This window comes from Colossoma macropomum, unplaced genomic scaffold, assembly GCF_904425465.1.
Source record: "Colossoma macropomum unplaced genomic scaffold, Colossoma_macropomum, whole genome shotgun sequence".
NCBI lineage: Eukaryota > Metazoa > Chordata > Actinopteri > Characiformes > Serrasalmidae > Colossoma > Colossoma macropomum.
The window spans coordinates 20,130-81,905 of record NW_023494821.1 but is presented as its reverse complement, the minus strand read 5'-3'; the positions used below and the strand labels follow the sequence as shown (position 1 = coordinate 81,905).

The window sequence follows — 61,776 nt, the reverse complement described above, 5'->3', positions numbered from 1 at the left end:
TAAATGAGCTCTGTTCCCATTGGCTGTCCTGCACTGTGCCTCATTCAAAAAGAACTGGGACCTGACACACTCCTTAGAACTTAAATATGAATGGGCGGAGCTAAACTGCAGTAGGCTAAATATGTGGAAATGGACCAAATTAGTTCAAACTGCGGTCGCACAGTAAATTAAATCTTAAAAAAAAATTCAGACCTTATATATTTACAAGGATTATGTTATGATTTAAACCTGAGGCTATAACTGAGACAGTAATAAGCTGAATATATACAAAATCATTATTTATAGGGTACTTTCTATTAGGAGGTGTCTGTCCCAAACCCTTGCCTCTATATTACTTAACAAGATTTAGATTTGTCATAGGTTCAATTTTTAAATAAAAAAAAATGCCGTCCCATGTTTTCATGTCACTTTCGAAACACAAGGAGTTTTAGTCATAGGTGGAGCCTTATTTTAGCCACACCCCTTCATTATAGAGTAGGAAGTGAGACTGCATCCCTGTCTCTCATGGCCACACGGTGAGCAGTTAGATCCCATGGTTTTAAAGTAAATGTGTGCCCAAAGTCTGAAAATCAGTGTGGAACATAAAGAACTGTCACTACCGAAACACACAGCTTCTGCAATTAAGTCAACACATTTGTGTTTTAATTAAAAATATTATGAATTTTATGTGTTTACATCTGTTCAAAGCTATGTTTGCTAGTCATGCACTGGCTAGCGTTTTTGAGTTAAGCCCAAAATGAGCTAAAAGGGTCACTTCCAAAACATTTGCTAAAGTTTCAGTAGCGTAATGATTATGCTGGTAGTGACAGAATGGAACACTCAATTATTTGTTTTAAGAAACAAACATAATTAAGGTATAGGGTCAATTAAAGCACAGGGATTTTGAGGGAACTTTAAACTTTATTTATTTTTTAAACTTTAAGTTTAAAAAATAAATACCCCCCACCCCATGTAGGACATGGGCCCTTTAACAAAGCAGCATTAAGAAGCATTCCTTTAAGCAGAAGCAAAACAGAGATTTAAATTGGAAAGTGTGTAAACCCAGATGGTTTTATATGGTATCTTATAAGGAAACAATAATATATTGTCTTCAATGAATTTGCAAACCTCTGTAGCTCAAACTGCATCACTGATAAGTAGGTGGAAGAGAGAGAGAGAGAGAGAGAGAGAGAGAGAGAGAGAGAGAGAGAGAGAGAGAGAGAGAGAGAGAGAAGGAACTGACAATAAAAGCAAAAGTTTCATTTACTATGTGCTTCATTATGAGGACTCCATCCTGAAATCAAAGCAAACAAAACAAATAATCCCAATATTAATCTATATAAATACAATGCACTTCAACTGACTGCAATAATTACATTGTTTGTACACAAGAATTACAATGAGAAATCTTTCACTGCAGAGTAAAATGTGACAAAAATGTAATTAAATTAAACAAGAGCTCTCCAGAGATGCGTAAGACAAAGCAAGTTTAGGACAGAGCTGTACTGTGATCGGATGCACTGTGCAGACCCAGGTGCTTCACTAGATAAATGCATCATTCAGTCTAGTCCAGTGTTCTCAACCTTGGTCCTGGAGGCCCACTGTCCTGCACATTTTAGCACTTTTCTGGCTTAAACACACCCTCTTTAACTCAGAAAATGAGCTGATTAGTTGGATCAGGTGTGTTGGGAGCTTGGAAAACACATAGAAGAGCAGGGCAGTGGGCCTCCAGGACCAGGGTTGAGAAACACTGGCCTAGTCCACACAAGAGAAGGAAAGTTGTGTAATATTCTCATCAATCACAAGAGGGAGCTGAAGAGTCACTACCTCAAAGTGCCTACACTATAGTATCACTGAGATCAAGTCAGTGATTCTTAAGGAAGACAGCATGACTAGCGTTGGAATATTCTTGTTTACATTCTTAAGATTAACTTTAAAGATAAGTTTGACATGTGCCGAATATGGCTGTTAGAACTACACAGCTATTGTCCATCTGGGGCAAATTTGGGTCACATTATTGGGCTGTTAACACGATTTTTACAGCTTTCAAAATGCTAAATGGCAAGAATGTATTACAATAGTGTTGAAATTACTAAAATCAAAGTAAACATTCACCTAGGCTGCAGGCTCTTTGAACTTATAGACAGTCATGACTTCAGCTCCCTATATGCCTTCTCAAGCCACTATGTCTGAAACCATTAAGCTCTGTTCACCTCACTGCTTTAAAGCGACAGTCCACTGAAAAACTAAAGTTACACAGTCCCTACCCCCAAAATGTAGCCGATCAGCTTATACCTGAACAATCAGCATAGAGCAAAGGGGGAACAACTGTTGCGAATTTTGCTAAACTACTGCCATAATAACGGATTCAAAATCAGATGAGTAAACCAAAAATCATCCCACTAACTCAGGACTTCAAATCCAGTCCACATGGGCCTGATCCAGTCCACATTTTTGTACTATTCCGCTCCAAACACATCTTATGGCGGTGAATTGGTAGATCCGTGGTCCCCAATCCTGGTCCTGGAGTACCCCCTGCCCTGCATGTTTTTGTGTTCCTCCACTTCCAACACACCTGAGCCAACTAATCAGCTCATTAACAAGCCCTTCCTGACTTGAAAAGGGTGTGCTGGGACTGGGGAAAACACTAAATCCTGCTGGGCAGGGGGTCCTCCAGGACCAGGGTTTGGAACCTGTGGACTAGAAAAACGGCTTATCTGGCTTAGGTGTGCTGGGAGTGGGAAGAGAACGAAAAACACGAACTGGTAAACCTGAAAGACCGGATTGCAGCTCTTCTAACTAAAATAAGAGGCGTAACTCTGAGGCTGGAACTGTACAACTGTGGAATAAGACTGCGGCTGATTCGCAGTTTAGATTTACATTAGCATTCAGACGGCTGGGCCCTTTCAGTTTCAATAGACTGAATACATTCTTTCATGCACACTCACTCATCAGAAGCAGGAGAGGGATGTTTCCACCAACTTTGAAGCAGTTTTTATGCTTTTTTATATACACACTCAAAAGTCACCATCACACAATTAAACAACCATCAACAACATCTGAATTAATGGACAATATGAAGCACGCTGATCCAGTTTACTGTTCGACTATTGAAGAAGGAGTAAAGTGAACGTTATTGTCGCTGTGTGGGATATAGATGAAAAAAATAAAGAAAGAGAAAGAGAGAAAGAGAGAGCGAGAGAGAGAGAGAGAGCGCGCAAGGGGGTGTAAAGAGAAAAGACAAAGAAAAAAAAGTTTAAAAATAGAGAAAGAAAAAAGAGGAGGAGAAAATGAAAGAATAAGTGTGGAAGGAAAGGTAAAGGATAGAAAAGGAGAGAGAGAGAGAGAGAGTGAGAGGAGGAAAGGACAGAAAAAGAAAGAGAAAGGAAAAAAACAAAAAGAAAGGTGAGACTTTAGTGTTACCGTATCAGACTGTTGTCATCCCGAATCTGACTATTATAATAATAATAATAATAATAATAATAATGTTGGTGAAGATGTTTCTATGTTGCTGTGGTTTCTGAGAGAGCTGATGGAGCAGCGTCAGAATGGTGAGGGTGAGCGAGTGTGGGCGAGAGACAGTGGGTTTAGGTTTAGGAGAATAAAAGTCACTTGTTGGGTGGATTGTAGGGCTCCAGAAGAAGTTTGGAAAATGTGTTGACTTTGTCCGCTCCTCGTACCTCATGAGGCAGCAGAGGCAGTTTAACTATATGGAAATCTTCATACAGATCTTCCATCTGAAACACAAAGGACAACAATGTGTAATCTGTATTTCTGTCAAGTGCACTGATAATGCAGTTTTATTAACAAAAAACAGGTGCAATTTATTGTTACACAACCATTTTCAAACCTCTCTTTATTACAATTAAACAGGCTGTTTATATTGATATGTATATGGCCTCTGTTCTGGTTGCCTGCCCTGTATTGTGGCTCATTCAAAAGCTGTGCAGAACAACTGTTGGGCTGAAATTGTCAAGGATATCAGAAAAAAACGCCAAGCGTCTTATCTGGTGTATGCTTTTAGATGGCTTCAGTCGTCTTTCTGTGTTTCCGCCATTAGACTAAACAGACCCTCACCTGGTCCAGGTATTTGGACTGGATCTTGTGTCTGGCTTCGCACATCTTGCATGGCTTCTCGGTGTCTGGGAACACAAGCTGGTTGACGATGATGTTGTGTGTGTCGATACGGCACTTGGCCAGCTCCTGAATCAGCCGCTCCGTCTCATAAAGAGACAGAAACTCTGCAATACACACGCAGATGAACGTCGTCTGCTCCTGTTCAGCACAGTGAGAAAAGGACACCCCTGGTTAGGGCTCAGCCTGGACTTCCAGCTGATCATGGTCTTCACATACTGAATCACTGACTAATAGTGAATAAGACAGCACTGATGGAAATCTCACTAATAAATCACTTATCTTTAAATGTTAGAAAAGGACAGCACATTCAGAAATGTGATGCTATTTTGAAAAACAACCAAATATACTGTAGGGTGCATTTGTGTGTAAAAACATTTTACTTATAAGTTTACTTAGAAGATGCTTTTATTAAGTAGAACATGCACTTTAAATTTGCTCTGTTTGGGAGATGTAGGGTCATTTCTGCTTGAGCTTTACATTTTAAAAGTTAAGTTACGAGGTTATTTATAATTGCTTTGCTTTATATTCATAGTAGTTAAGACTCTGCAAGCTTCTGACATTTGACAATTAAGGACTGAAGCAAATTTGACAACTAAAGTCCCCCATTTAACGTCAGCGGGGAGCAAATATGTTTTTATTCTTTAATGTGATGTATTTCTGAGTGAAACTAGACATTTGGGTGAAAAAGAATTATAAGCAGGACATGAATTTATCCTGTGGTATTTAATCGGAATAGGAAACGTGTTCCAAACCAAACAGGTAGTCAGATCCAGGAGGCACATGAGGAGGATGAGATGGGGGAGGGAAAACATGCTATATATTATTGGTATTCAACAGAATTTTATGTACATGAACAGACAAGGTTTAACAAAAAAAAAGTCGATTTCGATTTCAACCTGACTTTAACTAAATTTATAGTTGTCTGGTTATATAAATGACATATTATGGACCACTCTAAGGTATTTGAATTTTTAGCTCCTTAAAATCCATAATGGTAACACTTTTCATATTAGTTGTACCCTAGTAAGTAGTGTCTTTACAGAGCTTGTCTTAGTGAGAATCAAGGCGATCAGATTGATTCAAATCAGTAACTCACCGGGTCCTTAAACTGCTCGCTGACTGAGCGGATAACGGGAAGAGTCTCCTCCAGTTTTGAGGCCAGCTGGTCTGCATTCATATCCCCCAGTCCCAACATGTTACACATCTACAGAGATATATCAAAATCACCTTATTAGACTACATTTCCAAGAATGTAACGATGAAGATAACAGGTCAGTAATTATTGGACATGTGCATTCTGCTTAATTTTGATATGTGCCTTGGTTGTGTTAATTAGCTAAAAATACAGCTAACACTGTATGCTGCAGGAAAATCCTTGTCTTCTACAGCTGTTTTCCTCTTCGGTGGACAATGCACCAGCATAGCAGTATGTCAGAAAAAATATTTTAACTGTTTCTACATCTAACATCAACCTTGCTTTTGTAGTGTGTTATCAGTTACTTCCTTATTGTGTCCCTGGCAATGGCGCTTGTGTTTCAGAGTAGCAAAGTCTTCCCATGATTAAAACCAATAAATAGCTGAAACATTATTTCAATATACGAATGCTGGCTCTTGACTAATTTAACCAAGTGCTTGAGTACCTTGACACATCCCTACTAATTACATGCATAAATATTAAGGACGTATCAATCAGAAGTTGGCAAATCAATGGCACTGATTTGAGTATTAGCACTGATTATAAACAGTTAAATTTATATAACAAAAAAAATGAGCTCCTTTCTTTCACCAAAATAAAATTCTCTGTCTATTTCAGAAAATAATAATTAACAAAAATGTTTTGATGTGTTGTTTTTATTGCCTATATTTCACTATAAACAGTGATTATAGTATTTTGATAATCTTGTTGTCAAAATAACAACTGAATCATAGTGAAATTTGACTTTTCCTAATTCACTGGATCATTTAAAAAAAAAAAAAAAAAAACAAAACAAAAAAATTAAATTTCTAATACTTATTCCATTTATTAAAACGCTTTTGGCTTGTAGTTAAATGTTTCACGTGTACTGTATCTGCACACTGCATTCCAGAAACTACATTTCCCAGCATGCAGCACTCCATACCTGAGATATGAAGGGGCTAATTTGGTTTTTGATCTGCATGAGACGGCCCAGGCCACGCTCCACTATGGTGGGGAAGTTGAGCAGACGCAGTGTGTGGCCTGTAGGAGCTGTGTCGAACACCACTACTGAGAAGTTCATTCCTTTTACTAACCTGCATCACAGAAACACAGCAAAACACGAAGGTTGTATCAGAAGGAGAATGCTGAAAGTATCGATTACGAATGGGATCAGGCTAAACAGCAGCGTGCATTTTTTTTAGCTTTAACACAACTGATGCGTGCAGTTGTATAATGACTTCAAATGAAGCTCAGCCAATCAGATTTTAGAACAAGAACTAGCCATCTTATAAAATAGAACAGATTCTGTCTTTGCATAAGCTACAGTGCGACAGAGTCACTGGCTGCTTTGGCATCTGACCTCATGACCTCAGCGTAGCTCATGGCCTCATCGATACCAGGGAAGGCACTCATGGCCTCCTGCATCATCTTCTTGCCCATGCTCAGCATGTTGTCTTCTTCAAAGAACTCGTCTGGCAGCTCTGCCACCCCCAGACTCGGGTCAATCTCCTACGAAGACAGGGAAAGGATACAGAGGATGGGTTTTATATCTGTGATCCACTCTGAATACTTTTCCAAGAGTACAGATACATACAGGGTATTGTAAGGGAAAAGTAGCACCCAAACAAAACAGATTTTTTTTCACATTTACCAACATTTTAGGATTATCAACATTGCATATAAAAACTCACAAGACATGTGTAGGTTCACTTTTTATTGTACAGTAAATAACATGGGTATATTTGTGTTGCATGCATAATGACCCCTAGGTCCTATCACCATCACTGTAAAGAAATAATTCATTACATACATGAATCTCTTAGAATTACCAAACACGTTTTTGGTAAAATGGCTTAAAGACAGATATATGTAAATTACCTCTGTTCTGACTGTCTTATATTGTGTCTAGGTCAAAAAGCAGTCTAAGAAAATTAGAAATAAAAAGCTTTTCATTTGGACAATGGAGATACAAGGTTTTGTTCAGAAAGCAGCATATATTAGTGTGTTAATTTAATACAGAGCAAGTCCTACTTTAACTGTAGTTATCATCCAACACCTAGCCCGATTAATCAGTACTTCGTAATGTTAAATCAGTGCTGGAGATGGAATTTAACAAATCTATTCAATGGTTGGAGGCTTTGACCAGATATCTGGAACCAAACTTTGTTGTTCTACCCAGCTCACAATGTTTCAACTAACACTGTATGCTGCAGGAAAATCGTTGTCTTCTACAGCTGTTTTCCTCTTTAAAGTAAGAAATAAATCTTGCTGCTTTTTCAATATTTATGTTTGTTTGCTTTTATTCTAATGACATTCTGCTTTTACTAGCAAAAAACATACTGCTAAGATGAACGGTTTTAAACAGTGTATGCAAATGCATTGGTTTTCATGACATCACAAAAACAATGAATTGTGTTTTCACACCTTAGTCTTCATATATGGAGTGTATGGACTTGGAAGTGAACAGTATATTTTGAAGAAATATTTACATTGTACGTCAGATTCTTCTGAGGAAAACTGGATTTTCACTCATTTTGGCCCTTTAATTTGTCTGACTAGTACAAGAGACATTATAAAGGAGGAGGAGTTATTTCAAAAAGCTGCATGAGGGAAAAGCAGCCTGTCGTTGTGGGGATTTGCACAGCAGCCAGAACACCACGAAAAATTGTTTGTGTGTTATTTGAGCCAAACACTACAAACTATTTATGCAATATTCATCATTTTTTACCAGTGATATCTAATATGTTTTTGAAATGTTGATGCAGCTACAAGTTTCAGGTTTCTAGGTCCCTCCTCATTCAAAGCACTGTATATCTTGTATGAGTAGAAATAACTGCCTGGGAAAATTTTGGACAGACTTTCCTATAAAAAAGGTACTAGTACTAATGATACTTCTAAAGGAATATACACTGCCTAATTGTAGTTTTTATTAAAACTAATAAAACTACTATTAAAACTACATTCAGAGGTACAAAACATACATTCATAAACCTAAAATATCAACTGACGAGCATACCGAGTGCACTGACCATGGCAAAGAGGTTGTCATAACCCTTCACTTTGGTGGGCACTTTGGAGAACTTCTGGTCGAACGCGTCAGAGATGTTGTGTGCCGGGTCTGTGGAGATGATGAGGACACTCTCTCTCACTGCGGCCAGCTGAACAGCCAAACTACAGCTGCAATACAAACAGGACAAAGAAAGAGAGAGGCTGAACAGGGCATTCTGCTTAAACCAAGTCTGTTCACAGAGAACTCATAGTAACAGCCTCTACTCTTCTGGGCAGGCTCTACACTAGATGATGGAACATTGTTGTGAGGATTTGATTGCACTGAGCCACAAAAGCATTAGTGAGGTCAGGTACTGATGTTGGATGATTAGTTCTGGATCACTCCAGCTCATCCCAAAGGTACTGGATGGAACTCCATCACTCCAGAGAACACAGTTCCACTGCTCCACAGCCTGATGATGGGGGGCTTTATAGCCCTTTAGCTAAGCTTGGCATTGGGCATCATGTGTGGCTGCTCCAGAGCATCCCATTCTATTGGCAATGCTTTTCTATTGAGATTATACAAGCTGTGTTTGCCTAAACCTGATCTAAATGGGGTTTTTAAATGGTGAAACACCACTGATATTGCAGTTTACTCCAAGACTAGGTTTAATCCATGTTTGAAACCAATCCATGACGTACATAGTTGGTTAGTGTACTTACAGCATGATCACCTGTTGCAACTTCATTAAATCTGCTGTTCTAAATGCTTTAATCACAAGCATGCAGTGAAATCTCCCAAACACGTTTAAGCACTAGCTAAGCCCATGTCCTGGCACCCTGTAAGCTAGCCAGCTTGTTGCATGTGCTATGGCTGTGTCTGTTACTGCTAAAAACGCCAAGGTATTAATTAAGTTAGCTGCCAGTAAACCTGTGACAGTAAGCGGAGAAAGTTTTGGGAACAGGTCAGTTAACCTACCTGGGCAGCTATTTACAGAACAGACAGTTACGGTAGCTACATATCCTTTCAGGATTTGCAACCGCCCAGTCAAATAATATCGATTTGTTCATTTACTGTCTACTTTAGCTAGCATTACTGTAACAGGCGTAAACACAAAATACTCCATGTCCACAGCTTTCCCCGCTAAAGAGACTTTCTGACACGGCGGAGTCAAATTAGAGACTGTAATATAAACCAGAAACGTTTGATAACGAGGTCAAAAAATGTAAAATAACATAAGCTAACACTCAATGTACTGTTAGCTAAGCAACGTTAGCTTCAGCACTGACAGCACAGCTAGGCTGAATCTCAAATAGCTCCCACCTCCCTGCATAAGGCACTACAGTGGTTAAGAAACGTTGGCCGCCAGACCCAGAAAGAGGAGTATACATACAATAGGGAATTGGACTAAAGTGTCTAGATCCCAAATGGCTCTTTGGTAGACACATTATGCACTGCTTCAGTCGAGGAGCTGTTCTTTTGAGACCAGCGTAGCGCACTACGTAGGGAGTGCGGGTCCATTTGGGATTCTGCCCCAGTTAACGCTGACGCTAACGTTAGCCAGCTAACCGTAGCCGGTCAGCTTATTAAGAAATATCTCATTACTGCCGCATTACCTGCAGGTTGTTTTTCCCACTCCACCTTTGCCTCCAACAAAAATCCATTTCAGAGATTTCTGCTCGATGATGTTCTTCAGCGTGGGCTCCAGAGGCTCTATGTCGGGCGCATCTTCAAATTCGTCTTCCAATGAAGCTGCCATCTTGTTACACCACAGTTCATTCGGACTGTACCATTTGAACCATTTGAACCATTTGAACGCGGTCACTAAGCTAAGTTCGCTGCAAAGACGACATTTTGGCTCAAGCTGCGATGAAACGGGAAAACGCGGATTTTAAGGAGAATTAGATCCGAAATGTCGTCTCACAGTACAGTTACGAGACAAAACTCACTTTGGCTCAAAGCTGATGACTCAAGCTTCCTTTGTTGGTGGACTGTACCACAATACGCGCAGAACTGCAGGGAGAAGCTTCCAGAACGGGTTTCTCCAGTTTAATCAACGTGACCGTGTTTTAAATATAATATAATATAATATAATATAATATAATATAATAAAGTTTAATCATAGAATAACAATGTAGACTGAAATACAATAAAATATATCCCTGCTGAAAAAAAAAAAAATCATAGAAACCATTAAATGTTTCTGTTGGCACCTGGTGGTGTCCAGTAGTCACTAATGGTATTTTATGTTATTCTGGTGGGTTGATATTGCACTGTAATCTGAACACCATGCCACCAGGGCCCCTCTGCAAACCAGAGCAAGTGGCAACCGCCACATCCCAGAACAGTTCTTGGCCGATGCTGGTTTACATACGCGAGCGTTGGTTGACTTCCGGATAGATATTAGGCAGGTGGGCCAGAATTGAGCCAGATGTTGGACAGCTATGTAAGGTTTTGACTCATATTTATGTTTAAGGGCCAATTCTGACGTGAATGTTGTGGACCAACAGTGGGGATGAAGGAAGAGGGCCACAGCACTATTAAGCTGCCGCAGAGCCGTGCTTGGGTGATTTATACCTCAGTGCGTTTGGCTCAAGTCTGGCATGTCATAAGTGGCCTATTACTGAAGTTACAGAAAACAGCAGACGCTCAACATTTAAAACCCCTAATTTGACAAATTTTCCCACCCAAGTTTATCATTTTACAATGGACAAGCCAGCAGCCAGGTTTGAAGATAGCTAATTACTCTGAAGCTAATGCGCTAACTCTGAGCTAAAGTGTTAACCCAGAGCTAACGTTAACTAACTATTGTGAGCGTTAATAGCAGAGCCGGTTTATGAGGAGCCTGGCCACTTCCTATTCCGCCCCGTTGTTTTTTGTTTTTGACATAATTTGAAAATGCTTGTTGTCCTTCACACTCCAAAAAAAAAATGACCCAAAAAGTCTGGTTCCATTAACTTACATTAAAAATAAAGTATGTTTCTTCCTTCTGCTGTAAAGTTGTCATTTTGGAAATATGAGGTTTTGTTCTGACAGCAGCGATTTCCTGGTTCATATGAGGGTTATGTCAGTGCTTTACATTAGTTTGACCTGTAAGTAGCTTAATTTTGATGAAGGGTTTCTTAATGTTTGTTACAACAAAACATTCTTGTTGCTTATCGAGTTTGCAGTTGTGGAGTTTTTGCCTCATTATTCAGTTTCTAAAGTAAAACCCATCTATTCCAGATGAGCTGTTATTGAAGTTCTCTGACTGCTTTTAGCAGAACCACTTCCAAAGCGACAGAGCACATTCAGTCTGCAGAGGGATCTGATGGAAATGCTGATTGTGGAGGTATTCCAGATTGTCAGGTAAAGGGGTTTGTTACTCAGTTAAAGAAGTAGCTGAATGATAGCTGAATGCTTTTCCTCTTTTCTCAGGCATCAGAAGGTTGACAGCCTTTAACTGATGTAGAATTTTAGGAATGTTTATAAATGATATGTTTTTACTTTAGAACAAGTATTTTGAAAGCTTTTATTATTATTATTATTATTATTATTATTATTATTATTATTATTGTCACTGAATAACTCACTATTTAGTACTTTAATTAGATATTTGAAAAACTGTGCTTTTTTCTAACTTGTGTGTTCACTAGCCATTGTATGAGATTCATCTACAGTAGACCAAAACATTTGTGTGTTGTATATTTTTGTGTAATCGACACTGGAGAGCACATTAGAGCCCATCCACGCTGCGGCATGCAAAGGTTTCACTTCCACTTTCTCTGGCTTTCTTTCACCAGCACCATCGTTAAACCTTGCTGTCAAACCGCGCCATGCCTGCTTCGCCATCAAGTCTCACGCTCCAGCTCTGGGCTCACGGTCTTTCGCCAGGCTCTGCTTTTGCCGTTTGCCTTCAAGTTCTTGAAGCACTGTTCCACACCAGCCCACTGGGGGAGCTATCCCACTTCTGACACCAAATATAGCGTCTTGGAAGAAGGCCATGATTTCTACTGTGAGAGTTGCTCTTTATTTACACCATCAGAAAAGGCACATGGCAAACAGCCAGTTAGCAGGGAAGGTCACTTCTAACAAAACAACTCTGCTTCATGACCTTAATCTAACTAAACCCACTCTCTGGCACAGAATAGCACACATAACACATACTCTATCGCAAACTAGCAAACACTGACATTAACAACACAAAACAGCATTTTAAGTCCCTTTGATGTAGGTAGGCGGGTTGTGTTGTGTTGTGAATTCTTCATTTTTCATACACTGTTTAAATTCTTAGCGTTGTGTGTGGCCATAGGTTACACCTATGTGCCTATGCTGATGAGGAGAGTCATACATATTGACTAAAAGGGGGACTTTCATTCTCTTGTGTAACATTCATGATGCTGTGGCATTCATGATGCTGTGGCAAACATGGTGTTGATGTGCATAGACCTTTTCTTTATGTTGTTTCTGAAACTGCTACCATTATGTGTATACGTACATACATGTGAATGTACAGTGGTGACCACTTGAATTGTTACAGTCCTACAGTTTCTACATGGAGTCCTGTAACAGCCATTACCAATCTATAACCAGCTTAGCTGGTAAAACCAGAACAGGCAGCATGGCGCAAACCTACAATATTGTAGGTTTTTTATTTTATATTTTTCAAGTTTATTGGGAATAATGCTTAAATGATAATACTTATTATAAAATACTTATTTTTAGTAATTTCTTGATATGTTATCTGCCTCAAGATTTGTTCACCATTTTTCAAATACACATCATTCTGGGTATTAATTTATTATAAGTACATCTCAGTGTTGTACAGCTTTCTTAATTATTCATCTACAGCCCTGTCAATCTGGACATGTCAGTTTCTTCTTTTTTCAGCTTTCTATTATTTTTTATAAAATGCTACCTACAATGTTGGGGTAGTTGGGTTACTAGCATCATAATAAAATAATGATGTACATTTTTTGAGAAATTAGTTTTATGTTTTAAAAACACTGATTCCAAATGTTTGAACGGTAGTATATGCACACTCACAACACAGTCGTGGTATAAAAATTTAATTGTATTTTTGACCTATATTCTGAATCTTCAATCTTGAGCTGGAAAAATGGCCCTGGATATGCCTAAAAGTTGAGGTCTGCATGGAACTGAATTTTTTTTTAGGCCCTCTCTCATCCACTCATACAAGATTTCACCCTGCTCTCGCAGAAAATCTACACCATTTGTCCTGCACCCGCCTACAACCTAAACGTTTTGTCCTGCTCCCATCTGCAGTTCTGTATAACTGGTTTCCATCTGTGTTAGTCATCAGGAACACAGAAGGTGGGGGTGCTGAGGGTGTGGAGCCCCCCCCAAGATTTCACTCAGGGTTGGTTACCTGTAACTACTAAAAATAATAAAAAAAGATCTGAACTTGAAACTAAATTGAGTATATAGTAAAGCCATATATCGGCACTGTTTACCTTAACAATGGTATTTTTTTCATGTCAGGCATATACTGCTTAAAATACCTTCCAATGTCTCTGTTAATCACAACTGAATTCGGCTGCCGTAGGTCAGACTTGCCTTGGTTGGCTTTATTGTTTTGTATTTGCCTTTATTAAGAGCACTTTCCACAGCTGTGGCTGTCTGATTGTCTGAAAGCTCCACCTGTAGCCTACAAGAATACAATTCATCTAATTGGTTGCTTCTATTAAGAACTAATTTAGAACTTCTATTTAGAATTAGACTGATGTCTTTTTTTGTTTTGTTTTTTGTTATTTTGCTGTTAGATATTATTTATATGTGCCAATTATTAATTGATCGTTTTCTTTTTTTGGCTATTCATTAGTATTCAAAGTTTCTTTGTGGTTATTGAGATGGAGAGAAAACAACACTCTCCACTCTGCCTAGACATCATGAGATGCTTTCAGGTGACTTTCAGGAACATTAACAAAAAGTCAAGCTATTATAGACATTCTTCACAGAGAATGTGTGTGTATGCAAGCCATCGATGCTAAGTATCTTTTAGCTGGAATCGCTGAAGACTGTCTCTCTTAAAAAATTTTCTTCTGGTTGCTCCACTTCAGATTTTTTTGAAGTGTAAACACAAAAGTCCACTGATTCTGTCAAACTTTATTCAAAGAACTTAATCGAACAAGAACCTTTTGAATAGCAGGAGCTTCAAGAGGATAACAAAAAAATGCATGAAGTGGCAACGAAAAAAAAAAGCAGAAGAAACAATGTTAAAGAAAAATCAAAGCAAATAATACCAAAGCTAAACCATTTAACCTGTCAAATGAAAAAAAATCAATACACCAGTGCACCAAACATTATTTGCAGTACACTGTTTTTGTGGCCAATGAAATAAATGTGGATTCTAACTCTATTCAAATTCTGTACTGAAATCTGTGATTTTAGACATGAAATCTATGGTTTCTTAGATGAAACATTATTTTTAGATGTCCTCCAAATTTACTAGCGTAACAAACCATTTGGCCCATGAATCGAGTCAGTTCTTGATACTATTTTGAAGAATATTTTAAAAAATAAAGAAAAATGCAAGCTGTAACTATAGTTGTATGCAAGCGTTTTGTTGATTTTCTAAGTGAAAATAAGTTACATCCTGTACAGGGAGCACACTTCTGCCTATTGTAATGCACACTCACTGTTTGATTTGCTGATTTTAATATATTGGTAAAAATGAAACATAAAATATGTCCTGTGAAAAAGTAATGGCACATTTTAAATTTCATTTTGTTTTCCAATTTTTGCCCCTCAAAACTCAGCAAATAAGTAGAAATTGTGCATTAAAAATTTAAGAAAAATGTCATTTATGTTTGTTTCCTGTGGAGGATGAGTTCCTGTAGAGTTATTTTCACATACAAAATCAACACTGAATAACATCATTGTAATGCACTGTCATGTTTTTGCCTTGTGATTGTTAAATCCACAATTTGCCAGTGTTAATCACGTAACAGTTACATTTAAGCCTCTTTTTCACTGCATGGTACCAGCTCGACTTGACTCGACTCTACTTGTGTCATTTTTTTTGGTTTTCTACTAGGCAAATCTGGTATCTGTCGAGGTTCCAAGCGAGCTGAACCGATACCAAAAGGTGACCTAAAAAAACTACAGACTACTGATTGGTTGGAGAGAATTGCTAAACACATATTAAGCTAATGCTAGCAACCAGGTTAGCGTACTCTTGTGTTGCCTTTGAGCAACCAGAATTGTCTCGTTGTCTGAACTCATGTAGTATTTCACAAACTCTCCTGGTATTTTATCTTGCTGCCATCAGCCTCTTCTGAACAACATTTTGTCTTCACGTATTGGCAGTTTCATGTGGCGACCAGCTACATTGAGGGTGTACTGTATCTGCAGTGGAAAATGAAGTAGCTGGTACCAAAAGCAAATGGAGGCGAGTCGAGCTGTAACATGCGGTGAAAAATTGGCTTAACTCTTTTGCCTCGGTAGGGCAGATTCTTGATAACCTAGTATATTTTTTTTGTACAAATTAAAATAACCTGAGACCACGATCTTTCTGCAGATATATGCTGTACCATTAAAACCTAACTAGTGTATAAAGTTTCACTACAAACGTTATATTGCTGTTCTCAGAACAAAACCTCATATCTCCAAAATGGTAACTTTACAGGACAAGGAAAAAACATACTTTCCTTTTAATGTAAGTCAGTGGAACCAGACTTTTTTCCAAATTGTTTTGGGCTGTTTCCTTTGGTTCATTCATCATGAAATTTACACATAAAGTAAAGGGCAACAGGCATTTTCACATTATGTCAAAAACTGAATAAACGACAAAAATGGAGATATGAGGTTTTCTTCAACAGCAGTGCTATGCTATTAGCTTAAAGAGAGGTGAAATAAGAGTCATTCTATATTGTTAGCATAAAGCCTGGATAAATACCCTGTCCCTGAACTTGAGTCATTTTCAATTGGAGAAAGCAAAGAACATTCACATTATACTTGAAAATTTGAAAAGAGATGCACAACTTTTTCAAATTCTACAGAAGCAACTTCATGAGTTATGTTGACAGAAGTTGGTTATTGTTGTGACTTTTGTGATGTGCAGTCTTTCATCAAATTAGGAAAACTTTATTTGTGTACCTTTAACTCTCAGCTTGATAAACCATCAAACAGCAGACACCTGAAGCACTGGATTATTATTTAAAACCTTATTACCTAACTACCTAAATGGGTGTATTATGTAAAACAGAACAGGGACTACTACAAGATCATCATTTTGATACTTGAGTACAACATAAAGAAAAAACAAACTTAATGGAGATGATTAGTATCCTCAGACATGGGCAGGCATGGTGACCTTCATATTAACATTGTCCACCTGGTGGAAAGAAAAAAAAACTTGTAAAAATGATACATATACTCTATTTTTAATTGATGATGTAATGAGTGTGCTTTTATCCAGAGCTGTTGCCAAAAAGTACATGAACAAAGCCACTTACTTCAATGAGGCCAAAGGTGGTCATGAAAATGTCTCCATGGATATGAAGCACAGACACGCTCTCCACTTGCATACGGTGTGAGAACAGGCAGAAAATGTTCCCATTCACAATTACCTAAAGGAAATAAAGCAAAACTTTGTTTGTGTAACAATTTAGTTATGTTGCTTAAATTGTAATTTGCTTGTTTTACTTCAAGCTCTGTACCTCATAGCCTTCTGGTTTAACAACCATGAACAAATCAAAGCCTCCTCCTTTCACAAATGGACCCCCTGAGGTCTCTTCTGGATTCTCCCACCTCCCACTTCTGAAGCTGTCACGCACAACAGAGGGTGTCCCAATGCGGGGGTTGAAGTGGAATGCGATGTCATCCCCATCCCTTTGCCCAGTCTTCAGATTTATTATGAAGCTGCAAGCAACACAAAAAAGGAATATTTGAAACTAAATTATATTTTAAAATTCCTGTAAATGGCTATTCCAGATTGTAAATCTTAAAATACATATTTTCTATTTAATGCAGTGCCTGTTTAATATACACCGATGAGCCAAAAATAACAAACGCTTACAGATGAAGCAAATAAGGTCAATTACTGTCAAAAACAAAAGGTAAGCGAACGGTTGGTTGTTGTAGTCATGTTAGATGCGGTAGATTGGGCAGCAGTGAAGCTCCGAGCAACTCTAACAAGGACCAAATCATTATGACCAAGAAGACGCTGTCGGAGCATCTCTGAAACGGCAAGGTTAGTGGGGTGCTCCTGATCAGCAAAGGGGAATTCCTGCTGACAGTGGTTCAAGGAGGGACAAACAACAACACCCAAGGCTCATTGATGTGCAAGGGCAACAAATGCTATCTTGCCTGGTCCAAATTGACAGAAAGGATACTGTGACACAAGTCCCGAGTGGTGCAACCGTCTAAGCGTTGGTCCTATCATCAGGAGATTGCAAGTTCGGTCCCTGGTGATGCTACAGCCATCCGTGGCCGGGAGTCCAAGAAAGCACAATTGGCCTCACTCTCTGGGTGGGTAGGATGGCCCCCACCCTTCTCCCCCCATTAGTCAGCGCAGTCGTCTGTTAGCTGACGTAATATAACTGGCGGTTGGCGCTTTGCTCCGAGTGCATTCAGCTGTCCAATGATGTTGCGTGAGCGGCAGTTCGAAAAGATGCAGTGGAGCTTCACAGGTCTCGGAGGAAGCTTGTGCTTGCCTTCGCCCTCCTTGCGTTGGTAGTATTGTGTGATTGGGGCAGTCCTAACTAGTGGGTGGAATTGGAGGTGATTAAATTGGGGAGAAAATTGGGTAAAAAAAAAAAGAAAGAAATTTTTAACGGTGATTATGAGGTGAGTGTGTCACAACATACACCCTGCTGTGTATAGTGTTGCATAGCCGCAGACCAGTCAGAGGGCCCATGCTAACTCCTGTCCACCATCTAAAGCACCTATAGTGGGGCACGGATGTCAGAACTGGACCTTGGAATTGAATTGCAATTAAAGAAGGTCACCTAGTACAATACGTCCTGTTTTCTTTTACATCAAGCAGACAACTGGGTACGTGTGTGGCGTTTACCTAGGGAAGTGATGCCGCCAGGATGCACTATGAGAGGAAGACAAGCCAGTGGAGGGCGTGTGATGCTCTGGGCAGTGTTCTGCTGGGAAACCCTTGATCTGGGCATTGATATAGACATGAATTTGACACGTGCCACCTACTTAAACATCGTGGCAGACCAGGTACACCCAATTATGAGTGAAGAAGTAGTTTATTGGAAAACTACTTGAGTATTCAAGTTACTTTTTTGTATATCTGCAATCACAGTCTGAAAATGTTTTCTAAATTGAGTTGGATATAATCTGTACAGACAAAGCTAAAGCAAAACATGATATGTGAGGAAAAAAGTAATTTAGAAGGCTGTGCATGGTTTTTCCTTGTTTAATTAAATCTGCTTTGAAAAAAAAGATTTGATTGAGTCAAAATTAAAAGTAGATTACTCAATATGTAATTTTCAGTGACTGGTTACCTAGCTAGGCAGCTGCTCCCTCAGGCTGAAGTTGAGTTGTGTAAGCAGAGATCTCGGCAGGTTTTGTGATAACACTGTTATCTTTAGTTAATTTTTAAATGAATATAGGTGACCATTTGGATAAAGTCTGCTCCTTGTATTTGCTGGTAGAGTTCTCCTCTTTCTTCCTCCACTAAACTGGAGGTCTGTGTACTATTGTTGTAGCTGAGAGTTGCTGTGTTTTGATTGGTGAATCTTTTAAATTCAACTGGGCTTTCTTCTAATTGGTTTATAAGCTGATAAGCTCATAATATATTTTACTCTAACATCATTAAACATTAAATTAACAAGGTAAAAGTGTTTTCTTATAAATTAAGTGAGAGTAGAAGTACTGTGCTTCAGTTTTATTCCAAAAATACCATTACAGGGAAAAATGTACTCGAGTACAGTAACAAGAGTAAATGTGATTTGTTACTTTCCACCTCTGACCAGTATCATGAGAACGTACCCATTGGCATCTGAAGGAACAACACCTTGGAAGAACAAAGCCAGTCCTACTTTCAGCCCTCCAATGAGTGGTCCAACATAAGGTATGCTCTGTGGTGATCATAAGCATTGTAGGTGTAGGCAAAAAAAAAAAAAACACTGATTCTTAGCATAATTAATACTCATTTAAACTTGTTTATCTTTATTATAAAACTTTCATTAACATTTTTTTGCCTGTTAAACCATTTTCAAGTGTTATGTTACTTACAGGGTTGCAGACTGGATATGGCACTCCTAACTGGATCTGGGAAAACTTCCCACGTGAGACTCCTGGGCTTTGTTCCTTACCAAAAGTGGATGTGCTCCAGTTCTGAGCAAAGAGAAGACAAAGAATGGTAATAAAGGAAACTTATTTACAACATGTATCAAATTCTTAACACATCTTGCAAATTTTGACAAATTGGAAATTTCATTGATGGAAATTTGAAATATCGAATGACCAATAACCAGAATCAATCTTCACATAAGAGTTTTTTTCAGATAAAAAGAAACATGATTTGTTTAGAATAATCAAATAAATATAAATACAATAACATTATGTGATGCTACAAAACATGGTAGAGCACAACAAGTACCAATGGACAAACAAGGAATCAAAAAGTACTTTTTCAACTTCCTAACATCCTTGTAATCCAGAGCAACCAGGAAATTTTTTGGGGAAAATGCACAGAGGACAAAATATATCAGCTTTGGAACACAGCTGTGTTAGCTTTTCAAATAGCTACTGTTTGATTTGACTCATCGACAGAACAGGTAAATCTATTTTTAGTTATTTTTTCTTTTTTTACTTTTAACTTTGTGTTTAGTCGACATGATATTTTTAGGAAAGGCAATTAGCTTTTTGCCAATAAAAGTAGACCTATTGCAAAATAGCCTAAATGATGTGTTACGTTACACAAAAATATAATACAATGGCCACAAGATGCTCTGAGTTGCTGTATTTTTATTACTGGTGAGGGGTGTTCTTCATAATCAGGAGGCTTATTGCCAACAACATAAAACATGATACAATACACAAATTCTCAATAAATAATGTAAGTTATAATTAACTTCCAGATAATTCATTAGAGTATACTGCAGTCATTTTATGAACTTTCATTTTTAGGTATAAGATAACAAAATTATCATATCAGTAAATTCAGAAACCTTTGCCTTATAAGTAGTTTTTGCTCAGCCAATTGTCACTGCAGCAATAATGTTAATTTCTACTGGCACCTAGCCCTAGTGGAATTTCCTGTGTTGTGTCTGCAACAGCAACACTACTTGAAGCAGATGTACCAATAACACTAACATTTGAAGTGTAAGAAATTCAAGTAGCACATTCTTTAGCTTTAATTTCACAGTTTTACAGCAAATCATTCAGTAAATACTTCAAGTCAAACTCCAATACTGAAATTAACAGGGGAATGGAATAGCCTGTTGACTATTTTTTAGCCTGTTTAAATGTTTAGTCTGCTATCTTTTAGTGTATTTTTTGAGAAAATGTTGTCAGCTTATCTCACCTCAGTATAAACAGAACTGGCTTCTTGCTTCATTTATATGTTTGGTGGTCAATGTGGGCAGAAACAGTCCATTCACAGCAGCGTGGCCCAGCCAATCAGATTTTATCCATTTAACACTGAGAAACTGACTTACTGCTACATAACCAATGGTGTTCATGAAGACATCTCCTTTGATGTTAAGTGTGGTCACTTTCTCAATTGGCATTCGGTGCTTGAAGAAGCAATTCTTCTGGCCGTTTACATATGCCTGGAAAGAAAATATAATAGTCTTATTTTTGATGTTCATAAATCTTTTTGTTTATTTATATTATTTAGTTTAGTTTTTTTTTACCAAATACTCAATTAATCCCCATACCTCGTAGCCGTCTGTTTTGACAACAATGAAGATATCAAAGGCTGATCCCCTCACTAAGGGACACCCTTGAGACTCTTCTATACTCTCCCACTTTCCGTTTCTGAAGCTGTCACGAACCATTGAGTTGTTGTAGACACGGGGGTTGAAGTGAAAAGCAACATCATCGCCATCTTTCGGTCCTAGCTTATGATTTATCATGATGCTGTATGGGATGCAAAAAAAATGCTAATTTCAAAGAAGAGTAGTTATATATAAAATACCTATCAAAGTATTTTGTGTTATAAATATTAGAAATACATACTCGTTGGCATCTGGATTAACAACCCCTTGGAAGTACAGAGCCATTCCTGGACTCAGCCCTCCAGGAATTTGTCCCACATAAGGAGTGCGCTGCAAAGAAATGGTTCATTAGTTCAACCTAGCAAATGAACAACAAACAATTTAAGTGGTTTTATTCAACTCAGATAAATACTTTGAATGAAACAATGCAAAGCAAATGTTTAGTTTAGATGGGCAAAAGCAATATTTTACGTTAATTAAAACCAAAAAAACAGAGAGTGCTGATTTAATGTAAATGCATGATTTAAACATTTACATAGCAATATGGCATGAAGCTGTTAAAAGATGAGATGGAATGATCTAGAACTAAGCTCTGAACATAAGTACATGACCCCACTAATGCTCTTGTGGCTGAATGCAATTAATCTCACAGCAATTTTCCAACATCTAGTGTAAAGCCTTTGAATTGACACTGAATTAGAGAGAACTATTTGTCTATTTACAAAATAAAGATTGACGTGCCTCTCAGCCAATCACAGCTGTCTCTGAGTACAAATTGTTCTGTTAAGCAAAGGGGAAACCAATGTTACCGGATTGGGCAGTTCACAGGGCTTGTTTTTTGAACCCAGTCGATACGATTTGAACTCCGAACCGGACAAAAGAAAGCCCATTTGGTGTGACGGGGTAGCGGTCGAGGGCTTTCCTGAAGACCTCAGTGATGTAACACTGGTAGATAGCTGGGGCATTTATCAACCCGAAGGGCATCACGAGGTATTGATAATGGCCTGATTAAGTGGTGAAAGCCATCTTCCATTTGTCCCCCATCTAACCTGGATAAAGGTGCTGCACAAGTCCAGTTTTGGAAAAAACTGACGCTTGCTGCAGCACCTCAAAGGTGTTGTTAATGAGGAGTAGGGGTTATCAGTCCTTCATAATGATCTTGTTATTTCCCCTATAGTATATACAAGGATGGAAACCCTATCTATCTTCCCTGCTGGCCTCTGCCATCAAGGTGGAGGGCTGTATGAAACCTGTTTGAAGGCAAATGCCTTCTGAATATACTCCTCCATGGCCGTCTTCTTCAGGCCTCACAAGGAGAACAGAGAGAATGCTCTTCACTGATTACAGCTCAGCATTCAATACCATCATTCTCTCACAACTTGTCTCTAAGTTCCTTTGTCTTGGACTGGAGACCTCTATCTGCTGATCCTCAACATGGGTGCATCACAGTGCTGTGTGCACAGCCCCCTCCTGTGCTCCCTGTTCACTTATGACTGTGCTGCCAAGAACAGCTCCAGTATCATCAAGTTTGTGGACAACACAACCATCCTGGGCCTCATTACATTCAACAACAAGATGGCCTACAGAGAGAAGGTGAAGTCACTAACCAGCTGGTGCCAGGACAACAACCTCTCAACATCAGTGAAACTAAAAAGATGATTGTGGACTATAGAATCACCATCACCCTGCTGTCTTCTGGTGATGGTGGTCAGCCTTACCTCAGGATATCACCCTCAAACAAACAGCCAGGTTGAGTGCCTCACCAGAAAATTGGCGACACTGGAACACTACTGTCAAGACCAGCAGGGGAAGTGGTCACGCTTCCTTTCATGGGGCATTATATGCACAACGTTCTCTTCATAATGCTTCCACTGGTTCTATTGGTCTTAGTTGCAGTTGTCCCGTCATTATAAAGTCTCACCTAGCTTTCAGATTTCCCTCCTCAGACCAGTGATCCCTGCTTCACTGGGTAATGCCCCCCATCATGGGTGGGTCTACTGGATCCACTGGACCTGCTCCGAGACCTTGGGACTGCTCCCAAGCTGGGGATGTAGTGCGCTTGGAGACGAACGTTGGGAGGTGTGTTCTATCATGCCGTCATGCATAACCACCTTTCAGAGATCTGCTGCTCTGGAATACTGATTGTTTTCCTCTGCCCATTTTACACACCTGATTCATGTTTCCTCATTACTTAGCCTACTTATACACAGATTCTCACTCGTTGTGAGGTATTGCCAGTCTTTGTGTCAGTTCTAAGTTGTTTTTTCATGTATCCATTACTCTGTTTTTTGGACCCTTTGTCTGTTTTTTGAACTTGATGTGGATTTGCCCTTTTGCTCTGTGCTGCTCCAATTTATCTCCAATTGCTGTTGATATTTTTGTATATGAAAAATAATATAATAATATAATAAAATAATATAAATTTCACTCACTCACTCACTCACTCACTCACTCACTCACTCGCTCACTCATCATCTAAGGAACTTGTCCTCCTGGGTAGCAAGGGTTGCTGGACCCTATCCCAGCACACATTGGGCAGAAGGTAGGAAACACCCTGGACAGCTTGCCAGTCCATCACAGAAATGCCATAATTTGTTTTTTGCTTTATTAACGTTAATTAAAGGTCCTTGTGCACAAGATGTGTCCTTGTCAACAAAATTTAAATAAGGAAGCTAATACAACGCAGTATCAAAGTGAATTGATGTGTAGGTTTACATTTATTTGATGCTTACACATGTTGACAGGGCCAAAATGGCAGCATCGTTGACATGCCTTGCTGAACCAATCTATGTATGTATGGGGTGTCCAGTCTTATCTGCAAAGGGCCAGTGTGACTGCATGTTTTATTCCAACCATGCATGTGATCAAATGTTTGAAGACTGAGACCAATTGATTAAACAAGTGCAAAAAGATTTTCTCCTGCTTGTTTGGCACGAAAACCTGGAGCCACATCGGCCCTTTGCGGATAAGATTGGACACGCTTGATGAATGTATACCTATGGCTTCAACCTCTTCCTTGTTTTTTTAATGCTCAGTGGCTAAAAGACTTCCCTGGTTTGAATAATGAAAACATGGTTTCCAGAATCTTTTTGCTGTAAACTGGCCTGCATTAATATTGCCAGGTCTCAAATATTTTTGTCTACATTAAACATCTTTTAAAGCCTGTTAACTCTTAAATAATAATAAATAATGTTTTCAAATGTTCTCCTCTGCATGCTTTTACATTTTCCTTTGGGCTGCAAAAGTTTTCAGTCTGTTAATACAAGTGTTTCAGATGCTACCAGACAGCCTGAGCTAACATATTTAACATAGTAACTAAAGGAGGCAGTTTAGAATTTTGCAAACAGTCAGATTATGTTCACTGAAGTTGTTACACTCTTGAGCCACACTGTAATTGAAACTACTCACAATATCGCTGAGCTGATTCGAAACTTCTGACATGATGGTTGACAGACTCCACCGTGAGACGCCCAAGTCGGTCATTATTTTCTTCCTTAGTTCATTAAAGAGGGAGGAAGAGGTCCAGTTCTGTGTAGATTGCAAACATATGATAGGACATTATAGATTTTTCACTGACTTAAACTTGATATACTGATTTATTGCATTTTTTGATAACTGCCATGAGATAAAGTTGGAAAAAAAAAAATCTCTTGATTTGATTTCTTTAGATTTGTGAAGTAAAATAATGTCAGGTCTGTTTCTCACTGTAAGTAGTATAAGCAGTCGCTTAGGGTCTCCAAACCACCAGAGGCCCCACAAGTACATATACATAGTTTTTTTTGTTATTTCCGGACAAATCTAGAAAGCAAAAATGATCCCTTACTCTTGTTTTGCATCAACTCTTATTTTAACTACACTCCATGACTTGCACATCTGTGAAGGCACCATTAATGCTGAATGATATATACAGGTTTTGGCACCACATGCTGTCGTCCAGATGACGTCTTTTTTAGGGAAGCCTTTGCTTATTTCAGCAAGACAATGTAAAACCACATTCTGCATATATTACAACTGCATGGCTCCATAGTAAAAGAGTACGTGGGCTAATCTGGCCTGCCTGCAGTTCAGACCTGTCACCACTGAAAACATTTGGCACATTATGAAATGAAAAATTACAATAAATAAAACCCTGAACTGTTGAGCAGCTGAAATCCTATATACAAAACCGGGGAAACATTTCAAAGAATTCCGTCTCTCTAGTTCCCAAACACTTACAGAGTGTAGTTAAATTAAGAGGTGGTGCAAAACAAGTAAACATGCCACCGACCCAACTTTTTTGGAAGGTCTTGCTGGCTCCAAATTCGAAATGGGCATGTATTTGTAATAAGATTTTTCAGTTTCAAAATTTCATATGTTGTCTTTGCGCTATTCTGAATTAAATATAGGGTTTATTTTATTTGCATATCATTGCATTCTATTTTTTTCTACATTTTGTACAGCATCCGAACTTTTTTGGAAATGGGGTTATAAATGAGGCAGGTGAGGTTCCCAAGTAATTTGGGCCTACAAATATTCAGAAATTACATGACCAATTTTAACTGATTTTGCTGAGGTTTTACCAAAGCCTACAGGCTAATATTAAAAGTCATGCAAAAATCTTGTAAATGCTACAAAAACAGTAACCAGAAAAGTAAGAAATTCTGCACTGACCCACGACTTGCCCACTGGAACGATGACCTTCCCTTGGAGAGAGAACTGGACAGATTCACTGGCTTCACTCACTCCCACATCACTAACTGCTCTGTACCGGACCCAGTATTGGTTGGCTAGCTGCAGTCCAGTTAATGCAAAGGTTTCCTGTGCATCTGGAGTGTCTATGGTCTCCCAAGCGCCACCATCAGCTCCTGAAGCATCGGGCTGTGTTACTCTGTATTCCACTCTGTACCGCCTTGTCACTCCAGTTGGGGACTTCTGAAGCTTCAGAATCACATTCTTATTCTGAATGTCCACGCTGGGAGCAGGAGGCTTGGACACTGGTTGAAAGTGGTCATCCACGGTTTTCTCTTGTTTATACAGGCGGATGGAGATGCCAGGATTGGAGGGGTCTGGGATTGATGAAATGACAAACTTGTCTGTCTTCTTATCCTTATTGGCATTAAAAAAACTTTTGAAGAGGGAAAGGTTCTCTTTCATCTTCTTAGATAATTCAGGATTGCTGAACCAAGGCTTGAAGTCTTGGTCACTTGATTTCGGAACTGTTGACAGCTTTTCAAATGGATCTGCTGTCAGGAACTCTGTTATGGTTTGCAGATATGGATCTTCATACTTCACAGAAGTGAAGGAGAAGCATATGACTGTGTCCACTGTGGGACTGAAGAGGATGCTGTTGAACTGGGCTGAGGATGTGATTATTGGGACTTCACTCAGTTCCCTGGTGTAGGAACTCAGCAGATCTAGTTCACCATTAACATTCTCTAACCACTGCTTTAGCTTGCTAGCCCTAAAGGGGGAGTTGGCATGGGTAGTCAGAATGTCAGCCAGTGAGCTGTCTTTTGCCTTCCCACCCCGAATAGCAGGAAGGACACTGGCCAGAGCTTTTTGTAACAGCACCTTGTAGATACCAAATGATTCCTGAAATGTTTGCAGCCTTTCCCCCACATCTTGGAAATCACTTACTGTTGTGTTCTGAACCAGATCATTGCATCTCCTCTCTGCATCTCCCAGCTCCTCCAACAAGCCTTCGACTTTAGATATGAGCGTTGCTCCGATTTCTCTCTCCAGCTTAGCAGCTTTACTGTCCAAACGTGCCAGGGGATGGAGCCAAACCCTCACAGGCACAGCATCATTCTCCCTCTGCCTCAGCAACGATGGCAGCTTCTTGTATAGCTGCAAGGCCTCCATGTATGTAGTAGGGTTCTCCTCGAGCTCATAGTCACCATAAAATGTACAGCTGATATTATCAGCCAGTTTCTTTTCATTCTCATTCATCTTTAGAGCTCCTTCCCCCTCTATGGAAAATAAAGGGATCTTCTTAACCATTACCCTTAGGTTTCCCTCAATCTCTTGTTTGTCCTCATTCTCTGAAACTGTTTTGTCAAACACCATGAAGGCCTGACCTCCATACAGTACAGCTGTAACAACATGAGTGGCGGTCTTCTGCTCAAACACCTCAGGGTAGGAGATTTTGCCCAGCTGGGTCATAGTAAGTTGCTCAAATCTTGTTGTCTGGCTGTACTGCATAGTAACTCTAGACTGACGGTCTGAGGACTTTTTGTCACGCAAGTATCGGGCTGAGCCTCCAACCTCCACTAAACCACCCAGAAAGCTGGCTTTGAGGGAGGCGCTGATGTCAAGGACGTTGGCCTTATCCCGGAGTGAGTCAGAAGCAACAAATTTCAGATCAGTCTTGGGCTGTCGATGCACATCCAAATCCTTGGACAAAGACTGTTTATCCCATAGAGTAACACCTGAAATGAGTGAGAGTCTGGAGCTTATTCTTTGATCACTGGTCACTTTATTATATGCTTGCCCCTGTTAGTACACTGTAGGTGTACTGTAAACACACTGCACATTCAAGCATCTTTAGAAAAAAAAAAACTACCTAACATGTTTTGTTGTTTGCTTTGTTATATGCAAATTTGACATGGCCTCTAACTATTTTGTTAGATAAATACATGTGAATGGTCAGATATGTGGATGCTCCCATTGAGGTCGCTTGAAGTAAACAATATTTCATGTAGTATATGACAATATTACCTGGGATGAAAGAATCTCTGCGGCAATCGTACAACATGCCAGGATACAGGGCCCTTCCCAGGGCTGCCATTTCAATTGTTTTAGGCTCCATGACTGTCAAGATAAATAAAAGCAATAAATAAAGGAATATTTGGACAGTTATATCGAATTAGTTCAAACTACAGTCCCACAGCAAAAAAGAATTACAAATTAAGGACTTAGACCTTAGATATTTACAAAGATTATGATTTATTAAAACCCAAGGCATTAATTGAAAGAGTAATATGGGGTGTTTTCTATAGGGAAGCAGCTGTCCCATATCCTAAACCCTACATTTCAACTGAAAAATATAATCCTTTCTTTTTTGCAGTTTTTGTTTGTAAAGAAAAAATATTTTAATTTCTTTTAAAGTTAAGTTGAAAGATTTTGTATCATGAGTTTTCATGTCACTACCAGAACTGTTTTAGTTCATAAGTGGAGCCTTATTTTAGCATTTAACATTAGCATTTAACACCCCTGCATTTTAGAGCAGGAAGTGAGACTGCATCCCTCATGGCCACATGGTGAGCAGTTGAGATCCCTTTGTTTTGAAGTACATGTATCCCAAAGTCAGAAGGTCAGTGTGTAACATTAAGAATTGTCACTTTTGATGTTTTTTATAAAATATATGATTTTATGTGTGTAAAACTGTTCAAAGATGTGTTTTCTAGTCATGCACTGGCTAGCATTTTTGAGATGTTCAAATTAGCTAAAATTGAAATGGAATGTTCAGTCATTTTTTTTTAAATAAACATATTTAAGGTGTAGGCTCACTCAAAGCAAAAGAGGTAGTCTAAAGTCAAAAAATGATCCATATAAAGGGATAAATAAAATGAAAATATATATATATATATATAGGTATGTTTGTGTGTGTATATATATATATATATATATATATATATATATATATATATATATATATATATATATATATATATATATATATACACACACACACACACACACACACACAATATATGTATATATTTGTTTATATATGCACTCAGGGGTCGGCAACCAAAATGTTAAGAACAGCCATTTTGTTCTTTCAACAAAAATCAACAAGTTATGTCCATTTTACCATCTTGGCTGTAAATATATCTCAGTGTGTGTTGATGTGCTAGTATAAACTAAAAAGTATAAAAAAAAAAAACACAGACTTACTTTGCTCTGCTTTAAGCTTTAGCTCATTTATAGCTGCTTTTCTCGCATCTCCAGCAGGAAACCTTTCCTCAAAAGCAGAACAGTTTCTTGTAAAATGTCTCTTAATGTTTGACTTTTTACAAGACTGTCAGCTTCTCATTCACCAGCTTCTTGTTCCAATGTTTCCATTCCACCTTAAATGGTGCCTGAGGCTCTAGAATGTAATTGCTGCACCATTTAAGGTGAAATGGGAGAATTTGAATAAGAAGCTGATTTCAGCTTTGTGACCTTGTAATGATTGACAGTTTCACGTTGTGAATAAACGCATCAGGAAACCAGCTGGAGTGATTATAATAGCAAATAAGTCCATTCATCTACAAATGTCAAGGGTGTCGCAAGGGTGTCTGAGTTACTATAGCGACCAGCAGTCTGCGCACCACCTTCAAGGTTAAAGGGTGAATTAGCAGTTACACATAATATAACTCCAGTGTTTAAAACCACTTATTGCTACAACTGTGTTAGAACGATCAGCAGCTTTATTTTACTGCAAAGGAGGATTATTTTATTTTTACCTAAAAATCTAATTCTGCTGTGGAGCCGCATATTGCTGACCCCTGGACTAACTTTACTGCAGTACTTTAAATGTAACTGATCAAAAAGGAGGTAAAACTGAACTGGAGAGCGAATGTGGGCTGTACAGCAGAACAGATTTACCCACATTTTGATTAAAAATGCTCAGCTTCAAGACTAATACAAGACAAATATTTATTCATTTATAGTCCTGGAGATTGTCATCTTAGAGGTTTACTTAAAAACCTTGAGAAATAGACTTCTCACCACTTCTTCTACACTCTCAGAAATGAAAGGTATGAAACTGTCACTGTTCTATTGACTCCACACACTCCGTCTCGTCTCCAGCTTTTTTAAATTTATTGTTCTGTTTTAAAAACATTAGGTTTTTAAAAAGGTACAACTATGTACTTTTCACCTGGAAAAACCTATTCAAGGTACACAATTGGACCTTAAAAGCACAGTTGGAGAGAAATTAATATTCACATATTATATATGTGCTTTATATATATTTGAGACTCTGTTTGAGGGAACCTTTGCATTATTTGTATCTGGATGACAAAAAATATACCTATACAGAACGTTTATTTCTAACAGTGTATGTTCTTGTTAGTCCACATTCCTGTGTGACATACTTGTGTTTTTTTCAGTATTTTGTCTTGCTTGGTATTTTTGTACTTAATGTCTCAGTACTGACATGATCAGAAGCAAAATATTACTTTTTTTGTTATTTTTAATGTGTGATTCTTATTCTTTACATTCTATGCACTGTCAGGAATTCAGGAATGCCTCATTGATAGATGTAGATGTATTACAGCAAGTTCAGTCAAAAAAGTATTGTTTGGTACCCATAGGGAACTCAGTGTCCATTTCACGCCGCCCAAGACGTTTCAGCCAAAATTCGGTCACATTTAATTGCCAAATTATACATTATTTACAAACTGGTTTTAATGAAAATGCACCTCCATCTGTTTTAATGATAATGCATCTGCAAAAGTAAATCTCAAATAAATGTAGCTCTGTTGATACGATATATGTACACAATCTATTTTTGTATGGGCCGCTTTCATTAAGTAATGTGCAACAAAGTACTCATTAGTATAATTAGTATAAGTGTCATTAATTTGTCACATTGCTTTCCTGAAATGAGGGGACAACATTTAAATGTGCTTTGATGAAAATATGCTATTCACTTTCCACTACCATCAGATTTTTAAAGGCTGCAGTAGTTGTAGCTTTAAGAGCAGCAATAATAGTATAAATAATAATAATAATAATAATAATAATAAGGTAATAAGTAGATTTACTTCTCACCTTGTCTGGAAGTTTCTTTATTGAAGTGCAGGCAGATAAATGTAAGAAAGGCTTCTGTTGTTGCCCGTTATTCTTCTCTTTTCTGGAAGAGTCAGATGGATCTAATGACTGTACTCGTTATTTTTTCAGACATTTATAGCAAAAAAAAAAGAGGGTGGTACTTCACAATTACCTGTACTTGGCACTGGCATTCTGCCACCTGCAGTGTGTGTGTGTGTGTGTGTGTGTGTGTGTGTGTGTGTGTGTGTGTGTTTTTTATATATATAAGGTGTGTTTATGGGCTTTGGGTGTTTTGGTGTTGAGAGGTGGTCACCGTCGGAATGGAGGGCTCATTGTGACCTCCCGTGGTGAATTGGTTTTATGTATGTGCTCTTCTGTGTAGCAGTTTCTTGTAACAGGAAAATTGCTTCATCTGATTCTGACATTACAATACATTACACTTTTAATCATTGGTACTAGTGGACCTTGAGTTTAGACATGCTGTAATGCTTATTATAAAACAAAAGTTATATCTAGAGAACACTTACTGCTTGCTAATGCTAACCATACACTAGAAGACTTTGAAAAGACTAAAGTCTGACACCCTCTCACACCTAAAGACAGTGTCACGGTTTTTAGTCACAGACTATGATTTTGCAAATACTAGGAATCTTGCAGTGTCACTATTTGCAAGACTGCACCTAGACTTTTGAGATTATTCCCTATCATGCACCTGGTGGAAATTTACAAGCAGATAAACACTTTTCCTTCCATTCTGTAGTGGTACAGATGTGAAGGTACGTTGGCTGAGCATGTAAAGGTCTGGGGCTCAGAGCAGTTCACTGTAGAGCTGTATACTCTGACAGATCATCACCCAGAATCTGTGCAGCTACTTTTAAAATTTTATATAAAGATTTACACATCAGCCTTCCACCCAATGACAGCTGGGATAGGCTCCAGCACCCCACCGTGACCCAGAAGGATAAGCGGTTTAGATGATGGATGGATGGATGGATTTACACATCAACACAACATGCAGCGATTCAGTATTGTTGATTGGGTGTTATGAACTAAACCATAAAAAACAAACAGTGTAACAGAAAGCAAAAAAAAAAAAGAAAATACAGATTCTTCATGCATGATTCTTCAATAGTGCTGTTTTTAAAGTCCTCTGCACATTTCCTTACACCACTGTACGCTCAGTGAACCTGAAATATTAAAACAGTCAGGTTACATTTTAAGTTAATATGATTGTTGTATTAAAGTGGAGCAGATTTGCCGTTTGTACAGAGATTTCAGGCTCTCACATGTACATTCTCTCTCTCTCTCTCTCTCTCTCTGTTTCTCTCTCTCTCTCTCTCTCTCACTCTTAATTTTTTTGCAGCGTCAAGACGAGAAAAATACTGACATAAGAGCACCATCTTGACCACCTTACACCAAACGATCGAGATGACACGAGTGCGATGCAGCTCTAGCGAGACTCTCATCGTTTTATTCCGACATTGGAAATTTGTCTGAAATTGATGAGCCGAATTTGTTTTCTTTTTTTTTTGCAATTTGTAAGTCGAACACACCTGGCCAAATTACAGCTTTACAAACTTAAATATGGCATTTGTCTGCAATTTTCTATTTGTTGAGTTTAAGATGTTGGGAAAAAATAATGCACAGGCCACATTTTTTGTTTTATTTTTTGTTACATTCAGCAAATGTTTAAAAATGTGTCAATGGGTCAGTTACAATTATAAAGTATTTACATGTGACAGTCACTCATGCCATATGTTGTTATTTTCAGGAGACCCTGGGCTACTCAGATATGCCATTGTTTGACATGTAAATGCTAACAGAAATTTTATATATCTTTATGAATGTCAAAGTGTGTCAAAGTGTGTCTCTGTAGAGGATGTTTTGGCTTATTTTCACTTAGAAAATCAGCAATATGTGTAATTTGACCAGAGGTGCCCAAACTTTTGCACGGATGACCATATGCGGGATCCAAAATCCAGTCCAGACCTCATGAAAGATGCTCTCAGTCAAAACTTTTTTTGTTTTTTTTTTCTCCATAACTGGGACTCAGAGTCAAAAAAAAGGCCTTGGGCTATGTTGCCCTCTTCTGGCACAAATGGAAGCTGGCTAGATATAATGAATGATTTTTTTTTTAATAAAATTTTTTTCAAATTTCTTATCGTCCCAGCCCTGGCTGTAAGTGTTTATAAACAGATATAAGTATATCATAGTGATATCTGTTTATATCTGTGTAAACAGGGAAAATCTGTTTGCATGAGCCACATTTGAAGCCTTTATTAAATGCTATATGATATATGTAAAACTTTGACTACGTACATTACCTAAAATCTGTATTAATCCACTAAAATATTAAAAACCATTGGGCTATTGATGGAATATTGTTTGATGGTTATGTTGCTTAAGTGTGAAGCTGTGTTAATAAGTGGGGCCAGGCATCCCGGAGCTATACTAACATACTCTGTGTGAGAATTCGATTTTGTTTAAAACAAGAATTCACTGTTAAACTGTATTATAAATTATTCATTATGAATGAAGGAACGAAAGAATAAATGAATGAAACCATAGTAGCAGAATAACCTGAGTCATAACACCCCTTTCATTGTGATGGTCCTAAACTGCTACTTTTTATAAGGTGCTCATAAGATGCATACAAAGTGGTTAAAGGGGGTCATCAGGTCCTAATGAGGCATTGCAGAGAGAACAAAATTATATTTATAGATTAGAAAAATAAGAGCTGACTATCAGGAACCAACAAAACCACTAAGAATGCTGGGAAGCTTCTTGAGCACAAGACTCTTCAGACTTATTCAAATTAACTTATCTTAACTTAATTTTTTGGGTCAATTACAATTATAAAGTATTTACATGTGACAGTCACACATGCCATATGTTGTTATTTTCAGGAGACCCTGGGCTACTCAGATATGCCATTGTTTGACATGTAAATGCTAACAGAAATTTTATATATCTTTATGAATTTGGGTCATTTCTAATCAAAAATATACCAAGTGCCAGCTAATTGTTGTATTTTTTAATCATAGAGATCTTGAAAACAAGTCCGGTTGTAGTTATCCTTTCAGAAATTGTTAGTATGAAGGGTCTATGAGCCGAAAGTGCAATTATTTTGATGTTGATTTATGCTATTGGTTTATTATGTGTAAATATAAACAATTAGAATAAGACAGACATGTTTTTTATTGATTTTCTGTTCTCTTGGATTTATGCTCAGTGCTAAAACTCTGATACACAGCAAGACAGGCTTTATTTTAAATTACAAATTGGGTTGTATATTTAATATCAGGTATTTTTAATACTCAATGTAAACTGAAAGCCCTTTTGTTTATAATATGAAGGCTAAAAGCAGAGATGTAATATAACAGTAGCGAGTGGGGTTTGGGTGATTTTGGAGCTGGATTCCTGGCTGATGGATTGATGTTTGTATCTTAAACCATTCTGAAGTTATGAAGGCCAGAAGTGACCTACCATTTTGCCCACAAATTGCGGTCTCTGGACTTCCCTTAGTAGCTCAGGGTTGTACAACTGTGTTACTATATTTGCAAATTAGTCATTTTAACAAATTAGCGAAAGTAGTTATTAACCCCGGTAAATGTCAAAATGATTGAATGAGTTATGTGTGACGTCACGTGTGAAATATGTAAAGCATTTTCCCAGGGGTTGGTGTGTGTAAAATGTAAACAACAGTTGTATGACGTCACGTGTGAAAATTGCAACTAATTTTCCCAGGAGGTAATGTGTGTAAAAATGTGAACAACTATTGTAGGATGTAAAGAATTTTTTCCGGTGAAAAAAAACATTTTTCCCAGGGTGCGTGTTGGAGTGGAAAGTGTGAGCAAACTTTCCCTTGAGAAGTGTTAATGAAAAAAATGATGTGAATTTTGTGTAAAAAGTTTAAAGGGTGAAAAATTAAAACGGGTGGCCGTTAAGCGAAAGGATAAAAAAAAAAGATGTGAGGACTTACCGTCGGCGGCGGGTGGGTGGAGTGTGGTGTGTATGTGTGTGTGTGAATGCTTTTTCAAAACTTCCCAAGCTTTGTCCGGTATAGTACGTGGGAAGAATTTTCAACAGATTCCCAGGATGTGTTTTGGAAAAAGATTCCCAGGATGTGTTTTGGAAAAAGATTTCCATGATGTAATGGTATGATGCAACCGTATGTAGTTGTTGTTGTGTATTTAAGTGACAGTAGCAAGTGCGGGGGCCTCCGTTCCGCTAAGCATGACTAATAATTGAACAGGTGTCGGTGGTGTTTTTCGCCGTAAAAGAGACAGATTGGTGCGGAGAGTGACTTTTCTGCAAAACCATCGTCATGGATTCTCCTGACAGACCATCTAAGGCTCAAGATGGATCTCCGATCTTGAATTCCTTGAGCAAATGGCGCTATCGTTCATTTATTTGGGACAACTTACAAAAGCTGCCCCCGAGGACCAGTCAAATTTTGAGCGCGAGGGAGGCCTTTGTTCGCAATGACATATCTAGACACTGCTGGTCCTGTTCGATTCGGGAAGAAAACGATGTTAAACCTTCGCAGAAGAAAAAGCAGGAAATCGACAGATTCAGAGCGGATGACAGTCTGTTTAAAGCAAGCCTAAAGAGGAGATGTCTTTCGATGACGTATTTGACAATTTTGCCGAAAGAAACTCGGCTGAACAATCACTACATCGTTTTCCGTCAGAGCAGGCTGTGTCATTTTTTATTCTATTGGATTTTTTTTCAAAAAGAAGAGCACGTTCAGCTGATTGAAATAACTTTGCGGGAGAGTGAACTACTGGATATTTATCACGCAGTCAAACATGTTCTGGCAGGTAAGAAAAGAACTCTTTTTTTCTTAGGAATTAATTTTGACCATTAGAGGTACCGTAGTTTGTGAATATAAGCTGTGAAAACGGTTATTCCGTTTCAAGTTGCAGCGTGCGGCTGAAGAGTAAGCATGTATGAGCCCGTTAAACCTTTTAACGATTTTCTCTCTTTATCACCAGCCAGCGTAATATGCGGTTGACAGCTGTCATATTCCACGTCCAACAAATCTGATGCCTGAATACCAAGATGACAAAACAGCGATGCACATGTGCGAGGACATGCCCAGCGGGAGAGATTGGGGGAGTTCCCCCACACACCCCACAGAGCACGATGAAGAGAGTTCTGATCTAGACCGTGTGGAACGTAAAAAAAGCAGTGAAAATGACATTTCAGATTGGACAAGCGCAAGCGAGGTAGAAGAAGAAGATGAAGAGTCCGGCGTGACCGATCTGGACAGCGATGAATTTATCTTGGTGGACGAGGACGGGTTACAAAGCCGACCGTGTTCACCGGCTGACATCGAGCAGCGTGAGAGGGAGAACGCGAACGCTTTCTCAGGAACGGGGCCACAAGGTCAATGCGAGGAACCTCGCATTGGAGATCAAAGAGTCTCTAAAGCAACACTTTGAATTAAAAGAACCTCATGATGGTTTTGTAATAAACATTTTGCGTAGAATTTACACGCTGACGCAGGAAAAATTGGGTGAATATAACCCGCTGTCTGAATACCTGAGCAGAGACCCCTCGGAAATTTTGAGTCAGTTTTACATGCGGCTAGATGAACCTCTGGACTGTGCAGCAGAATCAATGGCCGCCAACGTGTGTAAAATTCTGACGGGGTCTGAGGATGACAGATCTGTGTAGCGATTCGCGAGAGAGATTGTGTATTTGTACATAAGACATTTATGACACCGATGTTTTTTTTTGCTGCTAGTAAGTTTACACATTGTATATTTTTTATTAGACAAACCATGAAACATTGTTATTAGAAAAACTGATTAACCTTTTTGTTTTATTAAAAACCATCACATGCTTTTCATTTAATATTTTAGTAAAAAAGTAAAAAGTAAAAAAAAGTAAGCCTTTTATTTTGTATTTTAGTAATGAGAGTTTGTGTAACTGTTTATAACACCTTTATGACATCTTTTGATCGCTGTTAGTAGGTTTACATACCTTTTTTGAACCCTTTGTGCATGTTTCTTAGACAAACTGTGTAGTCTTTTCATTTTAATATTTTTTAAATCATGTAACCATTTTTAAATCACGTAATTATTTAATTTTTACATTTTAATATTTTTAAATCATGTAATTATTTTATACTTCAATGTTCCTCACATTTAGTTTGAAACTAATTTACCTATATCTCGAACTAACGGTTTGTCTGTAGATTAGATACTAACAACCAAAAAAATAATAAAAGAAATAAAACATTTATGACAAAAAAATAAAAAACACATAAAAACCTTTAAACAAAAAAAATAAATAAAAACCATAAAAACCTTTTGAAGTCGTCTTCGTGTCATCAGTTTGTTTTCTCCACATTTTATTTTAGACTGTGTTTTTTGAATTGCGCGGAAGAAAATATAAAACCCTAACATTTTTCAAACCTTGGCCATTTGAGCCCTCAACATGTCTCAGACGACGCTGCAAGAGTCTGAACAGGAAGCTGGCGGATGCGCTCGTCCGCGCCTCTCGTTTAAGGAATAAGAAGAAAAAAAAGAGCGAGTGGAAAACTGGTGCGGGTCCCGACATATTTTAAAAGATGTCTCTTATACACAGCGCCTCGGCGGAATGCATGAAGTCCGAGCTGGACCTATTTACGATCCCTATGACGCAACACAGTATAGAATCCTACAAATATGTAGAAACACCTCCGATCACGGCCATTACCGATAACGGACCCCTTGAATTGTTTATAGTCCGGGGACACCTACGTCGATCTGAACTGTTCGCTTTTGTACCTCACGTGCAAAGTTACCAACGCGGACGGAACCGATCTGGCGGCCGGCGCGGCCGTAGGTTTGATCAATTACCCCGCGGCCACTCTTTTTAGCCAAGTCGACCTGTCCCTCGGCAATAAGCTAATTTCTCAAAGCAGTTCGACGTACGCCTACAGGGCCGTTGTGGAGTGTTTGCTTAATTATTCCGAACCTACTCTGAATTCGCAATTCGCAGCGAGGCTGTTTCGCAAAGACACGGCGGGGCACATGGACGACGCTGACCCGAACAGAGACAATAAGGGGTTAAGGTGGCGAAACGCTTATTGCGAAAGGAGCCGAACATTCGAATTGATGGGGCATTTGCATAACGACTTCGGATTTCAGGAAAAGCTTCTTTTAAATTCTGTCGACGTGAGAATCAAGTTAGTCGTAATAAAAACGAGTTTGTTTTAATGTCATCGGATCCGAACCCTGGCTATAAACTTCACATTTTATCGGCCCTTTTGTACGTGAAAAGAATACACGTGCCACCCAGTGTGAAACTGGGGCACCCGTCAGCTTTGCTCAAGTCTATTGCCAAGTACCCGTTAGAGAGAGTTAACGTGAAAGTGTTAAGCGTGCTGGCGGGGGTCGCGTGTCAAACCAGGATTATCTATTTTTGTGCCAAGTGCCAAAATTCATCGCTATAGGTTTTGTTCATAACGAAGCTTTTAGCGGATCTTGCGTGCGAAACCCTTTCAACTTTCACCATTACGATGTGGAATCTTTAAACCTGATGGTGGACGGCGTGTTCTATCCGTCCACGCCTTTTCGACCCCTTTTTCCCAGACAGCGCTGTCTGTGAGAATATTTCAGCCTGGTCGAGGCTACGGACAGAGGACTGAGGGACCAGCCTTTGGCCATCTCTCGTGAAGATATTCGCGTTCAACTTGACCCCCGACGAAAGCTCGGGCGAACACGTTTCGTTAATACAGTCGGGGAACGTCAGGCTAGACCTCCGGTTTCGAGCGCCTTTGCCCAACACCATAAACGTCATCGTGTTTGCGGTTGTCGACAATGTTTTAGAAATTAATCACAAACGTGAAGTGCTTATGGACTATTTTTGAAAAAATGGACACCAGACAGATCGCTAAAGCCATGCGTTTTCAGAGGCGTATTCCCCTGCGATCAACTGCCGCGGGTGTCAAACCACACACCTCCGTCCAGTTTTATTGTGAACACGCACCCCCACACCCTACCTGGGGAACACTGGTTGGCTGTTTTAATTTTGCCGAATTTTTTGATTCCTACGGGTTTCCGCCGGACGTAGAATTTTTCCCCAGTTACATCATGCTTTTTCTAAAAAATAATTCACGACGAGTTTTGTGTAACACTAGGCAAGTACAAGACTATATGTCCGACGCGTGTGGTCATCACTGCGTGTATTTTCTAAAACAACGTATGAAGGGCCTTACCTTTTCACAAGCCCTAAACTCTTATAGCCCCGATTTACAAGAAAACAATCGCTCGATTAAAAAATATGTGAAAAGTTTGCTGCGAATAGATTCTTACTGTCATATTGTACACGGCGTGCAAAGTTGTGTTTACCGTTGTGATTTTATCAATAAATTATTCAAAATGATCTTTCAACGTCTGTGTGATTATATATTTCAAGAAAATCGCTACGCTTAAAAAAACAAATATTTATTCAAACACACACACACACACACAAGAAAAAAACATATTAAAAGAATTGAAATTATGAGATGATGCTTTAATGAAAAAAACATATGAAAATGTACTTTGATTCAAATAAAAATGATGTGGTTATTTAAACATGTACATTAAGACGTCTAAGACGTGAAAATACATTTTGGTTTTAATGAAAATGTGAAAAGATTCAAACATGCACATTAGCCATTGGTTTAAAAAAATGACACGATTATAAAAAGCATAAAATGTACTTTGATTGAAATAAAAATAATGTGGTTATTTAAGCAGGTACATTAAAACATTTTTAATACGTCATCCACCCCGGAGGTTCAAAGTATCTTTTTCTAGTTATTTTTTTTTTAACCTGCGAGGGCGTACTCACCGGCATGCTAAACGTTAAAGAATCATCGACGGACCCCTTGATGTGTTTGTAATTTTCCATCTCTCGCCTTACAGAAGAATTACCCAAGGCCCCCGAACGAACGTTAGCGTCCGCCAAGCTGCGAAGAAAGCTGCTCCACCCGACGGATTTGTAATTCAACTTCTGATAAGAGGTTGCCGTTTTTTAACAAATCAAATATATGACTCCCTTCCACGACATCCCCCCTGTACACGAATTCGCCGCGAGCCGTCCACGCGTTTTCCAGCGCATCCATAATCAGTCGGGCTTTGTTTCTCGAACGACCGGGCAAGTGTTCCAGAACCGCTTAAAAGGGAGAGCTTTTCTTAAACGGGCTGACGTCATTTTAAAAAAAAAAAAATTCTAGGTTTTAGGTACACGACAGGTTATTGTCCGGGTAACAGCCCGCTCCGCAACCTAAATCTTTCTGGAGTTTCGGCTTTAAGATCCACTATTAAATAGCCGAAAGGTTTACTCGTAGCGTCATGGAACGATTCCAGGAAATATTTCGATTGTCCGGGATACATTTGTTTAGCCAAAATTAAAATTTGTAACTTATCTCTAGGGTTTTTAAAAAGTACCAGGTACGAGGCCTTTAAACTAAGGATGCGAGAATTCTTTCCTCTATAAAATAGATTCTGCGTCAAATATATCACGCTAAGATTATTGTGGTGAGAATATTTTGTGTAAGCCCTTTCTAATTCTACAGACTAACTCATAATGTCCATCATATCGTCCAGAACGATCAGAGGCCCCCCTCCTCCTCCTACTCCTCCTGACTGTACCAGTTCCACACCGTGCAGGCTGCTCGGTGCTCTTTGAACGAAAACCACATTGGGCATATGTTCCAGTAGTTTGTCATAACTTTTTTGCCAGATTTCATAAAACCACAAGATTTTGCCAGGCTTTCCGTTTGAGAGTTTTGGAAGAACATTCCAACAGTCTTTGCACAAAGCACGTCTTCCCCGAACGGCTCGGTCCGGCCAAAATACATGTAAACGGCAACTTTAGTCTGACGTCAAAATCCATAAGGCACCGTGGTAAAGTCGGATCTCAGTATTCTCTTATTATAAATTAAAGAATTTTTTTTCAGAGCTCTGATGTTCCGCAGAGCCAAGCGTTTTTTGTTTCTTGAATTAAACGGGTCTTAGTCAGCAGAGTGTCAGATCGCCCCGTCCGAACGTGCTGCTCCACCAGCCGTTTAAAAGAATCAAAATGAAGAATTTTAGAAGTCTCTGGATTAACAGTAAATCCCTTGACCTTAAGAGAAACTTGCCCACTGGCTGGGACGAAGCAATAGCTTTTGGCTCCTGTAGACACAAATTCCTTGATATAATCTCCATCCGTTAGCTGATTTGACAGATCCCCTAGATAAAATCCCGTGGGCGGAGTGTATTCTGCCGGTTTCGCCGTGAACATGACAGAATCCGTATCAAAAAACACCCGCTTTTGTAATTTATCTAGTAAATCATACAGTTTTAATTGTCCGTAAGCCACCGTGAAAACGGCTACAAATACGTTAGAAACCACGGGTTTTTGCAAATAATCCTTTTTGTACTGCCACTGTACCAAAGCGACGTCGTTAATAAAAGTAAAATAAGAAATGCGTTTGTGTTTGCAAAACATCAGTTCTAAAAAGTCACGAGGCTCCATTATTAATTCGGTGTTTATCCGATTCGTTCTCTGTCCAAATTTCCCCCAAAGAGCGTTCAGAAACAGTTTGCTAATACTCCTTTGAGCGGGGTTAAATACAATGTTTGACATATCCAGTTCGACACCTTTGTGTCGCTTAAACTTAAACAAAATAGTCATTTTTCTCAGCGTCGGCGTTCACGCCCAGGGGGAACCCGCTGGCTTCCACCTTGTTTTTCGAATGTAAATCGATGTATCCTGCGAACAGACCAAGGGACTTTTGTTCAAAGTGCCAAACCTCGTACACTTTCTCGATTGTGAAGCCGTGGTTTAAACTCCTTTTGATCTCCTCTGTGCAATAAACACCCGTTATGCTCTCTCTTCTTCTGAATGTCGACACGCGTCCTCGGCCTCCTCCTCCACGCAAGTTCTACAAAGGGTGAAAACTAATTTGTTTAGTTTATCACATCTAAAAGGCAACACGGGGTGGAAAAGATTTCGTGGGGGGTAGATTTTGATTCTGGCGATTCCAAAGTACTCTCTAATGTCTTTAAAATCGGTCACGATCACCGTCGGGTGTCCGGTGGGGTATTCCATACGTTTATTGCAGTAAGGATATAAACTCGTCCAAGTAATGGATTTTTTCTTCTCGGGCGGTTTTGTTCAGCAAACGGATCCGGACACCCGTGAAACACGCAGCCCAGAAATTCAAACACGGTGTTGGTCCGTTCACTAAATCCGTCCAGAAAAATAGATCCGACTTTCTTTTCGCCCATGTTCAGCGCGTGTTGAATAAAACGTTCTCTTTGAACTTGACAAATTCTAGCCATTGTATACTGCAATTTGAAAAACTCCATTAACTTCAGACACCTATCCGGCAAAAAGTTTTTTCTGTACATGCTTAGTGCCGCACTAGCTATGGTGACGTGTTGAAACGGGTCCACGTTGGCCATCAACAGCACTCGTTCTCTGAATATCATGCAGGCTTTTCTTAAAATAACCACATCATTCTTACAATATTGGTACAGCTCCTTTTTTAAATTAAACACTCCATTTTTTACTGATTCGTACCAGTTTATAAATTCAGTCCGATCCGTAGGAGACATTTGTGAATATCCGTACATTTCAGGTTTCGGGTAGTCCAACATAACACAAATTATCTTTTGTGTGAAAATAATGAGGAAAATAACCCTTTTTCTCATTTTCAAAACCAAAACTTCTGGGTAAATCTGCCAGTTTCGTTTGGAAGAAACTCAAGCTGTCTATGTAACGTTGTTTGAAAAAAGTATCAGTCATGCATAAGATTTTATTTCCTTGAGTAATAAGATGCTGCACTATTTTGTTCTTTGATAGGTAATTTAGCATAAAATACGAATCATAACCGCTGCTGTTGTGAGTGATAAATATATACTTTTTATATCTGTTTTTTCTAAAACGTTTAAAAAACTTTGCGATGCAGTCGTTGCCCGTGGCGCTCCAATGTCGACCTTCATACGTGACGGCGTGTATATGTATCGCCGCGTGCTCGTTTTGTTCGGTAAAATGGGACTCTATATCAAAAAATACATATTTCTGCGTTTGCGGCCTTGGCAAAGTGGGTCTGATAAAACATTGGTGTTTAGAGGGATCCTCTTTCTCGGCTAAAGGTGACTTGCAAATGTTACACGTGGTCTGCGGACACCTGTGGAGTTTGGTCCTCACTATGTATGAGCAATTACAGTTATGACACCATTTAACCTTCTCACAATAACCCTTTTGTTTGTGGTGTGAAAAACAATCCTGTGACCTGCAGAATCTAAGACACTCTGCGCAGCTCAAAACGTTCTCGGTTTTTAAACAAACTCTTTGACACACGTTACACATAAAATCGCAGCGGTGCATGTATTTACTGTGCGAATACGGCTTGTGACAGGCTTTGCACACACGTTTAACACCGAGAAAACCTTTTAAATTCAAAATACCATAATAATGATTGTTTAGCAAAAGAAGTTAATAGGTCTTCTCGTGCGGCTCTTCATGCGTTTGGAAAGTCTGAAACGAACCACCGTTGTTTACTCTGTAAAGAATCACAATTTTGACGTTTAAAAACTGTTCGAATAAAGTCACGTCGTTAAATGAAACTAAATGTTCCCGTGAAATATTTAACCGATTTAAAAGTATTAGAGCTTCCTTTTGACATTCGCTTTGGCTCAAATCTGGTTTCATCACACCCACCAAACTAAACGCGAAGCAGGAATTTTTGTAAGTGTTTAAAAATATAACTAAATGCCTACTTTTTTTGTAAGTATTTCTGATGACAAAATACTGTTTATCATTCTGGAATAACCTATTCCGCCTCGAAAGTTTCTCACTATCTGAACGTTCAGTGTGAGTGATTTGTCGCTTAACAGTGTTTTATTTGATTGAACAACCGATTCTGCGTAATTCAGAAAATGTTCAGCGTTCAGCTCCTCTACGTTAGTTTGAAATATCACGGGTGAGAACAGACTTTCACCCCTCAAACTTATTTGAGTAATATCATCCCCTTGTGAAACCTGTCTGGCTTTTTGTAACAAAAAGTCTACTTGGTTGTGTAGAGCCTGTGTGAACTGAATTAAATTCAAACCTGTACCTAGATCCGATAAATTTCCTTTGCTCTGCGGTGGCAACCCACCCAAAGTCGATGCGTTGATATCCTGCATAAAAACATCCAGATTCGCTCCATCATCAGCGTGTGAGGTAAAATCCGATAAATCCCATTCGTTCTGCGACGGTAATCCATCGTTAGCTTCGGTCAATACTCCTGTATCGTTTTGCTGAGCGACACTCATTCTATTGAATGAAGTCGCAGCGAAAAGTTCTGTCCACTAAAGTTTCAAGTTCAAACAAGTCGACGGGATCTTCAACGTTTAGAAAGTTCACACCTCCGTTTGTCACAACAAGGTCATAGGCATCGCTCTGTATCCTGTTATCACAAAAAGATACAGCGTTGTCATTAAATAACGCAGACCTCATCGCTGACGTCAAATTAGAAGGAATTCTTGACCCATCAACATGCTCCTCATAATCGGAGACCGGGCTGTAATCTGCGATCGACGGTCCATCACCTGTGTTGGCGCCAACTTTCGGTGTGTTGCAAACACGGTCGCCGGGTCGTGGCTGACAAACCCCCGAAATCTCTTCCTCCTCCTCCTCCTCGTCCGAAATGACAACGTTGTCTGTTTGCGGTGGTGACCGGACTGCGGCGGTGATACAGGTGAGCGGTACACAGTTGGCGACGTTGCACACGATTACGCTGGGTCTTTCTTGAACCACCGCCGAGTTTGTCGTATCTTTTTCAGGGGAGATGCAAATAACTTCATCCCCCGCCGCCACTGTGGGTGATTTGTCTGAATCTGTGATGCTGAAAGATCGCCACACAATCACACTGGGTATTTCCTGAAAGACAGCTAAGTTCGGCGCGTCCTTTTCTGGGGGGTTGCAAATAACACCATCCTCCGCTGTGGATGATTCGTCAGAATCTGTGAGACCCATCGTACTTCTCGCAGATTCTGTGTCAGACTTGTATTCGGAGTCGGCCAGTTTTTATAGTATTGTGAGGCGAAAAACACCACCGACACCTGTTCAATTATTAGTCATGCTTAGCGGAATGGAGGCCCCCGCACTTTGCTACTGTCACTCAAATACACAACAACAACTACATACGGTTGCATCATACCATTACATCATGGAAATCTTTTTCCAAAACACATCCTGGGAATCTTTTTCCAAAACACACCCTGGGAATCTGTTGAAAATTCTTCCCACGTACTATACCGGACAAAGCTTGGGAAGTTTTGAAAAAGAATTCACACACACACACACACACACACACACACCATACCCACCCACCCGCTCCCAACGGTAAGTCCTCACATCTTTTTTTTTTATCCTTTCGCTTAACGGCCACCCGTTTTAATTTTTCACACTTTAAACTTTTTACACAAAATTCACATCATTTTTTTCATTAACACTTCTCAAGGGAAAATTTGCTCACGCTTTCCACTCCAACACGCACCCGGAAAAAAATCTTTACATCCTACAATAGTTGTTCACATTTTTACACACATTACCTCCTGGGAAAATTAGTTGCAATTTTCACACGTGACGTCATACAACTGTTTGCATTTTACACACACCAACCCCAGGGAAAATGCTTTACATATTTCACACGTGACGTCACACATAACTCATTAGATCATTTTGACATTTATCGGGGTTAATAACCACTAGCGAAGTAAAAGTTAGTGCAGTTATGTTTTACGGTGTGTGGTACAGGACTTGGAACCCATCACTATCTAACTGGGTAGAAGAAGACAACGTGGGAACCTCCAAGGCCAGACTGAGAGCAACTCTTTCTGACATTATTAAGAGGAACATTAAGTTTGTTGACTGAATCTTACCAGTGACACTGCGTTCGGTTTGTCCCTGTCTACTAGCTATTTTAGCAGAGATGGTAGAGCCACTCAGGTTTATTAAAGCTGAACAACAAGATCTTAATTAGTTTTAATACACCTTAAGAACTAATCATAGGCATAATGATAGTAATATTTTTATACAGTGAAAAAGAAGTCACATATTTCACACACACACACACACACACACACACACACATTTTATAAGCTGCTTATCTTTCTGGGTTGCGGAGGAACATATTTGATTAATGTTCATTTACACATTATTTGCGTGAAGGTAGAACTGCTTTGACTAAGTCTGTGTTAGATGGGGTAGACACCTGTGGGTGTTCTCATACCCACTACAAGAACTAGTCTGGAACTCCCTGCACTCCTAGAAAAAAAAAAAGTAAACTGTCACTGGGGCAGAGTACCTCTCTTGCCACTTGTGTGGTACCTTCAAGCATACATCTCAGTACCTTTAGTCAGGGAACATTATTGTACCATGATCCATTGAAATTATACTTTAAGTTGTATTGACTCCACACACCCCATCTCGTCTCCAGGCTTTTATTTTATTGTTCTGTTTTAAAACATGAGGTTATGTAAAAGGTACAAATATGTACAACCCCATTTTCCAAAAAAGTTGGGATGCTGTGCAGAATGTAAATAAAAATAGAATGCAATGATGTGCAAATCAGTTAAATTATATTTTTGAAGGAAAATAGTACAAAAACAACATATCAAATGTTGAAACTGAGAAATTTGATTGTTTTTTGAAAAATATATGCCCATTTTGAATTTGATGCCAACAACGTGTTCCAAAAAGGTTGGGACAGGGGCAACAAAAGGCTGGTAAAGTTGTGTAAAGCTTAAAAAACACCTCGTTGTTGACTGGCAACAGGTCAGTAACATGACTAGGTATAAAAAAAAAAAAGCGTTGCAGAGAGGCTGAATCTTTCAGAAGTAAAGATGAGGAGGGGTTCACCACTCTGTGAAAGACTGCAGGATCAAATAGTACAACAATTCAAGAACAACATCTCAACATAAAATAGCAAAGAACTTTTACTTTTAATCATCTACAGTACATAATATCATTAAAAGATTCAGAGAATGTGGAGAAATCTCTGTATGCAAGGGACAAGACTGAAAACCAGTATTTGCTGGCCATGATCTTTGGGCCCTCAGGCATCACTGCATTAAAACAGACACGATTCTGTAGTGGAAATCACTGCATGGGCCCAGAAACACTTCTGAAAAACACTGTCTATGAAAACAGTTTGTTGCTGCATCCACAAATGAAAGTTAAAATTCTAGAATGCAAAAAGGAACCTTATATAAACAGGATCCAGAAATGCTGCCACCTTCTCTGGGCACAAGCTCATTGAAAACGGACTGAGGGGAAGTGGAAAAGTGTCCTGTGGTCTGACGAATCAACATTTGAAATTCTTTTTGGAAATCATGGACACTGTGTCCTCTGGGCTAAAGACCACTCGGTTTGTTATCAGTGCATAGTTCAAATGCCAGTATTCATGATGGTGTAGGGGTGCATTAGTGCACATGGCATGGGTGACATCTTTTTCAGGGAAGGCCTTGCTTGTATCAGCAAGGCAATGCCAAACCACATTCTGCATGTATTACAACAGCATTGCTCTATATTAAAAGAGTCTGGGTGGTAAACTGACCTGCCTGCAGTCCAGACCTGTCACCACTGAAAATATTTGGCACATTATGAAATGAAAAATACAACAAATGAGCCCCTGAATTGTTGAGCAGCTGAAATCGTATATTAAGCAATAATGGAAAACATTTCACTTTCAAAACTACAGCAGTCGGTCTCCTCAGTTCCCAAACGCTTACAGTGTGGTGTTAAAAGAAGAGGTGAACGTGCCGTAAACAAGCTCCCGTCCTAACTTTTTTGAAATGTTTTCAACTTTTTTGAAAAAGTTTTTCAAAAAAACATAAAATTTCTCAGTTTTAACATTTGATTTGTTGTCTTTGTTCTATTTTCAATTAAATATAGCACAGTACAGAACTTTCCATTAAATTCACATCTTAATAAAATATCTCCTCTTCTACTTACAAACACAAATGTGGTATTGGTTGAAAGTTTCAACAGAATTTCTTTGCTCGTTTCAATGAACTGTAAGTGAGAGTTCATATCACATTATAGCATTTATTTTTTGCTGTCAGGAACTGTAACTGCTTAGGGTTAAATACTACAGCAAAACAGCAACAACATACAAAACAGTACTAACTGTAGACCTCTAAGGGTTAATGCTCCAGATGCAGTCTCATATCTCACAAAGTGAGCTGGTTTCCCAGGCATTATTGCAAAAACGCACCTGGCAACCAGATTCTGTATGAGTTTGTTCTTGAACCTTTTATTCTTGTGCAGTCACTTTATACTGATTGGATTTTGTGGTTAGATTCCGTTTTAGTGCTGTTCTGAGATCAGTTGTTGATTGTTCTCTATTGGCTCAGGTTAATCCCTTATTTTCAGCTACTGTGAAATATAAATATTTAAATATATTTGTTATAAATCTATATTTTAGTCATAAGAGTGATGAATTGAAACATGCCTCAACATACTTGTACAGAAGTCTAAAAATTAGAAACCATACCTTTTAATGAAGGTATGCCCACAGTGACATTCTGCCACTCCAACCACTGTTAATTTTTGCGCCACTCAACATTTTGTCATTGCTACATTAAATTAAAGCCTTTTTGAGACCACACAAAACCGTAGTAGAGCACATGTGGCTTGAAATTTACACAGAGAAATTTCAGGTGAACAAAAAAAGGTTATCCCAGCTGACATTACCTTATTCTAGTCCTTTTTTCACTTTTAGCTTGAAAACAGCAAGCTTGTCAAGAGGTAGTAAACTGATCACAAACATGATAAATTATGTAGAAAGTAATTTCATTAATTTATACTAGTAGAATGTAAAGATGAAGTTCTGCTAGCATCTCTATGGTATCCTAGTATCAGATGTGGCCTTTGGGAGGTTTGGGATCTTCCCGGTGGGCCGGTCTTGTGAAGGCCAGTCTTTTTTCCCCCCAACACCGGCATTATATATACATATATATATATATGTGAGTGTATATAAAACAGCAGGTAGCAGTTGCCATCACAACTGAAAGTATCTAGCACTTCTATCTAGCTATCACTTATTAATAGTATCTAGCACTGGTTTCTGAACATGGATAGAAGGAAAAAACCTGCAGCTGGCGGTGCACAGCAGATGCAGCAAGAAAGGAAAAAGGCTTTGCTGGCTGACACTGTGATGTGTGCTACAACAATGGATTTGTTTATGCACTATTCTTTTCAACAGCTTTTTGATGAGAATGAAGGAAGCCGGGTCGTACGTGAGAGCCGCTCTTTTTGTCATTGTGCCAAAATTCAACTGCCTGTCCTAAATTCACTAAACCCCACATGAACAGTGAGAACCAGCCAGGCACAAGAGATTGATGTCACATTAGGCTCCTTAAAGGCAGAATGAGCAGGATTTGCCAGTAGCTGTTTTGACACACCTTGCAAAATTGGCCCCTACGGCACAACGAACGAGAGAGAGAGAAAGAGCAGCAGTGGTTGAGCGAGCTAGAGAGTGAGTGAAGAGCAGGATTCATACATTCTGTATGTTTGCTGCATATTAAACATGTTTGCTGTATATTCTACCTGCTTTGCTGTGTAGGTTATATGCTTTGTTCTATATTCTATAAGTGCTGTATATTCTACCTGCTTTGCTGTGTAGGTTATATGCGTTGTGCTGCATATTCTACATGTTTTGCTGTAGGCTGCCTGCTGTAACATGTGCCAGAAGTTTAAAATTCCTTTTCACTTACACATTGATAAATAGGGCTAGGTTACACCCAGGCACCAAAGGTTTATATACAGAGAGTACATTCATACATACACAGTAATGACCAGTAATGCTAATAAGCTAATGATGAACATATGATGGTGGAAGTCACTTAGCATTACACAAATGATGGCACTTAAGGTCAGTTTTACTGTACACACAGACACACACAGGGGTAAACCTGACAGCTAGTCCCCTTGTACGGTGGTCTCATGACAGAAGCTAACTGAGTGGCACTAACTGAATTGATGACAGTGCGACAGACAGAAATAAAATGTCAGGTTTTAGTCAGCCCAGCCTCAGAACCGTCCGGCACTCAAACTTGATTTACCTCCTCATTTAGCCTCGTCACACCGTTTCAGAGAACAGCTCTGCAATTTTCACACCACCTAACCATCTAAACATCTAATTTTCTCCTTTCCTCCAAATAAAGCCCCCATTCCCAACACCCAGACTAAACACACTCTATACCAGGGATGTCAAGACCTTTTTCAAAGAGCACCAGATCAAACTGTGTCAAAATATCTGGAGGCCAAAATATTCACGAAACATTTAAAATATTAAGTTTTCAAAAACATCAGCGCATAGAATCTGAGCTTTCTGTGAGCTACTGTGTTTCTTATCACTGTGTAAAAGATGCACAAGGCTTCATTTATTGTTGGATTACTGTTAACAAATAATTACATTTTTAAGAGTAACAATAAAACAAGTCTAATGTTTAGTTATATGTTCCTATTTAAGCATTTACTTTTTCAAAAATGTGTGAAACAACCTAAACAAAAATCTATGCTACTCTTTCTGTTTTGTTAGAGAATGTTATTTACACATCAAATACTGTAAATGTAGCAACTTCAGAGGAGCAGATTAAACACACATTAAGGACAAACATCCTTAAAGGGTTAATATTTGAGCTATTGAATTTACTCTGATAAGAAGTTAGGGGGTTGTGAGACTCGGGTAGCTGCAGTTGCTTTCTCTCCTGAATATTTACTGTTATATTCAAGCTTGGTTTCTTGTCTATTGATATTAAATTCATTAAAGTCTTTTGATATATGAGGCACACACACTCGATGAAAAAGTATTCAAATCTCCATGCTGACTAAATTGCCGGTTCTCAGTGTTAAGGTTTTGTTTTATGGCTGTTGTCTTGATTAAATATGGTTCAGTAAATGAAGCTGCAAGTCTGGTCAGAGAAAAAAGGCTCTTAAACGTTAGCTAACTTTGTTACCACAGTGTGGTGAATTACACTGGAATTTTACAGTGTGGCTGCCACCATCCATAATTAGCAGCTGGGCCAAGAGCCATGCACACATGACGGCATGAACTCAAGGTTGAGCACAAGACAGCATGTGAGCACCCCTTAAATAGGGCACCCGCAGCTGTTGCCGCTCAGCCCTAATTACCCTTTCGTGCCTTGTCTCCCCCTAGAGGTGGCATTGCACAAGGCTGGGACATTACAAATAAACAGCAAAATGTGGTTTGACTTGGCAGGTCAGAGCGGGTTTGGCTGCCAAGAGCATTTAAGGTAGGTGGACGTAATGTTTTGGCTCATTAGCGTATATTGTGTCAGAATCATGAGAACGTACCCACCGGCGTCTGAAGGAACAACACCTTGGAAGAACAAAGCCAGTCCTGCTTTCAACCTTTCATGGAGTGGTCCGTCATAGAGTTTGCCCTGTGGTGATCATAAGCATTGTAGGTGTAGGCAATGGACAACTGCAAATTCTTAGATTTCAAAAACAACATTATTTGTAATATTTATTCTAAGAATCTGTAAGTTATTTGTCAAAACAAAGTGAAATTTGTTTTTGTTTATTATTAAACCTTAATTAATATTTTTCTGCTTTTTAAACCATTTTTAAGTGCCATATTACTCACAGGACTGCAGACTGGATATGACACTCCTAACTGGATGTTGGAACGCTTTTCACATCAGACTCCTGGGCTTTGTTCAATGCTAAAAGTGGATGTGCTCCAGTTCTGGGCAAAACAGAAGATGAAGAATGTTAATGAATGAAGCTTATTTACAATATGTATCAAATTCTTTACACATCCATTATTTACAGACATCATTGAAGTATTATATTCTGGCATATGGCCGGAGAGTGTTTTATAAATAAAAACAAACCAGTGTGTTTCCCGCCGTGCTGCTAGTGATGGCCATCCCTGCAGTGATGAGTGTTATAAGGGTCTCCAGTAATGAACCTCAGTGCAGAGCGATAGACTGAGTCCAGTGGTTTGAGGGAACTGGCTGATGCGTGTTTGTAAATTACATCACCGTAATCCATGACAGATAGCAAGGTTGCCTCAACAATTCTTTTTCTTGCATACATGGGGAAACAGGATTTATTTCTGTACAGATAACCAAGCTTTTGTCTACATTTGCCAACCAGTTTATTAATATGGGATTTAAAAGTGAGTTTAACATCCAGCCATATGCCTAAATATTTATCCTCTATGACTCTTTCGGTGTTGTATCCCGTCAGAGCAGTGATATTTACAGAATACAGAAAATCAGTATTAGTAGATCTGGAAAACAGCATGAACTTAGTTTTCTTAGGATTTAAAACCAGTTTGTGTTTACACAAAGCAACCTGTAGGGAATGAGAATTATAGTTTTTATTGCAGCATAAACAGAGTCAGCTGAACAGTATAAAACTGTGTCATCTGCATACAGGTGTACCTTGCAGTCTGAGGCATAGAGAGAGTAAAACTGGGCCCAAAATTGAACCTTGTGGTACTCCTTTCGATATAGTTAAAAATATGATTTGTAATTACTCAGTGCTACACATTGTTGTCTCTCTGAAAGGTAATTTTGGGTCCATTTTAGTGCCTTTGTATCAAAGCCAATCTTTTGTAAGTTACTTAAAAGAAAAGTATGATCAACTGTATCAAAAGCCTTTGATAAATCAATAAAAATGGCAGCACAATGCTTCTTCCTGTCTATGGCCATATAGAGATCATGCAACCAGTGTGGTAGCAGAGATGGTGCTGTGTCTTTCTCTAAAGTTAGATTGATAATTGAACACTGAATGATTTGATTTGACTATTTACTACAAATTCTAAAATTTTAGCTAAACAGGACAATTTTGAGATTGGTCTGTAGTTATTTACATCTGCTGCCTCACCTCATTTATGCAGTGGAGTTACATGAGCTATTTTTTCAGATCCTGGTAATTCTGTATGATAAAACAGAGAGATTAAAAATATATGTTATGTATTCTAAAATAATTGGGGCTGCCAGACGCAGGAAGTAAGGGTCCAGCCCATCTTCACCAGTAGTTTTTTGTGGATTAATAGTAGTAAGAGATTTAGCTAATATGATTGGAGAGAAGGGCTGGAGTGTGAAGAGACCATGGCTCTTGGTAACAAGAGTTAATATCAGTTTGACCTAACAGCAGATTCGAGTCAGTATTTTCAAAAATGTGACCAGCTGCAGCAAAATGTGTGTTAAAAGCTCTACAGATTCCCTTCTGATGAGATATCAGCTGATCCTCAACTATAATGCTGGTCGGAAGGCTAGAGGAATTGTTTTTAAGGGATTTTACAGTTTTCCAAAAGTTTTGAGTGTTTGTAGAGCTGGTAATCAGGCAGAGATAACAATCTGATTTGGCCTTTCTAACTGCAGCGGTACATTTATTTCAGTTGTCTGAACATACGCCAGTGGTCTCTCTCCCCTGTGCATCTGGTAGTGGACCAAGCTTTATTTCTGGCTTTAAACAATGAGGAAACTTCACTAGTAAACCAGGGACTTGATCTGCCTCTTATTCTTTGCTTTTTATGGGGGGGATGTTTGTTTACCACCTTAAGAAATGAAGAAATGAAGTGGTTTAGTGCCAAGTCAACATCTGGAATTTTTAGTGTAAGGTGGATTTCACTCATTGCTAAGTCATATAGAAAAGCTTGTCCATTAAAAAGAAATGAAAATGTCTTCTAACTATATGTGATTTCCACATATTTCCTTTAAGTAATAAGATGCATTAGAAAGCCAGTTAAGATTAAAATCTCCTAGGACCAGCATTTCAGAAGCAGTATATTGTGATAAAAGATTGGCTATTTCATCAAGATCAGAAGACGGAGCAGAGGGAGGCCTGTATATCCCAGCTAAAAGAAAAGAGTTATTTTTCTTAAGGGACACTTTCAGAGCTATGAAGTTGAAGTATTTTTATTTGGAGAGTGCAGTTAATAAGATGGCTTGTATAGTTACTCTTATATAAATAGCCACTCCGCCTCCTCTTGATTCTCTGTCTATTCTATAAAGATCGAAATCATTTAAGGCCACATCTTCAGCACTTATAGATTGTCTAAGCCAAGTCTCTGTTAGTATTAAAATATCTGGATCAGATTGTGCAATCAGGACTTTAAGTTGATCCATTTTATCTTGCTGAAGTAGGCTTCTAACATTAAGATGAATTATGCCTAAACCTTTTCTGTTTTTAAAACTCTCAAGATCTGTTATAGCATTTACTACAGGGTTTTCTTGTGAGTGTAAAGTAATTGGAGTTAGATCAATAAAAATCAGATTGTCTGGATTAATAAAACCATTAAAATTTTTCACTTCTTTGTTACTTCTTTTTTGATGAAGAGCTGGTCCTGGGTATTCTACCCAAACTACAGAAATACTAGAGTTTGAGTTTGAGGCATGTTATAGTTATCTGGAGTTAAAAACAGAGTTAAATATATTGTGGCCCAATATCTGTGAACCCAGCCTATTGGGATGAATCCCATCAACTTTGTAAAACGAAGGGTGGTTCGAGACAAGGTTAAAATTGTAATAAAAGTCAAGTCTTTGCAGAGGAAGGTTTTTTTGGAGCCAAGTGTGAAGGTTTAAAATGCAGCTAAAACGTCCTGAACCTCTTCTCAGTAACAAAATTGGTCCAGAGATAAAAACGGATTTACCACAGTCTTGTACAGAAGATAGCAGGCTTGTGAAGTCCTTTTTCAGCAGTTCTGTGCTCTGATTTCTGATATCGTTACATCCCACATGTATTACTATCTTCTTCACTGTGTCGCAGTCTTCAGAAGACTGGTGTGTGATGGTAGAGACTTTTGCACTTGAGATAGAGTGAACTACAGCTGTATGGTGCTTAACGTGTCTGATGATTGAATCACCTAATATGAGCATGGATGGAGGAGGGTTGCGTCCAGCTGAGAGGTGGAGTGTCGGGCCCGCTGCACAGTGGGGTTACTGGATGGAGCAGGGGTGAAGTTTATTGCTGGAGAGCTCATTCGGATGTTCTGCACTGACGATTGTTTCTCAGCAAAAGTAACGTCTTCCAGCTCATCCAACAAAGAGAATCTGTTGCTCAGGTAAACCTTTTGTGGAATCGGGTGGGAGGCAGAGTGCCTACCACCATACAAACACCCACCTGCAACGGATCATGGCTCAGCCTGGCGCGGCTTGGAGCAGCACACCTCCCTCGCCTTGGGTTTAGCTCCTAGCCGAGGCCAGTGATCCTTGTCCTGGACAGCTGTAGCAGCCGCTCGAGGAAGACTGCCGTCTAGCCCGGTGCTGATCGCCTGCATTGTAGCCAGCAGGGAATCGAGGAGATCCTCATCATCTTTGATCTGGTAGAGCACAAAGATTCTTCCTTCAAGTTCACAAATCTTCTGGCTCAGTCATGCACAGCCATCACATCCTGCTGGAGAGCTGAGGGGAGGCATGGTCCAAAAACAACTCGTAGATTAAAATAAAATAAAACAATAAGTCCGTAGTTTACAGTAGTCAGTGCAGGGGCTCAGACAGATAAAAATTTAGCACTTAAAACAAGGCTTAAAAAAGGTAAAAAACAAAAGCTGGGTTGCCCAGTTGGGCTAAAAAGGTTAAAAGCTAGGCTAAAAACAAAACAGCTTAGCAGCAGTGTCTGATGCTCTGCTCTGATGCTCAGCACCTGGACTCTTTTAATACGGAGCCATGCTGTTGCCAAAATATGTATATATATCGTTCAGCATTAATGGTACCTTCACAGATGTGCACGTCGCCCACACCATGTTCACTAATGCACCCCTATACCATCATGAATACTGGCTTTTGAACTGTTGCTGAAAACAAGCTGAGTGGAACATGTAGTTGGAATCAAATTTAAAATGGGCATATGTTTTTCAAAAAACAATCAAATATCTCAGTTTCAATATTTGATATGTTGTCTCTGTACTATTCTCAATTAAATATAGGGTTTAAATCATTTGCACATCATTGCATTTTGTTTTTATTTACATTTTGCACAGCATCACAACTTTTTTGGAATTGGGGTTGTATTAATACATGCTTATTTGTTGATCAGTATTGTAAAGTGTTACCAATAAATTTGAATGCTCATAAAGTTTCCTACTGCTGATTAGCTTTCATTGTTTAAAAACAGTGGACCGGCAGCAGTGGTTTACTTGAATACAAGTAATACTTGAGACAGAGATCATGCAGCTAGTCAGTTACTGCCGGTCCACAGGTGTTTTACATCATTTATTTAATTTAAACTGCAGTATGAACACGGTTCTGTCCTACAAGCTAAACAATAAGCAGTGCTAAAAGCAGACTTTTCTTACCCATATTCATTGTGTAGCTGTTAGCTTTGAAATCTGTCCCTATCAAGTGCAACCAGGTGAAGAATGTGACAGTACTACACCCAGCAACTGCGCCAGAACCAACATTTTGGATGGACATGACAAATTCGCTGGTGGGCTGAACCTTATTTTTGCGGACAAACTTTCAGTCTCTCTCCCGCAGCTTCATCCTCTCAGACAAACTTTCACCATCTCTCTCACATGGATACTGTCTACAGTACCTTAATCTTGTTCCCAAACACCAAATGTAGGTAAAACGCTGCAGTAAGAAGTGAACTGCACTGGGAGACCTGCTACTGGCTGCACTGCTAGGCCCAATCGTGCCATAACTTTTTTTAACTGGTCTATATTCTAGACCAGTTATTCTCTTTGATTGGACTGTATTGTACCCTCTTAAAGCAGATTACCAGATCAGCAGAAAGCTAACAAAAAATGATCAATGCTGAACAAAAGCAGAACTTACCAGCTTTCAGTCTTTGTCACTCTTTGTCCAGTCAATTAATGTGACAAAATATGACTGTGTAGGTAGTTTAAGCAAATATCTAATTGTATTTTATTAAATATTAAATCATATTAATCTATTAAAATAATAAAATGACTGGTCTTGTATTAGATCAGAATATGTAGTGTTACTGATGTAGTGTATTCCAACATTTCTAACAGTACTGAAATACACTACACAGTGTGCAGTCCCTACAACATGATGGATTATATCCTCCATTTCTATTCACAGAAACAGGTATCCTCAGAGAAGGCTGGGGGCATCATACCACACTGTACCAACTGGTGTCCCTCATGCGTTTGTTTGGATCAAAAACCTTAAAAGGCTAATGCACATCTGCATATTTGGCAGTGTGAACCAATTTGCACATCAGCCTACACATTAGACAAGTGCTAAAATATTACAGTATTCAGTAGACCAGTCAGCTTACCTCTCATCATTAGAAAAGAAAACACCATTCTTTTCTGCTGGAGCATGTGTGCCAGTGTTTCCTCTGAACAGTAGTTCTCCTTTAGGGCAGGTCCTCTTGAGGGCAGGGTCAGTTGAAGAGATGGTTCACAGAAATATCTGAATGTGTATGTGTCCTGCCTTCAAATTCACTTGGTTCTAAATATTACCAAGTGATTACGTATTTACTGCCTGTTAGATAATGAATGAGGTGTTGCGGTTCTTCATTAGGAGCCAATGATGATCAGGAACAATATAAAATGAAACAATGGTAATTCATTATTAAAGAACTAGGAGTTAATGATGATCTGGAACAGTATTATAAGGTGAAACACATGGTAACTCGCCATTAATGAACTAGGAGTTAAGTATGATCTGGAACAGTATTTTAATATGAAATACATTAGAATAAATACATAAAACTCCCCTAAGAAATTATGTACTGTAGTCCAAAAAAATAGCTAAGCAAGAATTTTTTTAAAAAAGAAGGTGTAAATAAGTTGTTTATTGAGTCCTTTTTTATTTGTGAACAGTCCAAATGCGAAAACATTTCTGAGTTAGCTAGCTATATCATTGAAAATAACACACCCAAACAAAATGAAGTCAAAATCTGTCATTATTACTGAAGGAGAAAATCTGACTTATCACAGTATGTTCTGCTAGTACATCAATTACACATCTTTCTGTTTCATATTTGAGGCACAAAATTTTACTGCCTATTAGCTTAGCTCACATTAGCTAAATTAACTACCTAACTAGCATGCACTTCTAACAGAACATAAGCAGCAGCTTTAGGTTTAATTAAGCACTAACATGTGCTGATAATTCTGAAACAACACTGTAAAACAGACATTGTACAAGAACATAGTACCTACTTAGCTCAGATTAGTTAGGACCCTTTAGGACCCTTAATTTTAAATTTTATTTCAAGTTAAGTCTAATTGATCTTTCCATGACAGCTTAGCTAGGAAGATCAGAATATTTTCATTTAATAATAAAAATGGGTGTATGTTCTTTGGTTTATATTTAGTTAACCTTGATTCCGAATAGATTTTAGAGAAGTGATTCCGAATAGATTTTAGAGAAGAAGGGACAGGAAATAATCTACCATCAAAGTTATAATGCAGAATTGGACTAATATTATAATATAATAATATTTCACAATATTTTAAGTCTATATATTATTTAATGTTTAGTTTTACAAAATATGTTGTAAATATATTCATCTATATAAATATAATGAATGATAAGGAACATAAAACTCTGTGCCTCAAATATGAAACAGAAAGATGTGTAATTAATGTACTAGCAGAACTTACTGTGATATGTCTCAGCTCTCAGACCTTCTCTTTCAGTCATAATGACAGATGTTGACTTCATTTTGTTTGGGTATGTTATTTTCAATGATATAGCTAGCTAACTCAGAAATGTTTTCACATTTAGATGATATTACCATGTGTTTAACTTTATACTATTCATGACCATCATTAACTCCTAGTTCATTAGTAATGAGTTACCAGGTGTTTCACTTTATAATATTGTTCCTGATCATCATTAACTCCTAGTTCATTAATAATGAGTTACCAGGTGTTTCACTTTATAATACTGTTCCTAATCATCATTAACTCTAGTTCCTTAGTAATGTCTTACCATGTGTTTCACCTTATAATACTGTTCCAGATCATCATTAACTCCTAGTTCTTTAATAATGAATTACCATTGTTTCATTTTATATTGTTCCTGATCATCATTGGCTCCTAATGAAGAACAGCAACACCTCATTCATTATCTAACAGGCAGTAAATACGTAATCACTTGGTAATATTTAGAACCAAGTGAATTTGAAGGCAGGACACATACACATTCAGATATTTCTGTGAACCATCTCTTCAACTGACCCTGCCCTCAAGAGGACTTTAAAGGAGAGCTACTGTTCAGAGGAAACACTGGCACACATGCTCCAGCAGAAAAGAATGGTGTTTTCTTTTCTAATGATGAGAGGTAAGCTGACTGGTCTACTGAATACTGTAGTATTTTAGCAATTGTCCCATTTGTAGGCTGATCTGCATATTGGTTACACTGCCAAATAAGCAGATGTGCATTAGCCTTTTAAGGTTTTTGATCCAAACAAACACATGAGCGACACCAGTTGGTACAGAGTGGTGTGATGCCCCCAGACTTCTATGAGGATTCCTGTTTCTGTGAATAGAAATGGAGTATATAATCCATTATGCTGTAGAGACTGAACACTGTGTAGTGTATTTCAGTACTGTGTTGGAATACACTACATCAGTTAGTAGTTCAGCAGGGACATTGTCAGACTCAGCTACTGAGCAATTAATGTTGACTTAATTTATGAGTAGTTATTCTAAGAAACCATAGTTACTAAGTAATTCTCTATGAGACTCAGTAGTTATTGTTTACTTAATAGTGAACTACCCTAATTATTAGTTCACTATTACCTACGGAGTAGTTAAGTAGTAGTCCTTGGTAGTTAAAAATAGTTACTTAATTGTTAATGCAGACCGACTCATTTGTTCCTGCTTAGTTCCTGATTAGTTACTTATTAACTACAAAACAGTATTGTAAAGTGTTACCCAGCTTTGTTTAGCAATATTTGAGATGGAACTTCAGTGGCTGTGTACGCTGACATTTAGAAATATCTGTATGTCCTAAAAAGTCATTAAATGTTGTGGACCAAACCTCCGCCAGCCCCGTCAGCCTACTGAAATCTCACTCTAACAAAAATGTGAAAGTTGGTCACCCTGGTGTCTGTGTGTGTGGTGGTGGGGTGTAGGGTGGCTGGCGTAAGTGTGCTTCTGTCAGTAAAGCTATTTACCGTGACATCGGCAATTAGGAGAGATTTAAGGCAGACTAACAGCAGCAGAACTGAATTTGACCATTGTGGGTATATAATTTCTAAAAGAATATTTTCTCAATACAATGAGCAATGAAAATGAAACAAACAAACAGTATATATTGTCATCATATTCCAAAATATAAATAGAATGTACTGTAATATCCAGGATGAGTGAAAAGTCAGAAACCAACCGCTGTAAAGCTAGAGATGGTTAACTTAATGAAAATGAACTGACATGCTAACTAGCATTCGCTCCTGGGAGTGTGGGAGTGTTTTTGGGCATCGTGGTTGGGGGGAGGCCACTGTGGTTGTAGTGGGCTGGTCTAGACAAAAGTCCAGGGTTGAATTTAGTTCCCAGTCCAGCCCTGTCGCAGGTAAATCTAGTACGTATTGGTAACAATGTCATCAATAACGGATATTCAAGCAGTTCCCGACTTTTACCTCGTCCTATTCTTATCAATACATTACTTTTTGTATGGGCAATGGAACAGGTTTTGTGTAACATGATCTCAACGGAATACTCTACACTCCATCCATCCATCCATCCATCCATTCATCAAAGCTTACGTACAGGTTCTAATTTGTTCCTTCTTCAAAATGGGGAACAACTCAATATTATACTATATCAGTGGTTCTCAAACCAGTCCTCAGGGCCTCCCAGATAGTCCACATTTTTTCTGTATCTCTATGTTGTGAGTTGGGATAGAGTGGAAATTCGGACCATCTGGGTTGTTCACTGGACTGGTTGGAGGACGACTGTATTAAATTATATTAAATAAATTATTATAAATAAATTTAATTTAATTGTGTCATAGTTACTAGCAATAAAATGCAATATATGCCTGTTTTGGTGGAGGTTCTTCAGTTGAACTATGCATTTTTTCTTTAGTAACATTAATGGAATATATTTCAATGGAAATAGGCATGATTTACAAAACCTCAAGTGAACTGGATTTTCTTGTTTGTTGGTGAGGAAGCAAGTCAATGTATTTCAATGTACATCAAGAAGCTGCTGTCCATTTTATCTGACTTCCCACTCCTCCCATTTCACCCCTTGTTGCTCACTAGCAGCTCAACAGAACCACGTTTCACACAGAGAGAGCCAACAGTGACCTACATATTCTGATAAGAGTTCATTAAAAATATTCCAGTTGATTTCCATTGTGCTCACAGAACACTGTGTTCAGTTATTTTTAGGAAAGGGCTAAGTAACACAGTGTCAGACTGAAGGTTTGCTCAGTGTAAGTACACTATGAGAGGAATCAGCTCAGCTCAAGAGTAGTGAGTGAGAGGCAGGACTAAGGCGGGTTAGTGAGCAGTACAAGATATGTTTGTGAACACTGAAGCTCAGGGGGAGGCGTTGATGGAGGTGTGACAGTTATGTACAAATTGACTGTACAAGTGGACTGCTAATATAAAACAGGGATCTGCAGTTTTGATATTTGAGAGTCTGTAAGGGTTCATGAATGGATGTTCAGCCAAGGAACCTCAGTAGGTTAGTAGAGTAAAATTGCTTGGTTGCATAAAACACCTTGGGGCTATTGCTCTGTCTTTGGTGTAGGAGCAGTTTAGTCTCAGTCTAACAAAGGTTTGGCTAAACTGCAGAGGTTTAACATGCAGCTGATTAAACTTGACTGCTCTATCAAAATAAGTGTGGGTTTACCGGATCTGCCGCTAAACTTCTGCTAATTTGGAAATCATGATCAGCCCTAAAACAAAAC

At 38.7% G+C, this 61,776-nt stretch overlaps 2 protein-coding genes across 2 annotated transcripts; both read right to left on the bottom strand.

Annotated features, from left to right (window-relative positions):
* Positions 1 to 1,225: 1,225 nt before the first annotated feature.
* On the bottom strand, positions 1,226 to 10,236 carry get3 (guided entry of tail-anchored proteins factor 3, ATPase). The gene is made up of 7 exons (XM_036560352.1): positions 9,899 to 10,236; positions 8,323 to 8,470; positions 6,654 to 6,802; positions 6,237 to 6,387; positions 5,213 to 5,320; positions 4,057 to 4,254; positions 1,226 to 3,716 (listed from the first exon to the last, which is right to left on the bottom strand). The coding sequence occupies exons 1-7, from the start codon at positions 10,039 to 10,041 to the stop codon at positions 3,588 to 3,590; spliced, it is 1,026 nt and encodes a 341-aa protein (XP_036416245.1). The 5' UTR covers positions 10,042 to 10,236; the 3' UTR covers positions 1,226 to 3,587.
* A 5,761-nt stretch (positions 10,237 to 15,997) lies between these two features.
* On the bottom strand, positions 15,998 to 31,034 carry LOC118800171 (stonustoxin subunit beta-like). The gene is made up of 12 exons (XM_036560348.1): positions 30,929 to 31,034; positions 27,884 to 27,976; positions 25,838 to 27,594; positions 24,596 to 24,715; positions 21,429 to 21,517; positions 21,128 to 21,329; positions 20,906 to 21,019; positions 19,479 to 19,580; positions 19,233 to 19,321; positions 16,943 to 17,144; positions 16,739 to 16,852; positions 15,998 to 16,617 (listed from the first exon to the last, which is right to left on the bottom strand). The coding sequence occupies exons 2-12, from the start codon at positions 27,972 to 27,974 to the stop codon at positions 16,573 to 16,575; spliced, it is 2,925 nt and encodes a 974-aa protein (XP_036416241.1). The 5' UTR covers positions 27,975 to 27,976; positions 30,929 to 31,034; the 3' UTR covers positions 15,998 to 16,572.
* Positions 31,035 to 61,776: the final 30,742 nt, after the last annotated feature.

Coding starts and splice junctions, on each gene's coding strand:
- get3 (XM_036560352.1), bottom strand. CDS start 10,041: ATGGCAGCTTCATTGGAAGACGAATTTGAAGATGCGCCCGACATAGAG. Junction 6,803..8,322: donor ATGACAACCTCTTTGCCATG/GTCAGTGCACTC, acceptor CTGTCTTCGTAG/GAGATTGACCCGAGTCTGGG. Junction 6,388..6,653: donor AGCTACGCTGAGGTCATGAG/GTCAGATGCCAA, acceptor TCTGTGATGCAG/GTTAGTAAAAGGAATGAACT.
- LOC118800171 (XM_036560348.1), bottom strand. CDS start 27,974: ATGGAGCCTAAAACAATTGAAATGGCAGCCCTGGGAAGGGCCCTGTAT. Junction 19,581..20,905: donor ACACCATTGGTTATGTAGCA/GTAAGTCAGTTT, acceptor CTCTTTGCTCAG/AACTGGAGCACATCCACTTT. Junction 16,853..16,942: donor TTAAACCAGAAGGCTATGAG/GTACAGAGCTTG, acceptor TATTTCCTTTAG/GTAATTGTGAATGGGAACAT.